The sequence below is a fragment of the Manihot esculenta genome, chromosome 7, assembly GCF_001659605.2.
Source record: "Manihot esculenta cultivar AM560-2 chromosome 7, M.esculenta_v8, whole genome shotgun sequence".
Classification (NCBI taxonomy): domain Eukaryota; kingdom Viridiplantae; phylum Streptophyta; class Magnoliopsida; order Malpighiales; family Euphorbiaceae; genus Manihot; species Manihot esculenta.
Window position 1 is genome coordinate 9,698,062 of NC_035167.2, and position 72,089 is coordinate 9,770,150.

General features: G+C 34.7%; 1 protein-coding gene across 2 annotated transcripts; it reads right to left on the reverse strand.

Moving 5' to 3' along the window:
• Positions 1-9,232: 9,232 nt before the first annotated feature.
• LOC110625426 lies at positions 9,233-22,710 on the reverse strand. Of its 2 annotated transcripts, none has more exons than XM_021771026.2 (9): positions 19,586-22,707; positions 16,437-16,943; positions 15,501-16,196; positions 13,968-14,777; positions 13,118-13,846; positions 11,433-12,272; positions 10,573-11,313; positions 9,451-10,308; positions 9,233-9,352 (listed from the first exon to the last, which is right to left on the reverse strand). In XM_021771026.2, exons 1-9 carry the CDS (start codon positions 22,367-22,369, stop codon positions 9,332-9,334), a joined length of 7,986 nt encoding a protein of 2,661 aa, XP_021626718.1. In that variant the 5' UTR covers positions 22,370-22,707; the 3' UTR covers positions 9,233-9,331. The 2 variants fall into 2 exon arrangements, with proteins under 2 accessions (XP_021626718.1, XP_021626726.1); XM_021771034.2 differs by lacking the exon at positions 9,233-9,352 and having other exon boundaries at positions 9,643-9,802; positions 10,291-10,308; positions 19,586-22,710.
• Between the last annotated feature and the right edge of the window lie 49,379 nt (positions 22,711-72,089).

The following is a 72,089-nucleotide window of genomic DNA, read 5'->3' on the forward strand; positions in this document are numbered from 1 at the left end:
GTAGTCAAAAACCTTGAACATAAGGCAACTAAGGATCACACCGAATGTGAGCAGAGGAATCATTCCCAATATTGATGCAAACATTCTCACGCAGTACATCTCATCCAACTAGAAGGCTTTCCCAAACCCATTAGCTATTATACTTATAGCCAACCTCCCAGAAAGATACATGGGAGAAATATAATGCCTTTAGCATCTTCGACCATAAATTGGTAGGATTGTGAAGAAGCCGCCAACATTGTTTTGCTAGACAAGCAAGATTAAACTTCTCAAAGTCCCGAAAGCTCTAACTATCCTGAAACTTTGAGACACATGAATGTTGTCAACTAATTTAGTGAATTTTCAAAGAATCCATAGGTCCACCCAAAAGAACTTGGATGAAAAGCTAGAAAGCTTAGCACATAACTGATTAGGATAGGAAAAAGTATGCATAGAGTATGTAGGAATAGTTGCCATGACGGACTGAATTAGGGTAGTCAATCAGCACATAATAATAATTTTTGTTTTCATGACTGAATTAGGTTCAAACTATGTAGTTAAAGCGGCTCATCCCTATGCATTGCACAATCAGAGTAGGAAACATCATCGACGATTAAGCTAAACCTACGATGAGATAAACAAACTAAGGCGATAAAAATCATACATAGTCAAAGCAACTAACATAGTCAAAGCAACTAAGGCTATAAAAACTGCACATAGCCAAAAGAAAGTAATCCAAAAGCCAAGAATATGAGATGTATGCTATTTTTGTCCCCTAATGAAAATTTTGAAAACATAGTCTTCCATTACTAATAACAAGTTATGAGGAGAGCAGTTTTCAGTTTAACTTAAAAAATCAAACCAAATTGAATTGTTCAATTCAATTATTTAGCTTATTTGATTTGGTTATTAATTTTAAAATTTTTTAATTTTCGGTTCGATTCAGTTAAATAACCAAAATCAAAGAGAGCAACTAAATCGACTGAATATACATACATATATATTTATATATATACCCCTCTCCCTTTTTTTTTTATTTTAGTCATCACCCTTCCCCACTCCTCTCTCACTCTCATGCTGCGACCAAGTCCCAAAATGCTGTGATTTCTTTTTTTTTTTTTTTTAGTTTCAGTCAATCAACCTCACCTCAACTCCTCTCTCTTAGGTGTTACAATTTCCCACGAATCCCCTCTTTTTTCTTTATCGGATGACCCAAGAAAATAAGAGCAACATGCAAATTGGCATCCTCCTCGACTCTTCCTTTTTGAGACGCTTCGGCCTCTTCTTTTCTTCTTCTTCTTCAGATCTTGTTGATTCCTCTTTTTAATTGGACTTATATACAGATCTTATTGCTATAAATTAAGTTCTTATTATTTTGGTTTATTGATTAATTTGAGTATAGATGTTGATTATTTTAGTTAATTTTGAGTATAGTTCTTGATTATTTTGTTTGATTTGGAGTATAGATCTTGATTATTTTGATTGATTGGTCATCTTCTTATTTCTCCTTCTTCATTGATGATGGTTTTTTTTTTGAAACTCTTTTAGATGGAATTTGTTATAAATTTCTTGTAAAGTTTGATACTGGTTATCTAGGATCATAGATTGATTATATTTGTTTATATCATATTGATTTAATTTGGGATTGTTGTTAATTAAATTTGAATTGTTGAATTTTTTTTTAGTTTAGAATTCTTAAAGAATTAGGATTCTTATGTGATTTGGATTATTAGAATTTCATTTTTTTTTTGTCAAAGAACACAATTGGACTTTCATATTGCAATGCAAAGGGAATGGGGTTTTCTTAGATTGGCGGTTCGATTCCGAACTGAAATCGAATCAATTCAGTTTAATTCGATTATTCTTAATTTCAGTTCGATTTTGATTTAAATTTTTATTTAATCAATTTTTTGAATTTTTCATTTCAATTTGATTCGAAATCGAACCGAATACTCTCCCTAAGCAAGATAAAACAAAACTAATAAAACCATAACTAATTTTTGTGTACTAAAACTCAGTTTGTTTCAAAAAAAATAATATGTATTTAGAAAAATTCTAAAAAATATTTTCTAATGAAATAAATTATGTTTCTATTTTTAATTTTAAAAACTAAAATACATTAATAGATTTATATATAGAAATTTTAATAAAATTCTCAAAATATAAAAAATTATTTTTTTTAAAAAGAAAATCTTTTATTTAAAAATAACTTAACTTTTTCTTTTACATGAAAATATTATCAATCGACTAATTCTCCATACGCCAGAAAATATAGAAATAAATGGAGGTTTAGACCACAACTAATTTAATTAATAAAACTTTAATGAACTAATTGATCATTTTCATAATTATTAATTTTGTTTACATCATATTTCTTCGAGTATAGACCTACAAGATAGAAGAAAATACCGAGTAGGTTGCTTTGCCAACCTCTCCGATACTTAAGAGGATACCAAGTTAATGATATAATAGACTGGAAAGAAATTAGCATGCCTGATTTTAGAGGTTATGAGCTTCCTATATAGTATAATGGATAGAGTTTAAATATTGTTAGAAGAGTATGAGATAATAGAATCATATCTAGAATAAAATATAGAATTCTACATGAAATATGATATGAAAACTTATACATATAAGGATAATATCCTAATTACGATTAGGATTCTACCACTTTATTAGGAGTTACAGTATTTGTGAATAATTGACGTGATTTGAATTATTCAAGTTAGATTTAATATAATTTATTATCGATCTATACCAGTAGTCCCTTCTTTAGAGATTGAATCTTTAGATTCAATACTGGATAGTTTCTTACGTTGCTGAGATTAGATTGATGATGGGGCTGAAATGAGACTATGTTGTGATTGGCCAGAACCTACAAGGGAGAAAATGTGAGGTGGTGGTGGGTGCTTACGACAGTCACTCTGACGCTCAAGTCAGTATCGTGACAAGCAGAGAGAAGGTAACAAATGGTTTAGAGCCTTTAGTGTTAAAGCCGTATCATTGTCTCTATGATCATTCTCCTTTTATACTGTAAAAAGATGGAGATAAACCGTGTCATTGTCTCTATGATCATTCTTTTATACTGTAAAAAGATGGAGATAAAGGTGGCGGAAATTTTGGTCTTGATTCGTGGGACCAACACCCGAGTGATCTGGCGAAAACCGCCTCGTGACCTGACCTAGCGAAGAGTTCCTTATGGCCTTGATTTGTAGGACTAACGCTTGAGTAGTCTGGCAGGAATCGTCTTGTGACCTAGTTTGGCGAAGATTGTCATGTGGTCTTAATTTGTGGGACCAACACCCGAGTATTAGAGTATAGCGTATTTTTGTGTCTCTGTAATCGTTCCCCTTTTAGATTGTAAAAAGATGAAAATAAATATAATATTTTCTGAAAATATGGCGATGATATGGCCGGGTGCTCGATGATAGATATTACCGACTAATGGATTGATGATCCCGTGATTTAAATTAAAAAAATTAATTGAATTAAATTAATTTAAAATTTTAATTTAATTTTTTATTTGATTTATTAAATTTATTTTTATTTTAAAATTTTTTATTATTTTAATTTAATTCAATTTTTAATGAGAAAATTAATAAAATTAAATAATATATTATTATAATATACAGAAATTAGACTATAATCAAACCAATTAGTGATTATGAAAATAAAATATATTTCTTCATAGCTGTTGAATTTTTTTTTTAAAAAAAGAGTAATTGTTATTTAAAAAATTTATATGTTTTAGCTATCCTAATTTAGTTCAATAACTGCACATTCGTCGCATGGCAGAGTCTAGTTTTGAGTTTTCATACCCTCAATTATTTTTTTTTTAAAAAATAAATTGCAGTTTAAGAAAATTAAAAAAAATTAAGGAGACATTTAATTACCCATAATAAAGTTTGTGCAATATCAAATACTAGAAATTCTATGATTAGTGAATGTTAAATAATCTCAATCTACGAAGTTGCCAAAATTAGCTAATATACAATTGTCATATTTTCTATTTCAAATTGTATTTTTCTCCATTTATATTTATATCGTTACAAAAGAATCTAAATATGGTAACTTTCATAATTTTCACCGATTAATTTTTTTTTTTTTATCAAGAGGTAAGGACTAGGGGATGGAGGAATTGAGAGTAGAACCTATGATTTGATTGTACCTTGCTATATGCCTTGGCACCTAATTAACCTGGGTTGACTTTACCGATTAACGATTAAAATGATGAAATTAAAATGATTTACATGAAGTCCATATCACTGCAAGAACCCCTTGTTTTGTGCAGATTAATTATTATATTCTATTTTCCATTAACTCATTAAAATGTTTCTGTATGTATTCACGTTTTTATCTTTTTATAAAAAAAATATTAGTTAACTTATTTTAAATTTAATATTTATATTTAATAATTATGTAAAAATTTAAATAATTTTTATATATTTTTTTTATTAAAATAATTAATTTAAATTATTTAATAATTTTCATTTAGACATATAAATCTCTAATATTCAAATTTTTCATTTAAATATGAAAATGTTATATTATTACTATAAAATTTGTGATGTTATTATCGTAATTTAGTTATATTATATCAAGAAAAAATATATTTATGATGTAAATTATTTAATAAATGTATCTATAAATTATTTAATAATTATGAGGTAGATTATATATACAATTCGCAATTTCATATTCCATTAATGTGGGAATCTAGTAGGTATTATATTTTTTTCTTATTAAATTTTATAAATTCGATTCAAATTGAAATAATCGATTGTACCGATTAATTTTAAAATTTTAATTCAATTTTATTTTTTTAATTTAGTTTGATTTTAATTTTTTTAAAAATAAATTATTATAATTCAGCTAAATCTTAATTAGAAAAACAATACAATATTATGTCCTTTTCTATAAGAGTTCTAATTTAAATTTTATTTTCCCACTCCTTAACACCCCATGAGTCACCATTCACCATACTTCACCTTTTTAATTTCCCTTGCCCCAATCTCATCTCCTCTCTCCTTCTCCTCTCCTCCTTTCTCACTTGAAAATCAAATCTGCTAATATTGTCATTGAGGATTTTGCTAGTTCACCACCACCATCGACCAATAGAGGATCTTGCTGGTTCGATGTTGTCGTTGTTGTCGCTCCCTCTATATTGATTCAACTCATATCGTTGTCGCCCGTTATTATTCTACTCATTTCTATTATGAACCAGTCGTCGTTTCATCCGTCTCATCTTTACCGGCCTGAATCCATAGATTTGCCATCGATATTATGATCATCGACATTGAACTATCTTTTTATTTCTATTTAAATCAATTGTGAATAAATAATAGACCGCAGTTGAGTTTTGCATATGATTTTTATAATTTTACTATAATTTTAAATTTTAAAAATTTTACTCTTTAATTGATGTTGGTTTTTTCTTTTCTTTTATCTCTATTCAGGATTTGAGAATTTATTGTATGTTTGTTTGGTTTTTATAAAAAAATCTTTATGCTAATTTGTTAGTAAAATAGATTTGAGCATTTTCTTAGTTCTTACTCCATCATTCTAAACATCTAATAAACATCTAATGTTTATATACTTTGAGGGATTAATGCAATTAAAAATAATATAATAAAATAGAGTAAGCTAAAAATCTTTCTTCGATCGATTGCTTGCTAATGCTATAAATTTATTAATATATAATGAAAAAATAAATTTTTCAAAAATTTCATATTATTTACATAAACATTAAGATATAATTTATTTTTAAAAGGTAAAATAAATATTTTTAAAAAATAAGAATATATAATTAAATGATGATAAAATTATAATTGAATTCATGTGATTTAAGGCATACTCAATAGGTCAATTAGTTTAAAAGCAACATATCCACTAAGTATTTTTTTTTTCTTAAATTACTTCTAATTTTGCTCACTTTGAAAGTGATTGTATAATAAGGTGGGTGGTGAACAAATGGAATCGAATTTATATAAAACTTATTTTTTATATAATTTTATATAAAAATATAATAAAATTAGAATTTAAATATATGAATAATAGTTTAAAATTTTTTTAATCCTAAACAGTAAATTTATATTAATTTTTAACTAAAATTAATTTTATTGTAATAATTTTAAATTATTGTGAATAATTTTAATAATTTAATTATTTCATCTTTTTTAACTTATATATATATAATTTTATTAATTTTATTCTAATAGATAAAATAATTTAAGTTAATTAGTATTACTTATTAGATTTAGATGGTAAAATTATTTAAATTTTAAATTATAAATTATAATAGAGTTTTTGGTATAAATAGAATTATTATTAAAATAATTTTAACTTTTATTTAATATTAATTGTAATAATATTAACGATACAAATGTAAATTTTTGCATAATTTTTTATTATTTAGTGTATTATTTAACAGAATGATTGTCATTAAATTTTATTAATATAATTTAATATGCTATATATATAATTTTGTTAATTTTATTCTACTAAATAAAATAATTTAAATTAATTAATGTTATTTATTAGAATTATTTAAATTATAAACTATACATTATAATAGAGTTTTTAGTATAATTAAAATGATTATTAAAATAATTTTAACTTTTATTTAATATTAATTGTAATAATATTAACCATATAAATATAAGTTTGGGCATAAATTTTCATTATTTAACATTATTGTGGACAGAATAATTCTCATTAAATTTTATTAATTTAAATAAAAATTATAACTTTTAAAATAATAAAATTTTTTATTATTTCTTAATCAATAAAAATAAAGGACAATGAGTAATTATTAAATTTAAATAAAGATTGTTTAGAAATTCTCCTTATTTACCTCATTCTCGATTATATATATATTATAGATTATTAATTAAAATAATAATATTATTAAAAAAATAATTTAAAAAAAATTAATTTATAAAATAAATAAAATAAAATAAAATATATAATGCATATTATATATAAAAACACAGGCTATCCAAAAAAAAAATTCTATATTAACTTTATTCAACAACTAATTTATAGTTAAAATTTTTTTATAAATTAATAATTTTCATTTATAAATTCTGAAAAAATTAAGAAAAAAATACATATAAAACTATAACGAGTTATTTAATTATAGTTTTGATAGATGTCGAATTCACCAATTTAATTTTACTTCCCTTTTCTTTCCCTTTTCTTTGTTAATAAGAATTTGTATATGAAATAAGTGAGTATCTTAATTTTGTTTAATTTATATGACCAATTAGAATAGAAATGTAGTTTAATATAACAAGTGAGAAAGAAAGGTTTAATATAACAAGTGAGAAAGAAAGAGTTTTTGATAAAAATTAATTTTGTTTTGGGCAAACTAAGAAAAAAATAAATTTAAAAAAATATATAATATAATTAAAAATTAGAAACAAATAATTAATTGAAAATTTCAGTAATAAATTAAGGTGTTTTCCAGTTGATCAAGAAAAAAAATTCATATTATTATTTATTATTTGGTTATAGTGGTCAAATACGTAAATTTCATCAATTTTTTCTTATGAATAAATTAATTTATTTCGCACTTAAATTAATTCCTAATTAACTAATAACTCCAACACGCATATAAATTTAATTAATTAACTGCATCAAGAGAAAAGAACCCAAACTTGATTAATAAAAACACGTCAATTTCTTAACATATGTTAATTGTTACTTATTATTAATCTAATTAAATAATTATGGATTTAATTAGATTAATTAGTAACATGTTATTTCAATGAGCCCCTTGTATTCTCAAGAAAACAAGTGGTGTTTCTCAAATTTAAAGTTTAACAGAAAATAGAAATAAAATAAAAAGAATTGAAGCACATAACCTCACAACTTAAATAAAACCTCAATTAAAATTAACTTTCAACTGAAAATAATTGTTTAAAAGTCTTTATACATGTACAAAAAGATAAAATTTAATAATTTAAAATAAATTCTACTACTTCTATTTTGTTCTTATTTGTGTTTGATCCAACTTGAAACTTATTATATTCTTGTGGCAAAATCTACTGAGATGGCGCTTTCTGAAACTTTCCATCGCTTTGAGCTACATGTTTGACAAAGATTGTAACCTTTCAGTTCAAGAATTCTTTAATTCAGCCTTTTTTCGTTTATTTTTTCAATTTTCGCTCAAAAAATCTGTTCAAAATTAAATTTCAAATAAAAATAAATATTTATATCAAAATTATAGCAAAATTATGAAATGAAATAAGAAAAAAGTTGTGAGTTTTGCAACTCATCAAACTCCCTCATATTTGCACCTTTACTTGTCCTGAAAGCATAAAAATTCAAAATAAGAAAAATAATAAAACACATTCCTATCCTCAATCAATCTAAAATTTAATTATTCAAAATAAAAAAAAATTAAATTGTTATACAATAGAATGATAGCTGAAATAGCTTATATATTATTAATTTTTTTATAATATAATAGATTTTAAATTAAAATGAAGAATAATCTATTTAATTTAAAATTTTAAATATTAATAAATTTATATATCTTATTATTTTCCTAACTAATTCTTAAAACTAATTTAATAAATAAAAAAATTTCATCTTATAAAAATAAAAAAAGTAGAGATATTTAAGTAAAATATTTTTATTTCATTAATATTTTTAATATTCATTATCAAATTTAACTTCTTACTTTAATTTATACTTTAAAAATATGAATTTATTATTTTAATAATCTTCTTAATATTTATCTAATATTTAAACATGTTATTTTAATAACTTTTATTTTAAAATTAATTTAATAGTATTTAAATTAATTTAGATCTTTACTTTAAATTTTCTTAATAAACTCTAAAATAAATTTAAAATAATAAAATTATAATCTAATATATATTTTTATTTAAAAAATTTAATCTTATTATATATGTTTTAAGATTTTCTTAATTAACCTAAATTAATTTTAAAATATAATTATAATCTATTTTAAAAATTAAATTTTAAATAATAAAATTATTAACTGCTTAAATAATTAAATTAATTAATTTATAAATAATTTAAAGTCTTAAGGTATTATAGAAAATTGTATTATTCCCCTCTTTTCACTTTTATATATAGTATAAATATAAATAAAGAAAAAAAATAAGTAATTGGAAAAATGAAGCATTGATGAGAATTTGAGATGCACACTTCATTGATAGGGATAATGGATTGGTGATTGAAAAGGGAAAATGAGAAAGCATCACAAAAATACTACCTTGAATGAGCAGAAATATAGCAGTCAAGCAAGTTGGTGAAATAGAATATGAACAATAGAATATGAACATTGGCCTTATTCAAGCTCACCCATATGAACACTGGCCTATCCCGTCTCTTCAGCTTTCTAGGAAAGTAAATTGACAGTGAAAGAATGAGAAACCTTATGATTATTACGTACTAAAAAAATATATATTACTTTTTTTTTTTTCAATAAATGTTTACCTTTTCCTTAAATAGTGCTTCAATGGTGTTGTTAAGGCTGCCTTCCCACTCCCAATCACATATAATGTCTTGCCATCCCCATTTATATATATGTGGTCCTGTTTGAACTCTCCACAGCTGCGGCGTGCTTACTTCTTGAGCAAAAATCTTCATATTGGGGCATTCTACAATGATCACTTCTTCCATAGATGGGAAACTAAAGGTCAAATTCCCAGAGCAGAAGCTAGAGAGGCTTGGTAGACGTTGAAGTTCCAAACATTTTAGTTGGCTGAAGCAAATCTCATTCTCTTCTTCTTCTTTATCTACTTCAGCCACTATGACTTCTTGTATCAGTTCACATTCCTCTATCTTCATTTTTTCAAGTCGTTCAAGACTTCTTGCTATTGGAGAAGACAACAAATTTACTAGACCTTGGCAATTTGATACCTGCAGCGCTGTTAAATTTTGAAAAGAAACAGAGGATGCCACTAACACTTGCAATCTACCACATTCCATTACATTTAAAGTCTCCAGAGATTGGAAAACTGAGAGTAGTTTGGCGTCCCTGAGATGCTTGAGCCTTGGCAGTTTAGACAAACTTAGTTCTTTCAATTTCACAAGTGATTGAGGATGTATTTCCTCGCCAATAATCTCTTCACAGAAAATGATATCTTCGAAAGAAGCATGACTCAGAACAAGCTTTTTCAGAATGGGTAAACTTTCAAAGAACTGAGATGGCAAAAGTGTAGAGTCACTAGAAATACATGTCAACTCAATGCCTTTCAGTTTACAAAAGAAATCAGCTTGAGATGTTTGAGAACACAGATTCTTTATGGTGTTACATTCCACTCTTAATTCTTCTAAACTTGGGATGACAACCTAATAAACCAAATAAACAGTAATTATAAATAAGGATATATGAGATCAAAACATTAAGAACATATGGTTCATCTTAGAAATGGAATGTAAATGAAAACAAACATCTTAAACATCCCAGTAATTGAGCTTTTTAAATTTTTTGAATTGAGCTTAAGTTCAAACTTCTGAATTAATTTGGATAAACCAACTAAATTGAAAATCTCCATTAAGTACAGTGATGAAATTGAACAAGAAATCATTCTTCTTTTTATACAGAAAACTGACCTTCCTGCCAGACGAGGATGCAATTCTTTCTCCATTTCCCTCAGCAATCATGCTTAGATCATGTTCTTTGCAAAATTTAGAAGCTAATAGCTCCATGTTCGGACAGCCAACCATCTCAATTCTTTTCAAGGATGGGCATTTCAGAACATCGCTTGCAGAATAAAAACTTGACAAGTTAGGCAAACACTCTAGACTCATGGACTCCATTGATGGAAATATGGTATTATCCTTTGCTATTTCCTCTTCTGCTTCTTTTGTGATGATATGTTGCACCAAATTACATCTTTTCAATTCCAAATGTTTGAGCTTTACAAGACCCGAAGCCATGGACAGAGTAAATATATTAGTCAAGCTGCTACAATTCTCAACTTTCAACAATGCTAGGTTTCTAAAGCTCAAGATTCCTTGAGGATCCTTGTTCCACACATGCACCAATCTAGGCAAATCAATTAACCTCAATTCTACTAGAGACTTTAATAACCCAACATCACCTTCATCAGCATTTAGCCCTTCTAATTCAAACAGCTCTTCTACTGAATCACATCTTTCTACGGCCAGCTTTTTTAACAAGTGCAAGTGCTTTAGTAGATTTGATGATATGGCATTTGAGAAAAATGCACACTCGTCCACCAACAATCTTTCCAAGTACTCCAAGTTCTCGAATGGAAATTGGCCATGCCATTTTTCTTTCAGCATGGGAAAGTTGGAGAGTTGAATATCATATATCTCTTTAAATCCAATCTACAAATCCAAAATATTGCATTATTGGGGAACAATAAACAAGCATCCATACATTTAACCAAACACATTAGCATGACTGAGTTTAATAAAGGGAGAAGCAAGAGTTGGTAAATACGTACATATTTCATGTAAATCTGTTCAATGGTCGCATTGAGATCGCCTTCCCAATGAAATGTTCGATTGAATCTGTCGCCTGTGAATACACCATGTATCCTTGGTGCGCTCAGCTCGCGGACAGTGAAAATCCTCAACTTGGGGCATCCAAAAACATCCATTTGTTCTAAAGATGGGAAATTGAAAGTGTAACTGCCCAAGCAGAAGCATGTGAGGTTCTGTAAATCTTCAAGTTCTAATGTTTTCATTTTACTGAAAACAATCTCATCGGTTGATCCATCCTCTTGAACACCTCCTATTATTTCGGTCAACATATTGCAAAATCTTACTATCAATGTCTCAAGTTGTACCATACTTTTGGCTGTGGCTGATGTAAAAATATTTGCCAATGTGTTGCATCCATATACTTTGAGAGTTTTCAGATTTCCCAAAGACACAGAGGATGGTGCTAAAACAATCAAATTTCCACAAAACTCTATCTCAAAAGTCTCAAGTGACTGAAATAATGGGTCATGCAGTTGGCCATCTGGATTCCATATATGCTTCAAATCAGGAAGATTTTTAAGCTTTAAATCTCTTATCTGTGGAATTGTAGTGATATCTTCTTGGTCACTAACCAGTCCTTCAAATGGAAGTAGCTCGTTGAGAGAAGAATCAAGAACTTCAAATCTTTCGAGATTGGGGAATATTGGAAGTAAACTAAACAGAGGAACATGATATTTGTTTGGAAAGAAACTCAATTCAAGAACTTTTACTTTGGAAAAGAAGCCTGTTGGAAATTGAAATCCAAGTATGGTTATGGTAGACTTCTTGTCTAACGAAAACTTTTCCAAATTTGGAAACATCTGCACATCAGCAAATAAAAAAATTTCTAATTAGTAAAAGATTGTTAATGATAAATCCCCCATATGCTTATTAATTAATATATTAATAAGAAAACAATTTCTATGTTATAATAAACATGTATTATTAAAGTTTAGTGTGGAGCAAAATTAGATATAAAAACTATAAATATATTTATTAAAGTAAAAATACAGTAAATATATTTATTAAACTATAAATATATTGTTTATCTCATTTTAGATTTTATAAGTTATAGATAATCAATTATAAATAATTGTTTATACATTTTAATAGTAAAATAGAAAATTGATTTTTTTTTCTTTTATTTTAACAACCTAATTAATTAAGAATTTTTAAAGAAAATGGAAAAATACATCAAGTTTTTAAAATTCTCTAACATAAAGTTAGTTTTGAGTAAATTAGAAAAATTAAAAAAATTTCTCTAATAGAAAAATTATAAATTTGAATTAAAATATTTAATGTTCGGACAATTTTAGTTTAAGTTAATAAAATTCAATTTGAATTCAGGTGTGTATAATGAATTAGAATAATTAAAATAAAATTAATGTATTTTTTATTTAAATTTTTATTAACGAAACTAAAATTAAATATGACAAATAAATTAAATTCTTAACATATTATTTTTGTTTTATATCTTTTAATGAAGAGTTCTGTATGATTTTTTTATTTAAAAAAAATATTTATTTTTTTAAATTGGAAAGAAAAATTAACATTATAAATATTTTTAAATGTAAAAATTATTTAAATAACATAAACTTACGTATAAATTAGTGTTTTTATACTTCTCAAATGCAATGTTTGAGAAAAGGATAAATACAAAACTAACCTTATGAAGAACAGGTGCATGAAGCTCTTCACTGTGTAGCCTTTGCTGGCTCCCTTCATCAATAGTGTTGGGTTTATCTTGTAATCTCACAGGTGTCTGTGTGGCAAAGATATTCTTTAAGCTTGGGCATTCATGTATGCTCATCTCCTCCAACAGTGGACATTCCACGTTACTCCATCCTGAACAGAATCTGGAGAATCTAGGCAAACATTTAAGGACTACAGATTTCAATGAAGCCAATAATATCATCTTATCAGCTGCTTCCTCATTTTCTATGATTCCTTCAATCATCTTACAATTGTTCAGCTCTATCTTTTCCAGTTGCAAGAGGCACAATGCCATCGACCAGGTAAAAATGTACTTCAAGCTGCTACAGTTTACAACATGAAGCCACTTTAGATTCTTGAACTCCAAAATTCCTATGGGATCCTTGTTCCATAAATGTCTCAACATTGGCAGACTTGTTAATTGCAATTCCTTTAGTCGTGGAAGTAGCCCATCATCAGCAGATACCCCTTCCAAATCAAATACTACATCTGCTGAATCACAGTCTTTCACCTCAAGCTCTTTCAACTTGTTTAAAAACACCAGTACATTGGATGGTATAGCTTTGTTATACATTGCACATTTATCCACCTCAAGCCTTTCTACATTGCGTAAGAGTCTCCCTTGCATCCCATCATGCCAGAGCTCAGGAAATTCAGATGCTTTAAAATATCGGTCAACTCTCTGATCCCACAAGACAAAGGGAAAAACAAATGAACTGACTTATCATAAACATATAACATATATGCATGCAACAGATATCATGAAAATTAAGAAGAAAGCATAAGAATAAATACGCAAATACCATTTCTGCTAGTGTTGCATTAAGGTTTCCCTCCCAATGCTGTTGATCTCTCAGGAGTATTCCTCGTAGCTTTGGTGTATTTAGATCTCCGAAAGCGAAAATCTTCATCCGGGAGCATCCCTTGACGGTAACATTTTCTAAAGCTGGAAAATTGAAGGCATTATTGCCGGAGCAAAAGCTGATGAGACCAGGCAGACCATCAAGTTCCAAACATTTCAGTTTGTCGAAATTAATAATCTCATCCTCTGTATGATCATCTCCATAGCTGGTCACTATTTCTGTCATCATATGGCAATATTGTACTGTCATTTTGCTGAGTTGCACCATGGACTTGGCTGTGGACGCTGTTATCAAGTTTGCCAATCCTGCACAGGAACTCACTTGAAGAGTTGCTAGATTTTGGAAAGATGATGAGGATGGTGCTATGTTGATCAAACTATAACACCGAGATACAGTCAAAGTCTCGAGATACTGAAGAAGTGGTTTCAGTCCGGAGTCTGGGTCCCATATATGCTTTAAATTATAAACGCTCTGTAGCTTCAAATTTTTCACTCGTGCAAGTGTCCTGGCATGTTCTTCTTCTTCTCCGGCAAGTCCTTCATATGAGAACAACTCTTCTGAAGTATTATGACCTTGTACCAAAATTGTTTCCACAGAATATAATCTTTGAAGGAAACCAATTATGAAAGGGCGTGATTTGTTCTGTAAGTTGGTCAGAGTAAGCATTTTGAGTTTAGAAAAGAATTGTCCTTGCTGTATCGCAATCAAGTCCTTGTGCTCTAAAGTCAATTCCTCCAAGTTGGGACTCATCTATGCACAACAAATAAGTATAATATTAAACATGTGAAACATTATATTTTTCTAGAAAATAAACTTTACTGTTAACATAATTAGTTATCAAGAAATATCATATTCAAAGTTTTCTTTATTTAAATCCAAAATTTTCACTTTTAAAATCTAACTAGTTTAAATTTAAAATCTAACTAGTTTGAAATTAAAGAATTTAAAATTTAAATTAAAGAGTTTAAGATTTAAATTAGAGAATAGGATGATTTTTGAATAGGACAATAAAAATCAAGTGTTTGTAAGGTAATGGTTAATTAGTTATTAAATAGTTGTTCATGTAGATTTAATTAATATTTTAAAAAGTAAATAAATAATATATATATATATATATATATATATATATATATATATATTGCATTATACGTACAATAATCTAAAATTGATCAAAAAGTTTGGTATAATTGTATAAAAAAATTTAAAAAATTTAAATATAATATTAAAAGTTTGAGGTATAATAAATTAAATCTTTTTAGGCTTTATTATCTAAAATAAAAAATTTTATTATAATTATCATTAAATATAAAGTTTAGCTTTTTATATACAATTGGCATTTTGAATATATTATCTTGTTCATCAATTTTTTTTTATTTTTTTTTAAAGAAAATTTAATTTGAAATATTGAAGGAAATTTGAGAAAAAAAAATTTCAACTAATATATTATGAAGTAAAAAAAGAAAAGGATCTTACCTTTTCCAAAAAAAGTAGGAGTTGTCTACTCTTTTCGTCTATTTCTTGGAAACTGAATTTTATTAGCTTGTGACAACTACAAACATTCAAACATGTCAATTTCTGCAACTCAGAAATGTGTATCCCTGGATACCAACTCCTTAATTTTGATAGATCTGTAAGTTCAAGAGATGTTAGTTGAGGAAATTTAAAACAATAATAAGGAGTTTGTTCCACATCTTCAACCTTTGCAATAATCTCCTCAACCCCACACTTGATTATTGTAAGGTGTTCAAGCTGCAAAAGACTCTCAGCTATGGAGGCTGGAAACAGATAGTTTAGAACATCGCAACCTAAAACTCTAACTGATTTCAAATTTTGAAAACTGAAAACTCCTTGTGGATCCTTCCTCCATACATGCTTTAACGATCTCAGTCTATGTATATTTAATTTTCTCAACTCAAATGCTTCATCAACATTGAATTCTTCAAGTTGATATATCTCTTGCAATGAAGCACAATCGCTCACATCCAACTCCTGCATTCTTCGGAATCTTTCTAAGACATTTGACGGAAAAACAACCATCAATTTCTGGCAATTAGAAACATTCAATAATTTCAGTTTAAAGAAGGAATTTGCCGCAAGTGGGCTGTGCCATATCCTTTTCAATTCATTTATGTCGAAGAGAATCAATCTCTCCAAGTTAGGGAAATCAACCTGCAATGCCAAACACACTGATTTAGTAAATGCAGGAACTTCAACATAAGCATAAGTTAAATAAATATAAGACAAAAATGTAATCGTTCGAGGTGATGTGAAGTGGAGGCCTATCGAATTAAGGTCTTTTACTTAATAGAGGGATTAGGCCTGCCTATTAATGAATGCCATTTGACTATAGGATGTCCAAATATGTATGCATTTATGCATGCATAAAGAGAGAAGGGTAAAATTAATCACCATTCCATTGAAGAGAGATTGAATTTCAGCATTCTGATTTTGATTCTGATTCTGATTCATCTCTGTGTCATCTTGTTTTTCCATCATGCCTGTATGAGGTACACTGGGGACCAAGCACATCAATGCATTGCAATTGCTTATGTTCAAGTATCTAAGAGATTGAAATTCAATTTGATATCCAATGCAGAATCTAATCAATTTTGGAAGATTCCAAAGCTGCAGCTCATCCAATTTAGGGAAGAGTATCTGATTCATCCTCTCATCTTCCTCTTCTATAAATTCCTCTGTTAGTATTATCTCTTCCATGGAACTACAATAGGAAATATTAAGTGTGTTGAGCTGCAAGAGTCTTTTAACAATTGAAGCTGTAAATAAATGCTTCAACTCGTTGCAATCTTTGACAAACAGTCTCTCTAATTTTGAAGAAGTTGCAGAAAGTTGGTCGTGCCATATCTTTTCACAACTAACTGAATGCAATCGAAGATCCTTTAAGTTGGGGAAAGAAACCTGCAGTAGATAACACATTTGTTTGAAGCACTACTTTTCTATCAAAATAAATAGAAATGCTTTACGGACCAACAATGAATTCCCCAAAAAATGTGGAAAGTCTTTAATATCATTTCTTAGTTTTGGAAGCAATTAGTCAATTTTTAATCATTTAAAATTAAAATAGTCCTATGTGAGATTTAATCAGACCTACTATTTATTAATTTTGATTATTTAAAATTAAAATTGTAAAATTAACTTAAAAATTATTAAAAATTTAAAATAAAGTGTTAATCAAATAAAAATTAAAAATTATCGATAGTCGATAATTACGGACAAAATTAGCAATCCTTCACATTGATATTTAATTATATCTCACCTCGAGAATTACAGAAAATTTTCTCTCTATTTCATATGATCTTGATCGTGCTCAAAATTTAGCAATTTAGCATGTTAACTATCATTAATCAGATTAAAATATTTTTATATATACGGCTCATTTAAATATTTATATTATATTATTATAATCATTTTATAATTATTTTTTTAAAAAGTGGTAAATCAAAAAATATAAGGATCCCTCATATTTCCGTCAGCTTTTTTTTTATTATTATTTTTGGAAAATCTGTCCAATCACGTAGAGTTGGTGAGAATTTCTTTTTTAAAAAAAAAAAAAATAGAATCTACATTAAAAACATAGCTACGCAAGCATTTATGTTAAATTTTATTTTAGTAAAATTAAAAAGGTAAAAAATAATATGAATTTTAATGACGAGAAAATAAAAATTAGGTAATTTGTGTTAGAAAATTGAAATTTTATTTTGAAACTTCTATCCCTTGCTTAGAATGTAAAATTTTGAAAAAAATCAAAAAAAAATTATTTTTCTTAAATTTTTATATTTAGTAAAATTAATAATGTATGAATTCTTATGAGAATTGATTTTGAATTAAAAATAAATCTTACTAAAATTATTAAAATTTTATAAAAAATAATTTCACTTAAGGTTGTTTACATCAAAATTATTTAAGGGAGATTTGCAATTTAGTCTTTGAATATTGCCATTATTAACAAGTCAGTCCCTATATTTTCAGAAACCTATTAAAATGTCCTTATCTTTTTTTTCCATCAACAAAATAATCCTTTCATCTATTTCTGCCGTTAAAAATATAGTAAAAGACCAAATTACCTCCTCCTCCTCCTCCTCCAACTATTTCATTAACGGAAAGAAACGATAAGGACGTTTTAATAGATATGAGAAAAGATAATGACGTTTTAATAGATTTCTGAAAATGTAGGAAGAGACTATTTCGTTGATGGAAAGAAACGATAAGGAGGGACTATTTCGTTGACGGAAAGAAACGATAAAAACGTTTTAATATATATAAGAAAAGATATGGACTATTTCATTAACGGAAAGAAACGATAAGAACGTTTTAATAGATATGAGAAAATATAAGAATGTTTTAATAAATTTTTGAAAATATAGGGACTGACTTGTTAATAATAGCAATATCAAAAAACTAAATAAGAGATTTTATTTGAGGGCAAAATTGAATTTTAAAAATTTTCTCTCTCATCCTTTATCTATTTTTAACGGAAAAGAGGACGGAAGGACTATTTTGTTGATGGAGAGAAAAGATAAGAACGTTTTAATAGGTTTCTAAAAATATAGGGATTGACTTGTTAATAATGGCAATACTCAGAGACTAAATTGTAAATCTCCCATTATTTAATTAGCCATTTAATTTTTTTTATTTTAAATTTATTTCATATGGTTAATTAATAATTAATCTTTATAAAAATTATTTTAATTTAATAGTAACTAATAATATTTATACATTTATAATTAATATTAAAATTTTATTATATTATTTTATTAATTTAAAAAAATTATATTTTTAATGATAAAAAATTATATAAAATTCAAAATATTACAAACATATTAATAATATTTTTTTAATGAATGTAATAAAAATAATTATTATTTATAAGAATAAATATTTATGTTTTGTTTAAAAATAAATGAATTTATTTATGAATTGATTTCAAATAATTTTATTATATTTAAATTGATTTCAAATAAATGAATTTATTTATGAATAAAAATAAACTGAATTCCATTAAAAAAATTTAATTTTATTATGATAAGAATTGCATATCAAACAAAGATCTAGTGTTTTTAATGAAAGAGAATGTGTGATTCAAATTTTAAAAAGGTCAAATTATTTTAAAAAAAAATGTTAAAAGGAGTAATAATGCAAAGATATAATTTTTAAATATGAAATATGAAATTATCACAATTAATTCATATTTATTGTTTGATCAGCTTATTCATATAATATACTCATAAAATAAACTAAATATGAATACTTAAAAATTATAAAAATTGTATTCTGTTCAATTATGTTCTAAATTTTCATAAACAATAAAATTGTATTTAATAATAAAAATCAGAATATCTTTTTTATTTTAAAAAAATTAAAGAGAGTAATCCATAGGAATGAAATATAATCATTTATATAATATTTTTTGATAAATTATTAATGATAATGACTAATAATGGTTATTTAAAAATTTGAGCATTCAACAATTAATCTCAAATATTCAATATACATAGATTTATTTCAAAAGGCTAATGAAATAAAGGTTAATGCATGCGTACCGTTCTGCTGAAAAGTGATAAGTGAGTATCACTCTGCTGTTGTGACAGAAATTCCTCAATTTTCAGTGGCGCCTTCATTTTGCTGTGAAAGGTTCTAAGATTCGGAAGATTTTGCAAATTCAAGGAGCTCAAGCGATTGAATTCAAGCACTTCGTTACTGTTTTCACTTTCATCGATAACAATAGCTTCCATCTTAGGACAATCTACCACTTCCATTTCCTGTAGTTGCAAAAGACATTTGGCAGTAGATAATGAGAAGAGATGCGTTAATCTTCCACAATTTCTCACTTGTAAAATTTCTAATTTATTAAAAGATCCTGATGCGAGTCGACCATGACAGATTTTCTCCAACTTCATTAAATTTTCCAAAATCAAAGAGACTAGAATTGGAAAGACATCACATGCTGCCCACTTGGTCGAATTGATAATGTGTTGAATGACATGATTATTTTGGACTCGGAGATACTTCAATTTTGGAAAGCCGTCCCCCTCAATATCATACAACAAGTTCTCAGCCCCCCTCACTTCATCTAAGCGTAAATCTTCAGTCTCCCTCAATAGCACTTCAATCCCGTATCCTGAATGAATGCTTGCCTTGAGCTTAAGTTTCAGCGTTCTGGAGGTTTTATAGTTGCCATCCCAGTCCCAGTTATCCCCTATCAGTATTCTAAACCTCTGCAAGCGGCCATTGGAGAACAAGTGTTTTGGTAATATATTGTCATCCAGTATTTGCATTTCCAAGGTAGTCAACTGAGACAACTTTTCCAACTCAGCAAGGCTTGCATTGTTCCCATCGGCCTCCCACTCAACAAAGCTGTTACTCATGTACAGTTCTTCAAGCTCCGACAGCTTTGATAAGGCATTTGCTGGAATCATTTTGAGTTTGGAACAATTGCTCACATCTAAGACTTTTAGTCGAGTCAGTTGCTCTATTTGTTTGGGCAACTCAACAACGTAGGAGTTTGCAAAACTTAGAACTCGTAGTTGCTTCAAGTCTCCAATGATAGCTAAGTCGTCCAGTTGGCATCGATGCAAGCAAAGGGTTTGAAGGTTGGATAGGAAAGCAAGCGATGAAGGGAGGGACACAAAATGGATCCCAGTAAAATCCACTACTTCCAGGTTTCTAATGCCCTTGAAAAACTGATGTGGAATTCCCAAACAAAAAACTTCTGTGAAAAGGAATAGTGCCTCTGCTTTTGGGCACTCCCATCCTTCGGGGAGATTTTCAATATCACAATACGGCAGAGAAATTCTGGTGCAATCCTTATTTGGGAATTTCATCAATTCCATGCCACTTGTAACTATAAACGCATGTTGCTCTCTAGATGCAATATTGAGAGCAGTATCTCGAACAACATCATGAATTTTAACGAATCCATACATGTCGCCATCTAGCAATAAGCTCTGCGCTTTAAGGGTATCAATCAAACCATATACTTTGTTTTTTGCTCCCTGGACAGTGGAAATGTTCTTGAATAAACTAAGACCCATAACATATTTCAGCAAGGACTGGATTTCAATATTAGATTGTCCTATCAGACCACAGAGCAAGAAAAACGACTTGACTTCATTGCTACACAAATTATTGTAGCTTGACTCCAGACTCGCGTGCACTTTCAAATAGATTTCTTCGTTGTCAAACTGGGATAGCTGATTGAGCTTATCATCCCACGCGTATGACTCTCTATTTCTCAAGTCCGTTGCCACTGTGAGCAGTAGAAGAGGCAATCCTGCACATTTTTTAGCAATTTCTGCGGCGATAGGGGGCAATTCTGAATCTTTAGCACCTGCTACAGTTATTTCAAACAAAGTCCGGGCCTCTTCGTCCTGTAGAACGTCGAGCTTGAATTCTTGCTGTGTGCCCATCTCGCGAGATAACACATCTTGTCTCCTTGAGGTGAGAAGTATTTTGCATCCTTTGAAATCATCTCCAAAGGGAATTCCTACTGCATTTAAATCAAGTTTTTTCCAAACATCATCAAGAATTATAAGTACCTTCTTCTCTTTCTCCAACTCTTTCTTCAATCTCTCATATAGCCGATTAGCTCTTCCAGGTATTTCCTCCCCATCAAATTTCAAGCCCAGGACATCAGCGACCTCCGATTGAATTCTTCGGACTTCTGGTGTTTGACCTACAGCAACCATAGCGACGACGTCGAATAGCTTCTCTTCCAGAGCTTTTCTGTGGACCTGTTTTGCTAGGGTGGTCTTACCCACACCTCCAAGTCCATACACCCCGATCATATTAAGATCTGGATCTAATAGTGCATCCATAACTTTCTCCAAGAACAACTCTCTTGAATTCAAGCCCTCAGGAGCATATACTAACGGGGCAACTATCTGCTGTGGATGGGGACGGAAGGAAATTGGATTATGGTCGTCTTCACTCGCAAGCTGATGAATTGCCAGAGCTTTCTTCTCTGCTTTCTTGCTAAGCTGGTAGCCTGTCTTCAAATCAGGACATAATCCAACGAAACACCTCTTTTTCGCTTGTTCTTCGCCTTTGATACATTCCTCAGCTTCTTCAATAGCTTTGGCTGCATCGATCAGCCACTTGTTGACACTTTCATAGATCTCTTCCCCTTTCCTTGTAGCCTCCTCAACAGCTTGCTGCAACTTGACTGTTGTGTTCTTCAATTTCCCAGAATCATGATGGAGTTTCTTAACGTTGCTCTTGTAGGTGAAAGGGTAGCTGATATGTCGTTTGATTGGGACGACAACAAATTCCATGATGGGTTCTTTAATGACCTCAGTGAAGATGGAGATAAAGATATCGAGAACCATTTTGAATTTTTTTTTTTTTTTTTTTTTTTGAAATCTCAGAGCAAAAACAAAATAAACCAAGAAATCAGAGTCGAACAAAATAAAAGAAAATAAAGACAAGAAAGGACTGCTGAAATCAACAGAAAAGCAAAACAGTCGCTAAAGAATTAGAGAGCCAAATGAAGAGAGGAAGCAGAGAACTAACAGAAAGATGGAGGAGTGCTGGTTATGGATGAGTAAAGGTTAGTGAATACTGAATGCAAGGGAATGTAGGAGTTGACGAGCGATGACTTAATTATTGCTTGAATTTTAAACTAAATAAATTTATTATTTTTTCAAAGATTATTATTTTCACATCCTTGAGTTTTTTCCTTTTTATTTTCGTTTCTCGTTCCTCTCTTTTATATGATATTGAAAATTTATTATATAGTTTTTATAATATATAAAAATTTATTAATTAATTTTTATAATTTTAAAAAATATATTAAAATATTTTTAATATTTTAAGAAATTTACTAATTAATTATTATATTAATTTAGTTATTAAATATTACAAAAAAAATAAATACTTCTAATAAAAATATATTAGTTAGTAGATTTTTAAAAAATTTAAGTAATTAATTAATTAATTTTTTAAATTATAAAAGCTGATTATTAAAATAATTATGTCTAAAATTAATAAAGTAACTAATTAATAATTTTTTTTAAGAGATCTTACATTTTTAATATATTTTTTAAAATTAATAAATTTTTTATATAAAAAACCTAAATAATATACTAGATTCAAATCCCAACGACTCAACTCAAGATACAACTAACAAGAGATGGGGGCCCGCTGGCTATGGATGAGTAAAGGCTGGTGAATTCTGAATACAAGGGTATGTAAGAGTTGACCAGCGATGACTCAATTATTGCTTATAGTTTTATAATTAAATTAAGCTTGGGTATTAAAATTTTTTATATTATTATTATATAATATTATTTTATAAAATAATATTTCTTTTAGTATAAATTTACTTTACATGTTAAGAGAAATAAAATATTTTTTTAAAATTTTAAATTTAAAATAATAATTAAATACAAATCTATGCACCATAAAATTTAATCGCAATAAATAAAATTAAAAATCTTAATATTTATTATTATATATTATTAATATATAATAATAAATTTTATTTAATAAATTATATTTTTAAAAAATAAAATTTATTAAATTCTAATGATAATAGATAGCAGTAATGGCATGGTGATGGCGTAAAAGAGGAGAATTATCTGTTTTATGATAATATTTTTAAATATTAATTTTTTAAATAATAAAATTTAGTATATCACTTATGTTAAATAATAGTATAGATGATTTTATAATAATGATAGTATAAATATATTTTATTATTAAGAAATAATAAAATAATTTTTTTAAAATATTTAAATAATGTATCATTTAATTTTAATTTAATCAAGATAGTTGAGTTAGATATCGAAAATAGTATAACTATTTATTATGTTAAATATGATTGTAACTATTTATCTCATGTTTAAGAAAAAAGTTTTAAAATATGAGTAATTTAAAAATGGATGAGAAAAATATATAAAAAATATATATTTATATAAAATATATAATAAAAATTACATATTTATAAAAAGTGAAAAGAGTAAAATTATTATATTTATTAATATAATAAATTGTAATAATTTAAGTTTAACATATTAATTGTTTATTATTTATAATAAATAATTTAGAGTATTAGAATTATAATATTATTTTTTATTATATTTAATTATTTATATTTATTAATTTTTATAGTTATTTGAATTAATAAAATTTTAATTTGATAATATTATACAATTAATTTTGTTTGTGTCTGTCTGTGTACGCATGGTCTGTTCTCCATACAATCTCCCTAAATACTCTGTCTGTTGTGCCTGGACAGTCCTTAAAATTTTATAATAAATGTCGTACTAAATTAAATTAATTTTAATTTTACTTTACTTTTTTTTCTTTCTTTTACTAAAAATCTAATTAAAATCGTTTTGATTTAGACCGGTATCATATCATATCCAATTTTATTATAGAGATATTTAAATATCTCTATAATCAAATTTTTTATACTTTAAATTTTTCATATTTTTATTTTTATTAAAAATCTAAAAATATTTTTATTATTTTTTAAATTAAAAATATTAATGTGTGAAACTTCATCTATTTTTCTTATTTATTAAAATTTAAATAGTTAAATTTACTTTTTTATTTTTTATTTAAAAAACACTTAAATTCTCATTAAATTTTATCTAAATTATCACATTCAACTAATTTTTGATATTTTTACTCTTAAATTTCTATTCATTAAAATATTTTAGTATTAAATGATTTCAAAATTTTTAAAAAAATTTATAAATTTAATAATTTTCAAATGGTATTATATATTTATAAATAATAGATTTTACACGGTATTCTTAGAAAAAAAATTATATTTTTAAAAATTTGATAATAAATAACTTTTAACTAATATCTATAATATTTAAAAAAATTAAATATAAAAAGATTTAAAATTTTAATTTTAAAAATATAAGAATTAATTTATTAATTATATTTAAATTTTAGATATGAAATTGTAATTTATGCCATATAAAAATTTTTATCCACATTATTATATTTATTAGATTATTTTAAGTATTTAAAATATTTATTTTTAATTTATTAATTAATATAATTATGAAATAAAAAAATTATAAAGGACCTCTGATTTGAGAGCAGAATAAAGATAGGAAGACTTGATTGCAATTTGCAGCCAAAGAATTAAATTGCTTTGTCCTTTGCTTTTATAAAGGTCTACTGCACTACTAAACGGCTATTTTTTTATTTAAAAAAATACCTAAATTTTTATTAAATTTTATTTAAATTATCACATTTAGAACATAATTAAAATATTTTTAAATTTAGAACATAATTAAAATAAAAATATTTACAATTTAAAATATTTTTAAATTTAGAACATAATTAAAATAAAATTCAATTTAAAATTAACATTTACAATTTTTAAATTATTTAGAACATAATTAAAATAAAAATATATATTTTAAAAGAATTATTTTATTAATTAAATGAAAATTAAAAAACTATATTATAATTTGTTGTTAACTTTTAAATTTAACTTAATTTAGTAGTAAAAATCGTCACTAATCTTAAAATTATATTTTTATTATTTAATTTTTATTTATTTTATAAAAAATATATGTTTTATATTTTTTTCACGTTCGGCGTATTTAAAAATTTTAATTAATAAAAAATATTTTTTAATAAAAAATATAAATTATTTTAAGATCCATTCATTCAAATTTTTATTAAATTTTTATTTATAAGTTTATTAACAAAATTTATTTTTTAACCTAAAATTAAATAATAAAAAATAAATTATCTCTTTAAAAAATATTTTTATAAAAAAAAATTTTTATATAATTTTTCCTTTTAAAAAGAAAAAATTATTTTCATATCCGTTCAAATTTTTATTAAAACTTTTATTTATAAATTTATTAATAAAATCTATTTTTTATATTAAAATTAAATAATAGAAAATAAATTATCTCCTTAAAAAATATTTTTATAATTTTTTATATGATTTTTCCTTTTATAAAGAAGAAAGTCATTTTTCACCTTTTAAATTTTTTTTAAAATTTTTATTTATAAATTTATTAACAAAATTTATTTTTTAAAATTAAAATTAAATAATAAAAATTAAATTATCTCATTAAAAATATTTTTATAAAAAATCTTTTAAATATAAATTATTTTTTATAGACATACAGAATATTAATAAATAAAATTTAAGATATAAATATTTTTTAAGTTTTGAGTATTTTTTAATAAATTATAAAATAATTAACTTCTGATAAATTAATAAAAATTAAAAAAAAAACCTATTGTCGAAAAATAACGAACATTTTGTCATCATTATATAAATAAACAAGAAATGTATATATTTTTTACCAGTGCAAAGATAATATTGCATTTATAAAGCCATAAAAGATAAAAATATAGAAAAAAAAAAAATCAGCCAACAATAAAAACAAAAATAATAAAATGCAACCCAAACTAAAATAAATAAATTAAGTCAATCATAGATTAGCTGAAGATTTATAACCTAATTCAACTCAAACTATTTAAATTAACTCAACCCATTCACGAAATATGATAAACCGAATATGATCACGGTCTAATTCAAATCATGAATTTAATCAAAATTAAATTAATTAAATATGAATTAAATCAGCTAATCAGTTCTAATTTTTAAATTAAATTAAAATTTTCACGGTCTAATTCGAATCATGAATTTAATTAAAATTAAATTGATCAAATATGAATTAAATCAGTTAATCAGTTCTAATTTTTAAATTGAATTAAATATTAAATTGATTAAATATGAATTAAATTAGCTAATCAGTTCTAATTTTTAAATTGAATTAAAATTTTAAATTAAGAAGACCAATTACGATTTTATTTTTTTATAAATCAGTATTGAAATTGACCAGTTCAATTCAGTTTTAATTTAATTTTTTTATAATTTATTTTTTATTTTTTAAATAACTTATTTTTAAAAAATTATATTATTTATAATTAATGCATAACCAAAGTAAATTATTAAATAATTAAATTTATTTTTAATTTATAAAAAATATTATTTATATTTAAATATAATATTATTTATTTTTATAATATATATTATTTTATTTTTATATCACATAAATAGATATATTTTACCATTTACTTATTTAATAAAATATATCTTCAATAATATTTAGGCTCATATTTATTTATATTTTATTTAAACTTTTACTTTTAATTTTTTTTTCGAATCAAAATCGAATTAACGATTTATAATTTAAATTTTAATTGAAACCAAAATTATAATAGTAAAAAATTAAAATTATAATCATTTTAAAATCGGACCGGGATTAATAGTTAAACAATAAAATCATTTTAAATTATTTTAAACCGTTTTACATGGGATTGAATTTAGTTCAATTCGAAAATTGATCGAAATGTTGATTCTGATTTAAAATTGAAACTGACCCATAGCCATGTTTATGATACGTCGGTTGGAACCATCACGAGAAATGAAGCACCACGAAGAGCCAACATTACTATCATTGATCACACACAACCTTCACCAGATCATCACTGCTCAATATCCAACAATAACAGTCTAAAAGCAAGTAAAAAATCAACAATTTTAACAATAATAACATAGCACAAAAGAACTATGCATGTAATATTTGGACTATCAAGAAGAAAAATAGACCAAAAACAAGACAGACCAAAAACAATCCATAGCAAAATTGTTATGCATGAGAATGAGACACCATAGAGTTTAGGACCAACAATAATAAATGAGAACGTGATTCTGAAATAAATCAAACCGTCAATTTTGATTTATGGCTATGTCTATGATGCACCGATTGGAAATGTAAATGTTTTAAAACTAAATTAAAATTGTTAAAAAACTTAAACCATCTTGAACTGTTTTAAATTGGATCTATTTGATTCGAGCAATAAATCAAACCGCCGATTCTAATTTGTGGCTTTGTCTACGATGCACCGATTGGAACTATCACAAAAAATAAATACTTTGAGAAACCAATGTTACTATCACCAATCAAACACAATTCTCACTAAATTATTGTCGATCAATACCGAACAACAATAGTATGAAAAAGTGAGAAAAAACTAGCAACATTGACAATAAGGACAAAGTATCAAATAGTCATCATGCAACATCTAGACTCTTAGGAAAGAAGACACACAAAAAACAACCTATAATAAAATTATTATGTACAAGAATGAGACACCACAAAACCTACTGCCAACGGCAGCGAATGAAAGCGTGCTATCCAAACGTAGTGGATCGATTTCAAAATACTAGCGTGATAGCAATTAGAAATTTCCTCAACAGCCAATTAAAATATAAAATAAGCCTATAAGTATTCATCATTCAATATTAATTTTTTTAAAATAAATTGAATTTTTGAAAGAATTTAAATTATGTTAGCAAATGACACTTAACATATAATTGAATGAATCAAATTTAAAATTTAGATATAAAATTGTAATTTATGTCATATAAAAAATTTTATCTACATTATTATATTTATTAAATTATTTTAAATATTTTAAATATTTATTTTTTAATTTATTAATTGATATATTTTTTAAAATTAATAATTTTTTTATATAAAAACCTAAAAATATATTAGATTCAAATCTCAACAACTCATATTATATACACGTTTTTTTATAATTTTTTATATTATATAGAATAATTTATATTTTAATTTTAAATTTTAATATAATTATTATATCAATTTTTATATTTTTAACATTAAAAATTTAAATTTCTTTATAATTAATTCATTCAAATTAAATGTTTTTCAATTTATTTTTTATTATTAAAAATATTAAAATATTTTATTATTTTTTTTATTACATAAATTAAACTTTAATTTTTAGATTTGTGTATAATTATTTAATTTATCTCAATATTTTTAAAATTAAATATTTAAATATTTTTATAATCAAACTTTTTAAATTTTAAGTCTTTCATCCATTTGTTTTTATTAAAAATATAAAAATATTTTTATTATCTCTATTTAAATTAAAAATATTAATGAATTAAATTTCATTTAAACACTTAAATTCATTTTTCATTTAAAAAAATATCCAAATTCTCATTAAACTTTATCAATCACATTCAATTAATTAGTATTTAATTTTTATTTATTAAAATATTTTAATATCACATAACTTCAAAATTTTCAAAAAAACCTTATAAATTTAATATTTTTAAATGGTATCAAATATTTATAGATTATAGACTTTACACAATATTTTAAAAATATATATTTTTTAAAAATTTGAGTTATTTTTAATTAATATTTATAATAAATAAAAAATTATAATTTTAGATGAATTAAATATAAAAAATTTAAGAGTTTAATTTTAAAAAATATAAAAATTAATTTATTAATTATTAAAACCCAAATATAAAATTATAATTTATATAATATAAAAAATTTTACTCATGTTACTATATTTATTAAGTATTTTAAATATTTATTTTTTTAACTTGTTAACTAATATAATTATGGATTGAAACAATCTCTACTATGGACAGAGAAATTATAGAACCACCTCTGATTTGAGAGCAGAGAATTAATGGAGAAATGAACAACACAGAGTGAGAGTTGACGAGCGATGACTTGATTGCAATTTACAGCGAAATTGCTTTGTCCTTTGCTTTTATTTATTTATTATGATATAAATAATATTATTAAATATAAAAATATAACTTAAAATAAAATAAAATAACTTTTACATAAATACACATGTGTATGAATTTAAATATATCATATATCAATTTTTATATAATTTATTTTAAATTTTAATTTTATGTATATATAAATTAATTATATTAACTAGTTATCTATCCGTACACTGTAAAGATATTAAAACTTTTTATATTATTATTATATGTTATTATTTTATAAAATAATATTTTTTGTCAATTAAGAGAAACAAAATAATTCTTTTAAAATTTTAAATTCAAAATAGTAATGATTTCAATTGATTTTAACAATATAAAGATATTTAATTGTAATTTATCTCTTTAATAATGATTTCACATCTGAAATTATTTTTCATAAAAGAAAAAAATACCAACTCAAATAACATTTTCTTGTTCGGGCATAAATTTAAAAAAAACGCTAATAATATTAGTGTTTTCTATTCTTTCAAAAAGCTGTCATTTAACAGAATATTTACCATTTTATTTTGATAAATAGTTTAAATTTTACATTAATTTAAAAAAGTATTCTTTTAATGATAAACTCGATAAAACAGCATTCATAAAGTTTAGTCTGGTGGAAAGTGCATCTTTGTAGCCTTGTGAGGTCAAAGGTTCAACTCCTCCACCTCTATTTTAAAAAAAAAAAAAAAAAGTGACAATAAATATGTCTCAATAAATCTAAAAAATATTAGTTTTACTCTTTTAATAACTAATTTTCAATTTAAAAAAAAAAAATTGGAAGTAGCAGCACCTGTTATGAATGAGTACAGGCTGGTGAATACTGAATAGAAGGGTGGGTAGGAGTGGACGAGCTTTGACTTAATTATTGCTTTAGTTTTATAATTAAATTAATCATATTAATATGTCAAAAATAAATCAAATCAATTATTAGATTTTTAAGTATGAAATAAATAAAAAAAGTTATATTTAACTTTCAATTAACTTTTAACTAATATTTATAATGAATAAAAAAATTAAATATAAAAAAATTTAAAAATTTAATTTTAAAAATATAAAAATTAATCTATTAATTATACTTAAAATTTAAATATAAAATTATAATTTATACAATATAAAAAATTTTACTCACATTATTACATTTATTAAATTATTTTAAATATTTATTTTTTAATTTATTAATTAATATAATTATGGATGTAAAAAATCTCTAAAATTATAGAGGATCTCTGATTTGAGAGCAGAATAAAGATAGGAAGCAGAGAAATGACGGAGAAATGAAGAACACAAGAGTGCGAGGGTGAATAGAAGGGTAGGTAGGAGTTGACGAAATTCCTTTGCTTTTATAAAGGTCTACTGCGCTATTATATTATAAATTCATTTTTTAGATAAATAAAATAAAAAATTTTAAGATCAATAATAAATTTTAAGATGGATTAAATTAAATTTAAATGTTAACCATAAAATACTTAATTTATAAAATAGTTTTTTAAAATTATTTTTTTTATTTTAATAATATTTTAAATTTAATATATCATATTTTTTTTAATTATTTTAGTTTCTCTCATCAATAATTAAATAATTATAGAAATTAAATCTAACATATTTTAATTTTTTTATTAGTATATATTAGATTATCGCTAATTGAAATGGTTAAAAAATTAAAATGGTCAAAAAAATTTAAACCATCTTGAACTGTTTTTAATCGGATCTATTTGATTCAAGCAATAAATCAAACTGCCAATTAAAACTATCACAAAAAATAAGCATCATGAAAAGTCAATGTTACTATGTTACTATTACCAATCAAATACAACTCTTATTAGATTATAGCCTATCAATATTAAATAATAATAATCCGAAAGGTAAGAAAAAATTAGCAATATTGACAATAACGACAAAGTATAAAATAGCCAGTAGCCACATCCAGATTCTCAAGGAAGAAAATAGACCAAAAATAATTTATAGCAAAATCATTATGTATGAGAAAAAGACACCACAAAATTTACGGCCAACAGCAGCGAATGAGAGCATAATCCTCAAATATAGTGGATCGGTTTCAAAATACTAGCATTATAGCATTTAAAAACCTCCTCGACAGCCAAATAAAATATAAAATAAACATACAAGTATTCGTCATTTAATATTAATTTAAAAAAAATTAAATTTTTGAAAGAATTTAAATTATATTCACAAATGACACTTAACATATAATTGAATGAATATTTTCACTCATTATCTTTTCATGTTAATAATTATTTTAATTTTAGAATATTAAAATAAATTTATTAAATTTTAATTGACGTTATTTGTTTTTAATTTTTAAAGATTAAAAAATAAATTTTAGTTTATTAGCACATGTATCGTTATCTTGTTTTTAAAATAATTATTTTTATTTTATTGAGATTTATTATTCAATTTAAAAAGAGCATTAATGAATTTAACAATATTTAAATTGCATTGTTAATTTTATTTGTGCAAAGAAAAATTTTACTTTAATATATATATATATATATATTATTAAATGAATTATTAAATTACTTTAAATATGAAATATACATAATAAATTAACAACTTAAAATAACCAATTTATTAAATTTTTAAAAAATATTATTTTCACCTTGATGTGATCAATGAAATCATTAATGTATTATTTTCTTCATACTTAATGCATGTGATTCATTTCGTATCAAAAAGTCTCGTATAAAATAATTCATATTTTCTTTTTTTAAAAGAGTAAAAAAATTAAAAAAATGGAATATAAACTTTATTTTATTTTTTTTTAATTTAAAGAGAAAATTAATTTGATTGGGGAAAAATTTACTTTGTATAAGGAAATTAGAAATTAATTTTAATGTTCTTTATATTTTAAGAAAAATAAAAAGAATAAAATAATTTATTTAACTTAAATAAAGATATATTAAATTCAGATATGAATGGTTAGAAATACAACCATACTTTAAATATCCTAAAACTATCTTAATAAAGTGATAAATTTGCTATCCAAATAAATAGGAGTGCTAACCAATTTAATAATATTCAAAATTATATTATTACCACAAGTAAATATATTTATTTTTGAATTTTAAATTAATATAATGAAAATATGATGATGTAAATATTTAAAATTATAAGGATTAAAATAATCATTAAATATAAATTAAATAATATAAATATTTAAGATAACTAATAAATTTTTTAACATAAAAACTAAAGAAATATATTTTATAAAATATACAAATATTTTAATAGTACATTTTTAAAATAGAAACAAATTAGTAAATATAATAAAAACTCAATAACTTAATAATAATTCCATCATGCACATGAAATTCTCAAAAGTGATCTATTGAACAGCTTTATGTTATTATCTCTATACTTTGTTTAATTTTCTTGAATTATTATCAACAAAATTTTGCTTACTAAAAAAAAAAGGCAAGAAACAAAATGAATTCAAAAGCTTTTGAAAGGTAGAAAAAAATTGGATTATTATTTAAATAATGTGAATTAAAACATTAGTATTAACTTAAGTATATCACTAAAAAAAATATTTTTTAAAAAATATTTTTTAAATTATATAAGTGCCCTTAAAGACGTTATTGAGATTAGCATTTTTAAATTTGGTTTGATTGATATGACCTGCTACTTCTAAAAATATCATTAGAAGTAATCAAATGCTTTTGAAAATGTTACTTTGTCAGTATTTTTAAAAATAAATTACTATTTAAAAAATTATTATTTAATTTATATAATTTAATAAAATTAATTAATTAATTCTTCTATTAAAAATATATTGAATACCTTGTTTCATATTATTAATTATTTAATCACTCTCATTGTATAAACTAAACGGTTGTTATTTTTAAATTGTATGAGTCAAATAATTATTATTGTGTAATTATAGAGATTATATAATTATTTTTTTGAAATTATACGAATTAAACAATTATATTTTAAAATTATAAATATTAATTAAAAAAACATTTTAAAAGCACTCATATAAAACAAAATACTTTTCAAGTGAATTTTTCTTAAAAACATAATGTAGTCCCTATATAATTTTAAAATATAATATTTTAGTCTTTATAATTTTAAAAAATTAATTATATAATCCTATAAATTTAAAATAATATTTTTTTTTTTTTTGAATTGGGGTTAAGGGATTCGAACCTGAAACCTCTCAGGTTTACTCGAATGCATTTACCACCAGGATAAGTCTGTGAGTGCAAAATAATATTTATTTTATCTCTATAAATTAATAATAAGAGTCATTTAGTCCATATAATTAATAAATAGACCCAATAATTAATAATCTGAAATAATATACAGTATTCAATATTTTTTTAATTATAAAAAAATTAATTAATTAATTTTATTAAACTATATAAATTAAATAATAATTCTCTCTAAATAGTATTTACTTTTGAAAATTCCAATTAAAGCCGCATTTTTAAAACCAGCTTATGAAAATGCCACTCCTATTGATATTTTTGGGAGCAATATTTCACATTGAATTAAATACAATTTGAAAATACAAATTTAAGTGGCATTTTAAAGACCACTTACACAATAAGAAAAATATTTTTTCGAATGCTATTTTCTTAAATCAATATTAATTTTATAAATTATTTTAAAATCACATTAAATTTGTAAAAAAAATTTTAATTTATGTTATTTTAATAATAAATCCAAAAAAAATTTGGATACTTTTGAGTAGAAAATGATCCAATTTATTAATATAACATGTCAGTATTTTATTGTATACATATTCATACGTACTTTTTTTGTTATCATCATTATAATAAGAATATTTGGACGAGTGATATTTTTACATTAATTTCTTTCATCTGCAAAATTTTATAAGAAAATTATATTGATTTGAGTTTTCTTTCATCTGCAAAATTTTATAAGAAAATTATATTGATTTGAGTTTATCACAATTAAAACATAATTCTTATTTTTATAAAAAATTCCATAAAAAATTAACTTGAAATAACTCGGTTTGACAATATAATAAATTATTTAGGGTTTAATATTCGTTCAATGTGAAATTCATTTAAAATTATAGTAAATTTTATTCAAAATAAAATAAAATGAATTTTAATTTTTAATTACTTAAGTATATTAATTAACTTGTACATCTAAATCCAAATGCATATAAGAATTTTACATGAAAAAGTGGCAAAAGTTCTTTCATTCCCTTTATTCTGTCTGTGTTGTTCCGCTACAGATGGACATTTGGCATCCCAAGTTTCTACTTTATGCCTGCCAGGCTGCTAGTTTCTATTTTATGCCAGCAATCTTTCTCATCATCTGTTCTGGATCCTCTGCTTCACCAACTACAATTGCTCTTGGGAAACTGGCCAACCAGAACAATCAATGAGGTGATTTGCTCATTTGCAACTTAAGCATGTGCAAAAAGCGTACCTGCAAAAAATAAAGATTCAAAGGAAAAAGAAGCATACTACACTCTTCAATCACCTCCTTAATTTTAATTAAAGTATACAAATTTAAATTTAATATTTTGAGTGCAAAATTTACAATATTTATTCATTTCAAGAGTTTAATACTGCCCTGTTCTCTTTTATGTCACTCTATAAATTATTTTGTCAAATTATTTATGATTAAAAAAATATTAGTTAATTTTTTCAATTTTACCCTTTTATCTACCGCATATTATAATTTTTTAAAATTTATTTCATTAATTTTTTTAAAAAATTATTACTTAATTCTTGTAATATAGAGAAATTTACTATTTAATTTATAAATTTTTAAAAATATATTAAAAATAAAAGTAAAGATGAAAATACTTACACTAATAACTTAAATATCCTAAAGAATAAAAAAAAATCTTAAATTTCTAAATTTTCTCTTTTTTCCTCTCCTTTGACACGACAAACTCCACTCCACCCTATCTCACCGAATTTCACTTTTTTCCCTTCTTCTCTTCTCTTTTCTATCAGGTATTTTTTCAGCTCACTATCGTCCTTCTCCCTTTTCCTTCTCTACCAACATGCCTCGCTCCACCCATCTGATTGAGTCCCTCTTTTTCCTTTTTCTCTACTCTTCTCTCTCTTTCCTTTTTCCTTTCTCTTTTCTCTCATTTTTAGATATTATCTAGTGCACCGTACTGTCTTAATTTTGAATGGTCGTCATCGCCTCATAATAATAGATAATTTTTCAATTTTAATTTATACATACTTGTTAGTTTGAAATGCACATATTTTAATTTATGTATACTTGAGATTTGATGATTTAAAATGATTTTATGATGGTTGAATAATTTTATCATGAAATTAATAATAGAAATAGTGAATTGAATATTATAAAAATATTAATTGAATTGAAAATAAAGATTTGAACTATAAGTGTTTAATAAATTAATTAAGATATTATTAAATTATTGAAAGATAAATAATTATTTTTAATTAATTAATTTGATTTTGTTTGAAAGAGAAAATTAATTTATTTTAGAATTATTGTTGTGCTAATTAAAATTAAATCTTTAATCAAATGAATTAGGATAAAAAAAGTAGTTTAGTTAAGCAAAATAGTATTTTAATTGCTTTCTTAATTATTATGAAAAATCTTACATAACAAAAGAAAAAGAAAAAGAAAAAGAAATGTATGTGAATTATTGTTGTGGAGCTGAATTGAAAAAGAAAAAGCAAAAAGAAATATATGATTTTACTCAAATATGAAAAGTAATTGAAGAGAACAATATTTTTACAGATATCCATTGATTGATATGATGTTTCAATGAATTATGAGTTTTATTATAAATTAAAAATAATTAAATTAATATTGATCAACCTAAAATAGTCAATAGGATTTTTGTTGAAAATAAATAAATATTAAAGATGTGTTTGTTTTAGTTTCAACTTGGGAATTTATTGAGAATGAAGTAATTTATTCAGATTAAATATTATTTTACTTTAATTTTTTTAATTATTATAAAATATTAAATAACAAATAAAAGTGAATGGGAGAATATAGATGTGAATTATTATTGTGGAGCTTCTATCTGACACTTCGAATTGAAAAAGGAAAAGTAAAGTAAAAAAGTGATGTCTGAGAAGCTAATTGATGGAATGATTCTATTGAAGAAAGCAACAAATCGTGATGGTGGAATTGCTTTTCTAAAAGTGATGGAATTCCTTTGTCATTATACAATTTTTTACTATAAGCTGATATATAATAAATGATTAAATATATTATAAATATAATATATTTATACTAATTTATTTATAATTAAAAATGATAAAATGATTTCCTTTAAAGCTAAAATTAGTTAAAAAAAGTATAGATTAAAAAATAATAATCGATGTTGTTATACATGCCTAGGCTCTATAACAAAAGGCCCAAAGCATTACTATATTCAACCGTATTGAATGTACAAGTCAAACCACTTAATATATTTTTTAAAATCATACGACTTAATATATTTTTCTAAATCAAATGGTTGATAAATAAATTTTTTTATATAATAAAAATTAAATAATAATTTTTCTTTGTTTTAATAAATTGATTTCTGTTAGACCACTGACATTCATACTGTAATCGAGTTCTCGTAGAAAATTCAGGCTCAAAACCTATCAGAATTCACTACGCAAATCTGTCCACTAGCACACAACCCAAACCATATTTGAGCAGGCTGGGCAGACTGGGGCTCGAGCTCAACAAAGAGAGATCCAACTCACCTGACTTGATGGGTCAGTTTGGGAACGGACCCATCTACACCCATGACTCTATCAGCACAAGCGTCGAAGGAAATTAAATAGCTGCCTAACGATGGAGAGAGGAGGGAGTATGTCCGTACGTACGACCTTGTATGATAGTGACAAGTGGCTTGTAGTAGGGTGGCGGTTATACGTCACTAGAGGACAAATAGAAAAGAGAATAAAGGAAGAAGGCGTGAACCATTCAAGCTAAACTCACTCACACATACCAAAAGCCTACCTTCTTTTGGATCTCATATCATCAATTGGCGCCGTTTGTGGAAACAAAGGAGATCTTTTCATTACCGGATTTCTCGTTCTCATTCTCATTACATCCACTGAGATCCACATGGCAAACCACAGGGAAAACCACAGTTGAAACACCCTAAACGACCTAAGTTCCACCCATGAAGGTCATCAGTTTTCATTCTCCAGTCCTACAGCCCCATCTAACCAATCCCCTACATTGTTTAACCCCTCGCCAAGTTCAGTAGGGAACGTGCCTAGAACCACCCTTTCTGATCAAGAACTACAAAATGTGGCTATCCAACTACAAAACACTGCCCATTGGCTAGGACAAATATTACAGCAAAGGGGACTCAGCACCCCGTTGAGCATACCACCTGTGGCCGAGGGCTTCAACGTTAATGAGCTCCAGCTTACCTTGAACGACCAAGTCCCTTAGCAAAGCAGCAGGAGGACAAGCGAAGGAGGTGAAGAGCACTGCAAGAGAAATGAGCCAGCAGCCAGAGTAAGGGGCAGAATGGTTAGGGATCTCATTGAAAATGATGAAGTCGAGAGCTATTCCTTTGAGCCGATACAAGGATCAGGAGGGGAGGAGCTGGAAAGAGGATACCGCCTGAAAAAGAGGCCGAGATAGGAAGAGACAAATGTAAACCAAAAGCTGGAAAGGTTGAAGGAATAGCTCCTAGCAGAACTGGGGGCACGAGATAATAGCAACCCCTTGCTGCCTACGTCCTCCCCATTCATGAGATGGGTGCAGTAGGAGACCATTCCCAAGACGTTTATGATGCCGCCGATGGCAGCTTACGACAGCACGGGAAACCCTCGAGAGGACGTCCTGAATTACAAGATGTTTATGGAGTTTCAGACTCATTCGGATGTCCTGATGTGCAAAGTCTTCTCCATTACCCTCACAGGGCTAGCTCGGGCATGGTTTAACAACATGATAGTAGGAAGCATTAAAGGCTTCATGGACCTGGCCAACGTCTTGTGGGAGTCCTGGCAGAGAGGAAAACAAGCTACCTGAAGACAGTTCGACAAAGAAGGAATGAGTCTCTACCAGAATATGCAGCCAAATTCAACTCTTAGGCCCTGCAAATCCATGAGCTTGATGAGGTAAGGGCAGTGGAAGCCATGCAGAAAGGGACCACATTCCCTGAGTTTTTTTGGCTCATTATACAAAAAGCCGCCCATTACCCTAGTTGAATTGATGAAACGGGCTGAGAAGTATATCAGGCAGGATGATGCCTTGACCACAAGTAGATTCGTAAGGGAAGGGGGAGATAGGGGAAAGGCAGTGGAGAACAGATGTAATACCCGGCTAGAGTCTGGCATCGGAATTCCTGTAGTTCGGTGGAATCCCGGGTGTCGGAAGTCTTTAGAAGGGTAATACATGTGTTTTATAAGATGTTTTATAATGTTTTAAAATGGTTTAAGGACTAAGGTTTTGAAAGAAAAGCAATAAGGGAAAACTGGCAAGTTCGGCCTCCGAAGGTGACTTTCGGCCGCCGAACCTTGCATGGTTTAGGCTTCATGTTTGGCCGCCGAAGGTGGTCTGGCCAGCCACCTTTAAAATGGTCAAAGGTCGGTGATTTGGATAAATGTTTTTATTTCTCCATTTCCGCCACTAGAGGTGAGGCTCTGAATCTCCTTGAGAGATTTTCATGTTTTTCCCTCAAGTGTTTCAAGTTGTGATGAGTTTATATGTGTTTTGAAGGTTTTAAGCAAAAAGAGCAAAGTTTGAAGTTTTGGAGCTTTGAGAGAGGATTTCTCCATAACTCCACGTTAGGATCCTTCATCTTCAAGTTTTTAAGGAGGTAAGTGAAGATCCAGAACCTCTTTTCATGTTTTTGAAGGTTTTATGAAGTTTGTATGGGTAGTATGCATGTTTAAGTTTAGAGGAGGTTTTGGTGATTTTGATGTTCAAGCATGTTATGTGTTATTTGAGGATGTTTGTTTGGGGTTTTAGGTTAGTTTTAGACCCCTTTGTGCATATATATGTGTATATGCTAGTTGGGAGTAGTTGATATGCATGTTGTAGGAGTTTTGGGCAAGGGTTTGCATGAAGCAGAGCAGGTTCTGCCCTTCGGGTAAAACCAGGTTCGGCCGCCGAACCCCTTATGGAGGCAGTTTCGGCTGCCAAAGCTTGCCCCCGAAAGCTAGGCTTTCGATGTAGAAAAGGACTTTCGGCCGCCGAAAGAAGAAGTTCGGCCGCCGAAAGTGTGTGAGTTTCATCTCTGGACGAGACTTTCGGCCGCCGAAGGTGCAGCCGAATATGCATGAGTTTCGTCTCTGGAGGGGGGGTTTCGGCCGCCGAACCAGCCGCCGAAAGTACCCTGTCCAGCCTTCTTTTGCATGTTTTTTGTGAGTGGTTTAGGATCTTTTAGAGGGGTTTTGGGGAGTTTCTTAGAGTTGTTCTTATGATAGTTCGATCCCTCAGATAAGTCCACCTGTGTAGGAACGGACCAGAGGAATCAGAGTGGTCAGCAGTGAGTCCAGTTTCAGAACTTACAGAGTCAGTTCAGAGTCAGCCAGAGGTGAGTGGAACTAACTTTAATGTTTTAATCTGAGAACTGGATATTTTTCTCATGTTTCATGCATCATGACTATGCTATAGGCTGAGTGCATTAGTGAACACGAATATGACGCATTGCATCTGTAATGACCCGGAAATCCGACCCGTTACCGGCGCTAGGATCCAGATCGGCTTAAGGCCGCCGGGACCCGTAGCAAGCCAACATACATCCTGAGTACCTGTGGAATCCCAAACATGAACGATAAACATAAACAAATCCTGTAAAAATTTTCTTTCTTTTATCCAAGCAAAACCTGTGCATGCACATTACTATACATAAACCACACACTGGAGCCCTCATCAAATGCTCCAATGGGGTATCATCATCATCATCATACAAGATTGGATAAACATAAACATTTTTATCACTATTCATTTGAAAATCATACATTAAAGGGATTCTCACAATACTAGGTCAAGCACTACTATGAACCTCAATACATCATCAAATCATTCTATACATTACATTATCCATAAACCATACTTTTACATTGTTCTCATGTCCACTTCTATCTATTACAACATACATGACTTCTCGCTAGCCGACTTCCTGATCTATCCTGTACCTGCAACCCTGGGGGATAAAGGGAGTGGGGTGAGCTACTAGAGCCCAGTGAGCAGAATAATAAAACATCAATTTAAATCATATGCTTTCATGTATGCGCCATAACACAGACAATCCACATCAAGGATGAACTTGTCACCATTTAGCCCCTATCTTTCTTACTTATACTTGCCGGGGGCGTAGAGCTGTAGCAGGCACACCCGGACTACCATAGTCTGTCATAGTGCCAGGGGCGTAGAGCCGTAGCAGGCACACCTGGACTCACATAGGCTATCATGACATACAAGGGCTAATGGATCATTCAACATTCATCCACATCAACAACAAAGTGTGCAATGCAACATATTCGTGAATTCTAATGCAAACAACCTAATATATCTCATGGCATTCATGATGCGTGAATCATGCTAAAACATTTCATTAATTTACTTTAAAACTTAAAGAGTTATTCCACTCACCTCTGGCTAGCTCTGAAGAGACTCTGAAGCAGCTGACTCACTGCTGGGGGTCTCGGTTCCTCGGGTCCGAACCTACACAGGTGGACTCAAATGAGGGACCAAACATACTGAAACATAACTCTAAACTACTCCCCAAAAACCCCCTAAAACATCATGAAACATCCATGCAAAAACATGCAAGAAATGGCTGAACAGGGCACTTTCGGCGGCACCTTCGGCGGCCGAAAGTCCCTCCAGAGCCGAAAGTCAGGCAGGTTCGGCGGCACCTTCGGCGGCCGAAACTCCCAGACAGAGACGAAACTCATGCATGTTCGGCGGCACTTTCGGCGGCCGAAACTGCCAGACAGAGACGAAAGTCTCCTTTCGGGGGCAGGCTTCGGCAGCCGAAAGGCTTGCCTTCCCAGCCATGTTCGGCGGCCGAAAGTCCTTCGGCTGCCGAACCTGGTTCCTGCCAAAAGGCAGAAACTTGGCTCCTCTATGCACATTTCGCCTCCCAACATACTAAACATGCATATAACTCATCCAAAACATGCATACTAGTTCCTAGGGGCCTCAAAACATCAAATACCCCAACTACAACACTTCAAACGCATACAATCATCATACATTGTCCATAAACATACATGAAGCTCATAAACCTAAACATAAACTAAACATGTATTCTACCCCATGGATCTTGCATAAAACTTGTTTAAAACTTAGTATAAGCTGGAGATCGACCCTTACCTCTTGAAGATCGAGAGTAGAGGCGATCAAACTTGAAGTTGAGTGAGATTTGAGTTCTTGAACCTCAAAGCTCCAAAACTTGCTTAAAAACTTGTAAATCTTCAAAACAAGATGAAAACAACTTAAAATCGTGAAAGATTTGAAGGAAAAGATTCAAGATTGGTGAGGGGTGGCGGAGAACTCACCTTGGCCGGCAACGGGGAGAAAAACTCGCCCGTTTTCGGCTAAGGGACCCTTTTATAGTGGCTGGCCAGGCCACGTTCGGGGGCCGAAAGAGCTTCCGCAACACATGCAAGTTCGGCGGCCGAAAGTGAACTTCGGCGGCCGAACCTGGACTTCCCTCGCTTATGCTTTTGGGGGCCTAACGTGCCTCCCAAAACGCATGCATGTTCGACGGCCGAACTTGACTTTCGGCGGCCGAACCTGGGTTTTCCTCCAAGGACTTTTCATGTAAAAACTCAATTAAAATCATACTTAACACCATTAAAAACATGAAAACATTTCATAAAAACATGCTTTTACCCTTCTAGAGATTTCCGACATCCGAGATCTCACCGGACGGTAGGGATTCCGATACCGGAGTCTAGCCGGGTATTACATTCTCCCCCCCTTAAGAACATTCGTCCCCGAATGTTTCTCAACTAACATACATAGCATGGCATCATACATAACATATACATAACATACATACAATCACATGAACAACTAACACTCACCTCAGAACAGATGGGGATATTGCTGGAGCACAGACTCCCGTGTCTCCCAGGTGCATTCTTCGATATTGTGGTGGTTCCAAAGGACTTTCACCATCGGGATTTCCTTGTTTCTCAGCTTTCTGATCTGAGTGTCCAGGATCCGTACTGGCTGCTCTACATAGGTGAGATCCTCATGGATCTCTACATCAGGCTCACTAAGAACCTTTCTCGGATTCGACACGAATTTCCGTAACAGAGAAACATGGAAAACTGGATGGATTCTCTCCATTGAAGCAAGCAAGTCTAGCTTGTACGACACATTCCCGACCTTCTGAAGCACCTCAAAAGGACCGATGTAACGTGGAGCTAGCTTACCCTTCTTCCCGAACCTAACCACTCCTTTTATAGGAGACACCTTGAGCAAAACCAAATCCCCCTCCTGAAACTCAAGCTGTCTTCTGCGGACATCTGCATAACTCTTCTGCCGGCTAGCAGCAGTCTTGATTCTCTCTCTGATTATGGGCACTACTCTGCTGGTAAGCTCTACTATCTCTGGACCTGCAAGGGTCCTCTCTCCTACTTCTTCCCAGCAGATAGGTGATCTGCACTTCCTCCCATACAACGCCTCATATGGAGCCATCCCTATGCTAGCATGATAGCTGTTGTTGTAGGCAAACTCCACCAAAGGTAGATGTTGCCTCCAAGAACCGCCAAAATCTAGCACACACATTCTGAGCATATCCTCTATTGTCTGGATGGTCCTCTCTGACTGTCCATCTGTCTGTGGGTGGAAGGCAGTACTGAAATCTAATCTGGTACCCATAGCGTTCTGCAGACTCCGCCAAAACCTGGAGGTGAACTGGGGCCCTCTATCCGACACTATAGAAACAGGAACCCCATGCAGTCTGACAATCTCATCCACATACACCTGTGCCAACTTATCCATAGAATAGCCACTCCTGACAGGGATGAAGTGAGCAGATTTGGTGAGTCTGTCCACAATCACCCATATGGAGTCCAATCTGTTGGATGTCGCCGGTAGTCCCACTACAAAGTCCATAGCGATGTTCTCCCATTTCCACTCTGGAATCGGTAGTGGATTCAACATCCCAGCCGGCTTCTGATGCTCTAGTTTCACCTTCTGACACACATCGCAGGCTGACACGAACAGTGCCACATCCTTCTTCATAGCTGGCCACCAATACACTTTCTTCAGATCCTGATACATCTTGGTGGCTCCAGGGTGAACACTATACCTGGTATTATGGGCTTCTCCCATAATATCTCCCTTCAGACCGATATCATCGGGCACACACAATCTATTCCCGTAGCAGAGGATCCCCTTATCATCAAACCTGAACTCATCACTCTGGCCTGACTGAACAGTTTTGGCAATCTTGACCAACTCTGGGTCCTCATGCTGTTTCTGAGCCACCTGCTCCAGAAACACGGGTGTCACTCTCATCTGGGCCACTAAGGCACCTGTGCCAGACAACTCCAACTGCAATCCCTCACTCATAAGTCTGTGGAACTCCTTCACCACCGGCCTCCTCTCTGCTGAAATATGGGATAGACTGCCAAGTGATTTCCGGCTTAAGGCGTCCGCCACAACATTCGCCTTACCCGGATGGTACTGAATCTTGCAATCATAGTCACTCAACAGTTCTACCCATCTCCTCTGCCTCAAGTTCAGTTCCCTCTGACTCAGGATGTACTGCAGGCTCTTATGATCTGTGAAGATCTCACACTTTACCCCATAAAGGTAATGCCTCCACATCTTGAGTGCAAAGATAACTGCTGCCATCTCTAGGTCGTGTGTGGGGTAATTTAACTCATGCTTCTTCAGCTGCCTAGAAGCATAAGCGATCACCTTCTCATTCTGCATCAGCACACAACCCAGTCCCACACGGGACGCATCACAAAACACTGAGAAGTCACTATCACTGTTTGGCAGAGCTAACACCGGTGCTGAAGTCAACCTCCTCTTAAGCTCCTCAAAACTTTCCTCACACTGGTCAGTCCATACGAACTTCTGATTCTTCTTGGTCAGTTTGGTCATAGGAGCAGCAATCTTTGAGAAGTCCTGAACAAACCTCCTGTAGTAACCTGCCAAACCCAGAAAGCTCTTGATTTCTGTCACAGTGGTGGGTCTAGGCCAGTTAGCTACAGCCTCAACCTTCTTGGGGTCTACCTCAATACCTTGTTCTGACACCACGTGCCCCAAGAATGAAATGCTCCTAAGCCAAAACTCACACTTGGAGAACTTGGCATACAAGCCATGCTCCCTCAAGGTCTGCAAAACTGTCCTCAGGTGATGGGCATGCTCCTCTGCATTTCTGGAATACACTAAGATATCATCTATGAAGACAATAACGAAGTGATCCAGATACTGGCTGAAAACTCTGTTCATGAGATCCATGAATGCTGCAGGGGCGTTGGTCAACCCGAACGGCATCACAAGGAACTCATAGTGCCCATACCTGGTCCTGAAAGCTGTCTTCGGTACATCTTCATTCCTTATTCTCAACTAATGGTACCCTGATCTCAGATCTATTTTGGAGAAACAACCTGCTCCTGCTAGCTGGTCAAATAGATCATCGATCCTAGGCAATGGGTACTTGTTCTTGGTAGTGACCTTGTTCAACTGTCTGTAGTCGATACAAAGTCTGAGGGATCCATCCTTCTTCCTCACAAACAAAACTGGAGCACCCCAAGGTGAAGTACTCGGTCGGATGAAACCCTTATCTACCAGCTCTTGCAACTGTTCCTTCAATTCTTTCAATTCCGCTGGTGCCATCCTGTAGGGAGGGATAGAGATCGGTCTGGTACCGGGCATTAACTCAATCTCGAACTCTATCTCCCTAGTAGGTGGTAAACCTGGCAGCTCGTCTGGGAAAACATCTAAGAACTCACTCACCACAGGCACTGAGGCGGGCTCTCTGACATGACTATCTAGCTCCCTCACATGAGCTAGAAACCCCTGACATCCCCTCCTAAGCAACCTACAAGCCTGAAGAGCTGATATCATACCTCCAGGTGTGCCCCTCTTGTCTCCTCTGAAGACGACCTCTGACCCGTCCTGACATCTGAACCTGACTACCTTGTCTCTGCAATCCAAGGTAGCATCATGGGTAGATAGCCAATCCATCCCTAGAATGACGTCAAAGTCTGTCAAATCTAGAACCACAAGGTCGGCGGAAAAGCATCTTCCCTCTACAAAAACTGGACTGTACTGGCAGACTGACTCTGCCACTGTCGGGTCACACTTGGGTCCACTGACCCATAGGGGACACTCTAACCCAGAGACCATCAACCCTAACCTCTCAACGGCTCTCGGTGCAATAAAAGAGTGAGATGCACCTGGGTCCATCAATGCATACACATCAGAACATCCAATGATGAGATTACCTGCCACCACGGTGTTGGATGTGTTGGCCTCCTGCTGAGTCATAGTGAAGATCCTTGCCGGGGCTGATGGACCTTCACCTCTGTATCCTGCTGATGAAGAGGCTGACCCTCTCCCTCTGCCTCTGCCACTGGCCTGTGTTGCGGCTGGAGCTACTGGCTGCGCCACACTACCAGAAGCTGTCTGCTGGGACGGTGCTGCAAAGGCTGATCTAGGACAATCTCGAGCCAAATGACCCGCCTGTCCGCATCTGAAACATGTGTTTGTCCCTGCCAGACATACTCCCTTATGTGGCCTTCCACATCTCATGCATGCTGTAACCTCTGCACCAGAGCTTGAGCCACTACCTAAACCCAGACCTGACTTGATCTTGTTCCAGAACTTATTCTTCTTAGACTTTCTGTGGCCTCTGTCCCACTTCTTACTGCCTGCAACTGCTGCACTCAAAGAAGAAGAGTCTAACCTTTCCCCACCTGGGGCCTTGGAACCAGAAGACTGTGCCACTGACTGCTTTATCTTCCCCTCAACGATAGCACTAGCCTCCATTCTCCTAGCCATATCCACTATGGCATGGAAACTCTCCCTCTCTGCTGACTGTATTAAAGAGGAATACCTGGAGTGAAGCCTCATGATGTATCTTCTTGATTTCTTCTGTTCAGTGTCTAAGTTCTACCCAGAATATGGCAACAACTCCAGGAACCTGTCTGTGTATTCCTCTACACTCATCTGATCAGTCTGCCTCAACTGTTCGAATTCTATCATCTTTTGTTCCCTAGAGCTTTCAGGGAAAGCCCATCCTGCAAACTCATTTGCAAACTCCTCCCAGGACATACTGTCCGCCCTCGGGTTCACATAATTCTTAAACCATTCACGTGCCTTTTTGCACTCCAGTGTGAACCCAGCCATCTGTATGGCTCTACTGTCATCAGCTCCTATCTCTTCCGTAATCATCTTGACCCTACTCAGATACTCAAAGGGGTCATCACCTGCCTTGTACTGAGGAGCACCCAACTTCATGTAGTCAGTCATCTTGGCCTTACTCCTTCCAGATGAGGTAGGTTTGGGTACTTGGGTTTCTGGGACAGTAGGTTCTGGTGGTGGTGGTGCAACATCCCCTGGGGTAGGGTTTGCTGTACCTGGATAGGGAGGTGGAGGTGGGTACATGGGGTACTGAGAGTATGGTGGGTAGTATGGTGGGTATGGCATATGTGGGGGATAAGGGCTAAAACTGGGGTAATCCGATGTACCTCCCATCGAATACCCTGGCTGGTGTGTATAAGGTGGATAGTGGGGCGGCTGAACAAACCCCGAGGCCTGAGTGCCTCCTTCAGACTCTCCCATGCCCTCTTCTGGCATGCTCACACCAAGACTGCCATCCCTCCTCTGATCTACTTCCATATCCTCAGACATTCCTCCCTGCGCTGTTCCCCTTACTGATCTGCTTCTACCCAGATCCAAAGACCTTCTAGGGTCTCTAGCTGCTCTGTCTCTGTTGGACCTACTGGACATTGCCCTAGGCAATGCTGGAGGACGGGCATCAGTGCCCTCGTCCTGAGGTGGCACTCCAGTCAATCGTGCAGATCGACGAGTTCCTCTCATTCTATCTTCTGAAAACAGCACATAGTACAAGCAATCATTAGCATCATATGGTTCATGTGGAAACACATGAACCCTCATCACATACATAGCATCACATCATAGCGTTTATGCACATGCATATCATCATGGCATATCATATCATCATATAGACAGGACTCTACATCCTATCCTAGTGGACATGATTTTCCTAGTGTGCTTGACCTTCTAGAACATCTATGAGCCCGATACTCTAGGTCCGACCATGTGAACCTAGGGCTCTGATACCACTCTGTAATGACCCGGAAATCCGACCCGTTACCGGCGCTAGGATCCAGATCGGCTTAAGGCCGCCGGGACCCGTAGCAAGCCAACATACATCCTGAGTACCTGTGGAATCCCAAACATGAACGATAAACATAAACAAATCCTGTAAAAATTTTCTTTCTTTTATCCAAGCAAAACCTGTGCATGCACATTACTATACATAAACCACACACTGGAGCCCTCATCAAATGCTCCAATGGGGTATCATCATCATCATCATACAAGCTTGGATAAACATAAACATTTTTATCACTATTCATTTGAAAATCATACATTAAAGGGATTCTCACAATACTAGGTCAAGCACTACTATGAACCTCAATACATCATCAAATCATTCTATACATTACATTATCCATAAACCATACTTTTACATTGTTCTCATGTCCACTTCTATCTATTACAACATACATGACTTCTCGCTAGCCGACTTCCTGATCTATCCTGTACCTGCAACCCTGGGGGATAAAGGGAGTGGGGTGAGCTACTAGAGCCCAGTGAGCAGAATAATAAAACATCAATTTAAATCATATGCTTTCATGTATGCGCCATAACACAGACAATCCACATCAAGGATGAACTTGTCACCATTTAGCCCCTATCTTTCTTACTTATACTTGCCGGGGGCGTAGAGCCGTAGCAGGCACACCCGGACTACCATAGTCTGTCATAGTGCCAGGGGCGTAGAGCCGTAGCAGGCACACCTGGACTCACATAGGCTATCATGACATACAAGGGCTAATGGATCATTCAACATTCATCCACATCAACAACAAAGTGTGCAATGCAACATATTCGTGAATTCTAATGCAAACAACCTAATATATCTCATGGCATTCATGATGCGTGAATCATGCTAAAACATTTCATTAATTTACTTTAAAACTTAAAGAGTTATTCCACTCACCTCTGGCTAGCTCTGAAGAGACTCTGAAGCAGCTGACTCACTGCTGGGGGTCTCGGTTCCTCGGGTCCGAACCTACACAGGTGGACTCAAATGAGGGACCAAACATACTGAAACATAACTCTAAACTACTCCCCAAAAACCCCCTAAAACATCATGAAACATCCATGCAAAAACATGCAAGAAATGGCTAAACAGGGCACTTTCGGCGGCACCTTCGGCGGCCGAAAGTCCCTCCAGAGCCGAAAGTCAGGCAGGTTCGGCGGCACCTTCGGCGGCCGAAACTCCCAGACAGAGACGAAACTCATGCATGTTCGGCGGCACTTTCGGCGGCCGAAACTGCCAGACAGAGACGAAAGTCTCCTTTCGGGGGCAGGCTTCGGCAGCCGAAAGTCCTTCGGCTGCCGAACCTGGTTCCTGCCAAAAGGCAGAAACTTGGCTCCTCTATGCACATTTCGCCTCCCAACATACTAAACATGCATATAACTCATCCAAAACATGCATACTAGTTCCTAGGGGCCTCAAAACATCAAATACCCCAACTACAACACTTCAAATGCATACAATCATCATACATTGTCCATAAACATACATGAAGCTCATAAACCTAAACATAAACTAAACATGTATTCTACCCCATGGATCTTGCATAAAACTTGTTTAAAACTTAGTATAAGCTGGAGATCGACCCTTACCTCTTGAAGATCGAGAGTAGAGGCGATCAAACTTGAAGTTGAGTGAGATTTGAGTTCTTGAACCTCAAAGCTCCAAAACTTGCTTAAAAACTTGTAAATCTTCAAAACAAGATGAAAACAACTTAAAATCGTGAAAGATTTGAAGGAAAAGATTCAAGATTGGTGAGGGGTGGCGGAGAACTCACCTTGGCCGGCAACGGGGAGAAAAACTCGCCCGTTTTCGGCTAAGGGACCCTTTTATAGTGGCTGGCCAGGCCACGTTCGGGGGCCGAAAGAGCTTCCGCAACACATGCAAGTTCGGCGGCCGAAAGTGAACTTCGGCGGCCAAACCTGGACTTCCCTCGCTTATGCTTTCGGGGGCCTAACGTGCCTCCCAAAACGCATGCATGTTCGGCAGCCGAACTTGACTTTCGGCGGCCGAACCTGGGTTTTCCTCCAAGGACTTTTCATGTAAAAACTCAATTAAAATCATACTTAACACCATTAAAAACATGAAAACATTTCATAAAAACATGCTTTTACCCTTCTAGAGATTTCCGACATCCGAGATCTCACCGGACGGTAGGGATTCCGATACCGGAGTCTAGCCGGGTATTACAGCATCTATCCTTGTACTTGGCACTGCTCCTTGTACATTGCTTCTATGATACGGTACGGACATAGTGTTGGATTCATTAGCCCTCCAGGAAAGACCTGGAACAGCCCTACGGGGACCAGGCACATGGTACCAAGGTACCCCAGATGATGTGGAGTTCTGAAACAGCCCTGTGAGGCCCAGACTCAATTAGAGGGAGTTTTGATCCATCCGACTGAGATGATGTGATTTACTTGTGATGTGATGCATTTCATGAGAGCATGTTTTATCACCTGTTTTATTTACTGTTCTACTCATTGGGCTCTTGTAGCTCACCCCTCTCCCCTAACCCCAGGTTTGCAGGTTCAGAGTTCAGAGGGAAGTCAGCAGGGTACAGGAAGAGTACATAGTGTGTAATAGCTAGTGTGGACATGACTTGTAAAGAGATAGAATGTAATGTACAGTGTATAGATTGTGCTTGACTAATTTGATGTTACCCTTGTGTATACATAATCTTTTTATGCAAATGTTTTATGAGATGTATGTAATGAAAAATCCAGGCTTAACAGTTTATGACCTGCTTAGAGCAGAGATGGGAACCCTAGCAGGGGTTATTTTATTCACAGGTTAAGCCCTGGAAAGGAAAGAAAAGAAAAGTTTTAAATTTTTACAGAAAATGTATGATCATGTATGAGTTTTCACAGGTACACAGAGTTCACAGTAGGCTTACTACGGGTCCCAGCGGCCTTAAGCTGATCTGGATCCTAGTGCCGGTAATGGTTCGGTTTCCGGGCTGTTACAGAGTGGTATCAGAGCACAAGGTTCGTATGATCGGACCTATAGAGAAAAGATGGGCTCATAGAGGTTCTAGTTGGTTTGGTCAAGCACAATAGGAAAACATGTCCACTAGGATAGGATGTTCGTCCTGTCTATATGATGAATATATGCATGTGCATTATGATCTATGATGAGTATGTGCTTCTATGTGATGCTATATGTTGTTTTTCAGAGAGTTAAGATGCGAGGAACTCGTCGATCAGCGAGATTGACTAGAGTCCCACCTGTCAGTGAGGAACCAGCTGCTCATCCTCCTGCTTTGCCAAGGGCAAGGACGCACAGGTCAAGCGGAGAGGGAACATCACGAGACCCTAGAAGGTCTTCTGATGAGAGCAGAAGAGGAGTAAACAGAGGAGGAAGGTCAGAAGAAGAAAGAGAGGCTATGGATGTTGACCAGAGCAGAGATGAAAGTATGGGCGTAGGAAGGTCGGAAGAAGGTATGGGGGAGTCACAGGGAGGCGCACAGGCCTCGGGATATGGCTATCCACCCTTTCCACAGAGCCCAGGGTATCCGATGGGAGGTACGTCGGAGTACTCCAGTTTTGCCCCATATCCACCCTATATGCCTTATATGCTCTATCCTTCCTTTTATCCACCATATCAGATGTACCCACCTTTTTATCCAAGTCCAGCACACCCTGAACCCAGAGAAACAGTACCTCCACCACCACCACCTGAACCAGTAGCCCCTGTTGTTGAAGTACAGCAACCCAGTTCTTCAGGGGGAAGTAAGGTGAAGATGACAGAGTACTTGAAGTTGGATGCTCCTAAGTTCAACACAGGAGACGATCCCTTCGAGTATCTCAGTGCAGTCAGAATGATAGCTAGTGAGTTGGGAGCTGATGATCATAGGGCCATTGAGATGGCAGGGTTCACATTAAAGTGCAAGAAAGCTAGAGAATGGTTCAAAAACTATGTGGACCCTAAGATCGACAGTATGACATGGGAAGAGTTCGCCAATGAATTTGCAGGGTGGGCTTTTCCTGATAGTTCTAGAGAAATGAAGATGGTGGAATTTGAACAGTTGAGACAGACGGAGGGAATGAGTGTAGATGAGTATACTGATAAGTTTTTGGATTTGTTCCGGTATGTGGGACAAGTATACGACACTGAGAAGAAGAAAGCGAGGAGATATGCCATGAGGTTACACCCTCGGTATTTCTCTTTGATCCAGGCAGCTGATAAAGAGAGTTTTCACTCTATTGTTAATGCGGCAAGAATGATGGAGGCAAGTGTCAGTTATCAAGAGACAGCTCAGCGGCAGATGGCATAGTCCTCAGGTTCTAAAGCTACTGGAGTAGCTGCATCAGGAGATAGGAGAGGAGAGAAGGGAAGGGAAAAGGGAAGAAGAGTAAATTCTGGGGCAGAATGAAATCCAGTTTAGGAATGGGTAGAAGCTCAGGTTCTGGCACGAACAGTCAAGTATGCAAGAAATGTGGAAGACTACACCGAGGAGTTTGTCTGTTGGGAACTACAGCCTGCTTCAGATGTGGGCAGGAAGGACATATGGCACGGGAATGTCCTCAGGCGACTTTGGTTGCACCGTCTCAGCAGATGACTTCTGGTAGTGTAGCACAGCCAGCAGCTTCAGCCGTACCACAGAGAAGTGGCAGAGGCAGAGGAAGAGGGGCAGCCTCTTCATCAGGGATGGGTTCCCGAGGTGCAGGTCCGTCAGCCCCAGCACGGATTTTCACCATGACTCAGCAGGAGGCAGACACTTCGAACACTGTAGTATCAGGTAATCTCATCATTGGGTGTTCAGAGGTGTATGCTTTGATGGACCCCGGTGCTTCTCACTCTTTCATTTCTTCTAGAGCTGCAGAGAGGTTGGGTCTGATGGTGTCCGAGTTAGAGTGTCCTCTTTGGGTTAGTGGACCCAAATGTGATCCATCTTTGGCAGAGTCAGTCTGTCGGTTCAGTCCAGTATGTATAGAGAGTAGATACCTTCCAGCTGACCTGGTGGTTCTAGAGTTGACAGATTTTGATGTCATTCTAGGGATGGACTGGTTATCTACGTATGATGCTACCTTGAATTGTAGAGACAAGGTAGTGAGTTTCAGAGACCAAGATGGGTCAGAGTATGTCTTCAGAGGAGATAGGAGGGGGACACCTAAGGGTTTGATATCAGCCCTTCAGGCTCGCAGACTGTTGAGGAGGGGTTGTCAGGAGTTCCTAGCTCATGTGAGGGAGCTAGATAGACAGGTTAGGGAACCGTCCTCAGTACCAGTTGTTAGAGAATTCCTTGATGTGTTTCCTGAGGAGCTGCCAGGATTACCACCTGATAGGAAATAGAGTTCGAGATAGAGTTGATGCCTGGTACCAGACCGATCTCTATACCTCCCTTCAGGATGGCACCAGCAGAACTGAAAGAGCTAAAAGAGCAGTTACAGGACTTGGTAGATAAGGGTTTCATCCGCCCGAGTACCTCACCCTGGGGTGCTCCAGTACTGTTTGTCAGGAAGAAGGATGGATCCCTGAGACTTTGTATTGATTACAGGCAGTTGAACAAAGTCACTATCAAGAACAAGTATCCTTTACCCAGGATCGATGATCTATTCGACCAGCTGGCAGGAGCAGGTTGTTTTTCGAAAATAGATCTGAGATCCGGATACCACCAGTTGAGAATCAGGGAAGGGGATGTACCCAAGACCGCTTTCAGGACCAGGTATGGGCATTATGAGTTCCTAGTAATGCCGTTCGGGTTGACTAACGCCCCTGCAGCATTCATGGATCTCATAAACAGGGTTTTCAGGGAGTACCTGGATCGCTTTGTGATCGTCTTTATTGATGACATCTTAGTGTACTCCAGGGATGCAGAGGAGCATGCCCAGCACCTGCGGATAGTTCTGCAGACCTTGAGAGAGCATGGCTTGTATGCCAAGTTCTCCAAGTGCGAGTTCTGGCTGAGGATCATTTCCTTTTTGGGTCATGTAGTATCAGAAGAAGGAATAGCAGTAGACCCCAAAAAGGTCGAGGCAGTAGCCAATTGGCCTACACCCACTACAGTGACAGAGATCAAGAGTTTTCTGGGTTTGGCAGGCTACTATAGGAGGTTCGTACAGGATTTCTCAAAGATAGCTGTTCCTATAACCAGACTGACCAGAAAGAATCAGAAGTTTGTATGGTCAGAGGAATGTGATGAGAGTTTTGAAGAGTTGAAGCGACGGTTAACTTCAGCACCGGTGTTAGCTCTGCCGATCAGTGATGAAGATTTCACAGTGTTCTGTGATGCATCCCGAGTGGGATTAGGTTGTGTGTTGATGCAGAATGACAGAGTGATAGCTTATGCTTCTAGACAGCTGAAGAAGCACGAGCTGAACTATCCGACACACGATCTGGAGATGGCAGCTGTTATCTTTGCACTTAAGATGTGGAGGCATTACCTCTATGGGGTAAAGTGTGAGATCTATACAGATCATAAGAGCCTGCAGCACATTTTGAGTTAGAGAGAGCTAAACTTGAGGCAGAGACGGTGGGTAGAACTGCTCAGTGATTATGATTGTAAAATCCAGTATCATCCGGGTAAGGCTAATGTTGTAGCTAATGCCTTAAGCCGGAAGTCACTTGGCAGTTTATCTCACACTGTAGAGAGAAGGCCGGTGGTGAAGGATTTCTACAAGCTCATGGAAGAAGGGTTACAGTTGCAGTTATCTGGTACAGGTGCTTTGATTGCACAGATGAGAATGACACCAGTGTTTCTGGAGCAAGTGGCTCTGAAACAGCACGAGGACCCCGAGTTAGTGAAAATTGCTAGGACTGTTCAGTCTGGCAATCATATAGAGTTTAGATTTGACAGTGAGGGGATTCTTCGTCATGGTAAGAGGTTATGTGTACCAGATGACCCTAGTTTGAAGGAAGACATTATGAGAGAAGCTCATAATGCGCGGTATAGCATTCACCCTGGAGCCACCAAGATGTATCAAGATCTGAAGAGAGTGTATTGGTGGCCAGCAATGAAGAGGGAAGTGGCACAGTTTGTGTCAGCCTGCGACACATGTCAAAGGGTGAAGCTAGAGCACCAGAAGCCGGCTAGAATGCTTAACCCACTGCCGATTCCAGAATGGAAATGGGAGAATATAGCTATGGATTTTGTCGTGGGGTTACCGGCGACGTCCAACAGGCTAGACTCCATCTGGGTGATAGTGGATAGACTGACAAAATCCGCTCACTTCATTCCAGTCAGGAGTAACTATTCTGTGGACAAACTTGCGCAGGTATATGTCGAAGAGATAGTGAGGTTGCATGGAGTTCCAGTGTCAATAGTATCAGATAGAGGACCTCAGTTCACCTCCAGGTTTTGGCGAAGTCTGCAGAATGAAATGGGCACAAGATTGGACTTCAGCACTGCTTTCCATCCACAGATAGACGGTCAGTCAGAGAGGACCATCCAGACTATAGAAGATATGTTAAGAATTTGTGTGTTAGACTTTGGCGGTTCTTGGAGGCAGCATCTACCTCTGGTGGAGTTTGCCTACAACAACAGCCATCATGCTAGCATAGGGAGGGCTCCGTATGAAGCTCTATATGGAAGGAAGTGCAGAACACCTGTTTGCTGGGAAGAGGTAGGAGAGAAGGCTCTTGCAGGGCCAGAGATTGTCGAAATTACCAGCAAGTTGGTGCCTATCATCAGAGAACGGATCAGAACAGCGGTTAGCAGACAGAAAAGTTATGCAGACGTCCGTAGGAAGCAGATAGAGTTCCAGGAGGGGGATATGGTATTGCTAAAGGTGTCTCCGATGAAGGGAGTGGTTCGGTTTGGAAAGAAGGGTAAACTAGCTCCACGGTACATTGGTCCCTTTGAAGTCCTGCAGAAAGTCGGGAATGTATCATATAGACTGGATTTACCTGCATCTATGGAGAGGATTCACCCGGTGTTCCATGTTTCTATGTTGAGGAAATTTGTGTCAGATCCGAGTAAGGTTCTCAGTGAACCTGATGTAGAGATCCTAGGAGATCTCACCTATGTAGAACAGCCAGTGCGGATCTTAGACACCCAGATCAGAAAGCTGAGAAACAAGGAAATACCAATGGTGAAAGTCCTGTGGAACCACCACAATCTAGAAGAGTGCACCTGGGAGACACGGGAGTCTATGCTCCAGCAATATCCATATCTGTTTTAAGGTTAGTTTTTCCCCTTTTCTATGTGTTTATGTGTTTATATGTTTGAGGAACATTCGGGGACGAATGTTCTTAAGGGGGGGAGAATGTAATACCCGGCTAGAGTCCGGCATCGGAATTCCTGTAGTCCGGTGGAATCCCGGGTGTCGGAAGTCTTTAGAAGGGTAATACATGTGTTTTATAAGATGTTTTATAATGTTTTAAAATGGTTTAAGGACTAAGGTTTTAAAAGAAAAGCAATAAGGGAAAATTGGCAAGTTCGGCCGCCGAAGGTGACTTTCGGCCGCCGAACCTTGCATGGTTTAGGCTTCATGTTTGGCCGCCGAAGGTGGTCTGGCCAGCCACCTTTAAAATGGTCAAAGGTCGGTGATTTGGATAAATGTTTTTATTTCTCCATTTCCGCCACCAGAGGTGAGGCTCTGAATCTCCTTGAGAGATTTTCATGTTTTTCCCTCAAGTGTTTCAAGTTGTGATGAGTTTATATGTGTTTTGAAGGTTTTAAGCAAAAAGAGCAAAGTTTGAAGTTTTGGAGCTTTGAGAGAGGATTTCTCCATAACTCCATGTTAGGATCCTTCATCTTCAAGTTTTTAAGGAGGTAAGTGAAGATCCAGAACCTCTTTTCATGTTTTTGAAGGTTTTATGAAGTTTGTATGGGTAGTATGCATGTTTAGGTTTAGAGGAGGTTTTGGTGATTTTGATGTTCAAGCATGTTATGTGTTATTTGAGGATGTTTGTTTGGGGTTTTAGGTTAGTTTTAGACCACTTTGTGCATATATATGTGTATATGCTAGTTGGGAGTAGTTGATATGCATGTTGTAGGAGTTTTGGGCAAGGGTTTGCATGAAGCAGAGCAGGTTCTGCCCTTCGGGCAAAACCAGGTTCGACCGCCAAAGGAAGGTTCGGCCGCCGAAGGAAGGTTCGGCCGCCGAACCCCTTATAGAGGCAGTTTCGGCTGCCAAAGCTTGCCCCCGAAAGCTAGGCTTTCAGTGTAGAAAAGGACTTTCGGTCGCCGAAAGAAGAAGTTCGGCCGCCGAAAGTGTGTGAGTTTCGTCTCTGGACGAGACTTTCGGCCGCCGAAGGTGCCGCCGAACATGCATGAGTTTCGTCTCTGGAGGGGGGGTTTCGGCCGCCGAACCAGCCGCCGAAAGTACCCTGTCCAGCCTTCTTTTGCATGTTTTCTGTGAGTGGTTTAGGATCTTTTAGAGGGGTTTTGGGGAGTTTCTTAGAGTTGTTCTTATGATAGTTCGATCCCTCAGATAAGTCCACCTGTGTAGGAACGGACCAGAGGAATCAGAGTGGTCAGCAGTGAGTCCAGTTTCAGAACCTATAGAGTCAGTTCAGAGTCAGCCAGAGGTGAGTGGAACTAACTTTAATGTTTTAATCTGAGAACTGGATATTTTTCTCATGTTTCATGCATCATGACTATGCTATAGGCTGAGTGCATTAGTGAACACGAATATGACGCATTGCATCTATCCTTGTACTTGGCACTGCTCCTTGTACATTGCTTCTATGATACGGTACGGACATAGTGTTGGATTCATTAGCCCTCCAGGAAAGACCTGGAACAGCCCTACGGAGACCAGGCACATGGTACCAAGGTACCCCAGATGATGTGGAGTTCTGAAACAGCCCTGTGGGGCCCAGACTCAATTAGAGGGAGTTTTGATCCGTCCGGCTGAGATGATGTGATTTACTTGTGATGTGATGCATTTCATGAGAGCATGTTTTATCACCTGTTTTATTTACTGTTCTACTCATTGGGCTCTTGTAGCTCACCCCTCTCCCCTAATCCCAGGTTTGCAGGTTCAGAGTTCAGAGGGAAGTCAGCAGGGTATAGGAAGAGTACATAGTGTGTAATAGCTAGTGTGGACATGACTTGTAAAGAGATAGAATGTAATGTACAGTGTATAGATTGTGCTTGACTAATTTGATGTTACCCTTGTGTATACATGATCTTTTTATGCAAATGTTTTATGAGATGTATGTAATGAAAAAACCAGGCTTAACAGTTTATGACCTGCTTAGAGCAGAGATGGGAACCCTAGCAGGGGTTATTTTATTCACAGGTTAAGCCCTGGAAAGGAAAGAAAAGAAAAGTTTTAAATTTTTACAGAAAATGTATGATCATGTATGAGTTTTCACAGGTACACAGAGTTCACAGTAGGCTTACTACGGGTCTCGGCGGCCTTAAGCCGATCTGGATCCTAGTGCCGGTAATGGTTCGGTTTCTGGGCTGTTACAACAGACGGCTAGAAAGGCAAGAGAAAAGACAGAATTGTAACGATCCAAAAATCGGACCGCTACCGGCGCTAGGATCCAGGTCGGCTTAAGGCCGCCGGGACCCGTAGCAAGCCTAACATACATCCTGTGAACTTGTTTAATCCCATACATGATCAACAACATACATAAAAATTTAAAACTTTTCCTTTCATTCATTCACCAAACTCAACCTGTGCATGCACTATACATAACATAATCATAAACATTGACCCCTCTGTGGGATCTCATCAGTGCCCCAATGGGTGACATAACATGCATTGAGTTGGTTTACATAAATATCATAAAACCTCTAAGATCATGTATTAAAAAGGATAACAACATTCTATGGTCAAGCATACCTCTAACATCCATAAACATTATTACATTACATGTCTATACTGTACTTTTACATTACATCATATTCATTTATCATGTCCACACTAGCTATTACATAACCAAGACTTCATTACTCTTGCTGACCTCCTGGTCTACCCTGTACCTGCGAACCTGGGGGTTAAGGGAGAGGGGTGAGCTACAAGAGCCCAGTGAGCAAAATAATAAAACATTTAAAACATATGATAACATGGAATGCATCACGTCCAAGCTAATCATATCAAGGATGAATTTGTCGCCAATAGTCCTCTACATAGTCCAACTGTGCCAGGGGCATAGAATGGGCCTCACTGGTCTTTCTCTTACATAACATAACATAGCATAACATTCCGACTGTGCCATGGGCGTAGAATAGGCCTCACTGGCCTTCCGTACCGTATCATCATCATATCGTAACATACGAGGACTAAAGGATCATTCAGCATTCATCCGCATCATCAACATATTATGCAATGCAACATATTCGTGAGTTCTAATGCAAACATCCTACAATATCTCATGGCATTCATGATGCGTGAATCATGCTAAAACTGATTTATTTACTTTAAAACATAGAGAGTTATTCCACTCACCTTTAGCTAGCTCTGGCAGATACAGAAGCAGCTGAATTCACTGCTGGGGTCCTCGGTTCCTCGGGTCCGAACCTACACAGGTGGACTCAAATGAGGGACCAAACATACATGAACATAACTCTAAACTACTCCCCAAAAACCCCCTAGAACATCATGAAACAATCACATGAATCATGCCAAGGAAGGCTGAATAGGGCACTTTCGGCGGCCGAAAGTCCCTCCAGAGCCGAAAGTCAGGCAGGTTCGGCGGCACCTTCGGCGGCCGAAACTCCCAGACAGAGATGAAACTCATGCATGTTCGGCGGCACTTTCGGTGGCCGAAACTGCCCTCAAGAGACGAAAGTCCTCTTTCGGGGGTAGGCTTCGGCAGCCGAAGGCTGCCTCCACAAGCGGGTTCGGCGGCCGAAAGTTCCTTCGGCGGCCGAACCTGAGTTTCTCCAAAGTGGCAGAAACTCAGCTCCAACATGCACAAACGCCTCCCAAATCTTTCAACATGCATAAACCTATTCTACAACACTCCTAATCATACAAAAATAAGCATACAAGCTCCTAGGTAGGGGAGAGCATTTTTCGGTTTAAACCGAAAAACCGAACCGAACCGGTTAATTTCGGTTTTTCGGTTCGGTTAATCGGATTGATCGGTTTGGTTCGGTTAATACATTTAAAATTATTCGGTTTTCGGTTCGGTTCGGTTTAAACGTGTTAAATAACCGATCAAACCGAAAAACCGAACCCAGCGCCCCAACCCAACCCAGCACCCCAACCCAGAATGTAATAAAGTCCATCCCTTTCGCGTAAACCCTCATTCTCCTCCAAGAAACCCTCCATCCCGTTCTGGCGTTCTCCAACATTCTCCTCCAAGAAACCCTCCATCCCGTTCTGGCGTTCTCCAACATTCTCCTCCAAGAAACCCTCCATCCCGTTCTCCTCCAAGAAACCCAATCTCCCGATTCCCCCTCCGAACCTCTATTCTCCCAAATCCCGATTCCTCCCCCTGGCCTCTCCACACTCTCATAGTCGAATCCGAATCCCTAACAAATCAATCATCAAATCCCATTAATCTCTCTCTCTTTCACGTCGATCGTCAATCTTTTTCTCGTCGACCGCAGACCGTCGACCATCAACCTCTTTCCCGTCGATTTGCTGAGTTTCGCCGCCGAACGTGGACTGATCTCTTGAGAGCAGAGGTACTACCGCTTTTGGCAATTTGTGTTACTTTTAATATTTGTTTGTCTTGGGTTGGGTATGGGTTTCTGGTATGGGTTCATGTATATTTGGGAAGGAAATTAATTCCAGGCATTTGTCTCAACCAATTATGCAGCATGTTTATGTTTACTGTTGATATTCGTCCAGAGGTGAATAGTTGATTTTTTGAAATTATAGTTTTTTGCTTCTTGAATTATGTTTAATTTACATCATCAGTTAAGCCATAAGATTATGAGGAACGAAGGTGTTTGGGAAGCTAGAAATAGAGGGAAAGTGAGGAACGAAAGAGGGAAAAAAAAAAAAAAAAGCAAATAGAAAAAAATAATAGAAAAAAAGCAAAGTGAGGAACGAAAGGGGCAGCTGCAACTCCACTATTTCGACAGATTTCGGTTTATTAAATTATTTTGTTGAAATTAGAAATAAAAAATTTAAAAAAAAATACAGATTTCGGTTTGAACCGAACCGAACCGAACCGAACCGATTTTTATCGGTTCGATTCGGTTCGGTTATACCTTCATAATCGGTTTATTCGGTTTTATAAATTTTAACAAATCGGTTTTCGGTTTTATCGGTTCGGTTCGGTTCGGAACCGAACCGACCGATTGCACAGCCCTACTCCTAGGGGCTTCAAACCATCAAAAACCCCAACTACAACACATCAAACAACTCACATTGTTCATAAACATATATAAACCCATAAACTTAAATAACCTAAACATGCATTTCTACCCCATAGATCTACTTAAAACTTACTTAAAACATGCAATGAGCTCAAGATCGGCTCTTACCTCTTGAAGATCGAGAGAAAGGCGACCTAAACTTGGAAACCAAAGGAAAGGAGCTCCTGTGCCTTCCAAGCTTCAAAACTTGCTCAAATGCTCAAAATCTTCAAAACAAAGTGAAAACTCATGAAAATCTTGAAAGATCTGAAGGAAGAAACTCAAAATCGGTGAGGGACGGCGGAGAGCTCACCTTGGCCAAAAATGGGGAGAAAACTCACCCATTTCGGCTAAGGAACCCATTTATAGATGGCTGGCCAGGCCACATTCGGGAGCCGAACGTGACTCCGCATGCATGCCATGTTCGGCGGCTGAACTTGAGGTTCGGCGGCCGAACCTGGACTTTCCTCACTTATGCTTTCGGGGGCCTAAAGCACTCCCGAAGTGCATGCATGTTCGGCGGCCGAACCTGGGTCTTCCTCCAAGGCTATTTTCAAGCAAAAACTCATTTTCTTTCTTGATTAAAAACATAAAACACATTAAAACATTTTATGAAAACATGGTTTTACCCTTCTAGAGGCCTCCGACACCCGAGATTCCACCGGACGGTAGGAATTTCGATACCGGAGTCTAGCCGGGTATTAAATTCTCCCCCCCTTAAGAACATTCATCCCCGAATGTTCACCAAACAACACATAGCATGGCATACACATAATCATACATACAAAACACATAAAACTTACCTTAGAAAAGGTGGGGATATTGCTGGAGCATGGACTCCCGTGTCTCCCAGGTACACTCCTCAATATTGTGGTGATTCCAAAGGACTTTCACAATCGGGATTTCCTTGTTCCTTAGCTTTCTGATCTGGGTGTCTAGGATCTGTACTGGCTGCTCGACATATGTGAGATCTTCTTGGATCTCCACATCAGGCTCACTAAGAACCTTGCCCGGATCTGACACGAATTTCCTCAACATAGAAACATGGAAAACCGGATGGATTCTCTCCATTGAAGCAGGCAAGTCCAGCTTGTACGATACATTCCCAATCTTTTGCAAGACTTCAAAGGGTCCAATGTACCGTGGAGCCAGCTTACCTTTCTTCCCGAACCGAATCACCCCTTTCATTGGAGACACTCTAAGCAAAACCAAATCCCCCTCCTGAAACTCTACCTGCCTTCTGCGGACATCTGCATAACTCTTCTATCTGCTTGTAGCAGTCTTGATCCTTTCTCTGATTATGGGTACTACCCTGTTGGTGATCTCTACTAGCTCAGGCCCTGCCAAGGCCTTTTCTCCAACTTCTTCCCAGCAAACAGGTGATCTGCACTTCCTTCCATACAAAGCTTCATATGGAGCCATCCCGATGCTAGCATGATGGCTGTTATTATAGGCAAACTCCACCAAAGGTAGATGCAACCTCCAAGAACCGCCAAAGTCCAGCACACACATTCTGAGCATATCCTCTATTGTCTGGATGGTCCTCTCTGACTGTCCGTCCGTCTGTGGATGGAAAGCAGTGCTAAAATCCAACCTGGTACCTATGGCATTCTGCAGACTCCGCCAAAACCTGGCAGTGAACTGGGGTCCTCTATCAGACACTATTGAAACAGAAACCCTATGCAGCCTGACGATCTCATCAACATACACCTGCGCCAACTTGTCCACAGAATAGCCACTCCTGACAGGGATAAAGTGAGCAGATTTGGTGAGTCTGTCCACAATCACCCATATGGAGTCCAATCTGTTGGACGTCGCCGGTAACCCCACCACGAAGTCCATAGCTATATTCTCCCATTTCCACTCTGGAATAGGTAGTGGGTTAAGCATTCCAGCTGGCTTCTAATGTTCCAGCTTCACCCTCTGACACACTTCGCAGGCTGAGACGAACTGTGCCACTTCTCTTTTCATAGCTGGCCACCAATACACCTTCTTAAGATCTTGATACATCTTGGTGGCTCCCGGGTGAACACTGTATCTGGCATTATGAGCCTCCCTCATAATGTCTCCTTTTAGCCCTATGTCATCTGGTACACAAAGTCTGCTCCCATAGCGGAGGATCCATTTGCTGTCGAATCTGAACTCACTACCCTTGCCTGACTGAACAGTCCTGGCAATCTTTACTAATTCTGGGTTCTCATGCTGTTTCTGAGCCACCTGCTCCAGAAACACAGGTGTCACTCTCATCTGGGCCACTAAAGCACCTGTACCAGACAACTCCAACTGTAGACCTTCATTCATGAGCTCGAACAGCTCCCTCATTATTGGCCTCCTCTGTAACGACCCAGAAATCCGGACCGCTACCGGCGCTAGGATCCAGGTCGGCTTAAGGCCGCCGGGACCCGTAGCAAGCCTGACATAGAACCTGAAAACCTGTTCAATCCCATACATGATCAACAATCATACATAAAAATTAAAACTTTTCCTTCATTCAATCCTCATACACCAAACTCAACCTGTGCATGCACTAACATAATCATAAACTTGACCCCTCAGTGGGATCTCATCAATGCCCCAATGGGCAATACATCATAAGTTGAGTTGGTTAAACATAAACATCAGTAGACATTAAGATCATGTGTCAACATGGGATTACAATACTCGTAGGGTCAAGCACATCTATAACCTCAATATTCCTCATTACATAACATACTGTAATCTCTTACATTACATCATAGTACAATTGTCATGTCCACAGTCTAACTATTACAAAAACATACTTCAAAACTCTGGCTAACCTCCTGGTCTACCCTGTACCTGCACATCTGGGGTTAGGGGAGAGGGGTGAGCTACAAAGCCCAGTGAGTAGAACTGTAAAACATATTTAAAACTATGCTCTAATGAAATGCAACATAACACAGACAATTCACATAAGGGTTGGGTGAACTTGTCTCCAATTAGTCCCAGTGAACTCTGTGCCAGGGTCGTAGAATGGGACCCTGGTCTTCCTGTCATAGCATACATTACTTACCATTAACCCAGGGCCTCCTCTGGGCTCCTGGTCTTCAAGTCCATATCCGTTCCTTACTATGTGCCAGAGTCGTAGAATGAGACCCTGGACTTTCCTTACTCTGTGCCAGAGTCGTAGCATGGGACCCTGGTCTTCCTGTCTGAGACTAATTGGGTCATCCAATATTCACCCACATCAACAACAAATGATGCAATGCAGCATATTCGTGAAACTAATGCAATCATCCTATAGCATAATCATGATGCATGAAACATGATAAAAGCAGTTAATTTCTTAATTTAAAAGGTTAAGTTTAGTTCCACTCACCTCTGGCTGACTCTGACAACACCGAAGCAGCTGAACTCACTGCTGGGGTCCTCGGTTCCTCGGGTCCGAACCTACACAGGTGGACTCACATGAGGGACCAAACATACCTGAACATAACTCTAATATATCCCCCAAATACCCCCTAAAACATCATGAAAACATCACATAAAGATATGCATGAAATGGCTGAACAGGGCACTTTCGGCGGCACCTTCGGCGGCCGAAAGTCCCAGACAGAGACGAAAGTCTCTTTTCGGGGGCATCTTCGGCAGCAGAATGCTGCCTCCACAAAGGGGGTTCGGCGGCCGAAACTCCCTTCGGCTGCCGAACCTGGTTTCTACAAAAGGGCAGAAACTTGGTTCAAACGAACCTCTTGCCTCCCAAAACCTCTAATCATGCATAATCTTGCTCTACAACATGCATACTTCACATACATTACACCTAGGGGTCTCAAACTATCATATACCCCATCTACAACACTTCAATCACACACAAACAAGCCACATTGTTCATCCAAGCATCAAAACCCATAAACTCATCAATAAGCCTAAACATGCATCTCTACCCATAAATCAACTTAAAGCTTGTTTAAAACACATAACAAGGGTGGATCCGAGCTTACCTCTTGAAGAAACGAGAGGAAAGGCGATCCTAGCTTGGAGATGGAGAGATTGAGCTCTTTGAACCTCCAAGTACCCAAAACTTGCTCTTTACTCACAAATCTTCAAAACCGAAGTTAAAACCCGTGAAAACCATGAAAGATCTAAAGAAAACACTCAAGATCGAGGGAGGAGCGGCGGAGACTCACCTTGGCCGACAACGGGGGAGAAAAAGCTCGCCCGTGCGGACCTAAGGGACCCTTTTATAGGTGGCTGGCCAGGCCACGTTCGGGGGCCAAAAGTGCTTCCGCATGCATGCCATGTTCGGCGGCCGAACTTGAGTTTCGGCGGCCGAACCTGGACTTCCCTCACTCATGCTTTCGGGGGCCTAACGTGCCTCCAAAACGCATGCATGTTCGGCGGCCGAACCTGACTTTCGGCGGCCGAACCTGACTTTCGGCGGCCGAACCTGACTTTCGGCGGCCGAACCTGGGTTTTCCTCCAAGGACTTTTCATGCAAAAACTCATTAAATTTCATACTTAAAACATTAAAATACATTAAAACATTTTATAAAAACATGGTTTTACCCTTCTAGAGGTCTCCGACACCCGAAATTCCACCGGACGGTAGGAATTCCGATACCGGAGTCTAGCCGGGTATTACATTCTCCCCCCCTTAAGAACATTCGTCCCCGAATGTTCCTCAACTAGTACATAGCATGGCATACACATAACATACATACATAAACACATAAAGATCTAACCTTAAAAGAGATGGGGTTATTGCTGGAGCATGGACTCCCGTGTCTCCCAAGTACATTCTTCCAAGTTGTGGTGGTTCCAAAGGACTTTCACCATCGGGATTTCCTTGTTCCTTAGCTTTCTGATCTGGGTGTCTAGGATCCGTACTGGCTGCTCAACATAAGTGAGATCCTCTTGGATCTCCACATCAGGTTCACTAAGAACTTTGCCCGGATCTGACACGAACTTCCTCAACATGGAAACATGGAAAACCGGATGGATTCTCCCCATTGAAGCAGGTAAATCCAGCTTGTACGATACATTCCCAACCTTTTGCAAGACCTCGAAGGGTCCGATGTACCGTGGAGCCAGCTTACCTTTCTTCCCGAACCGAACCACTCCTTTCATTGGAGACACCTTGAGCAATACCAGATCTCCCTCCTGAAACTCTACTTGTCTCCTGCGGATGTCTGCATAACTCTTCTGTCTGCTTGCAGCAGTCTTAATTCTTTCTCTGATCATGGGCACCACCCTGCTGGTGATCTCTACTAGCTCGAGTCCTGCTAAGGACCTCTCTCCTACCTCTTCCCAGCAAACCGGTGATCTGCATTTCCTTCCATATAAAGCTTCATATGGGGCCATCCCGATGCTAGCATGATGGCTGTTATTGTAGGCAAACTCCACCAAAGGTAGATGCTGCCTCCAAGAACCGCCAAAGTCCAGCACACACATTCTTAGCATATCCTCGATAGTCTGGATGGTCCTCTCTGACTGTCCGTCCGTCTGTGGATGGAAAGCAGTGCTAAAATCTAATCTGGTACCCATGGCGTTCTGCAGACTCCGCCAAAACCTGGAGGTGAACTGGGGCCCTCTATCTGACACTATTGAAACAGGAACCCCATGCAGCCTGACGATCTCCTCTACATACACTTGCGCCAACTTGTCCACAGAATAGCCACTCCTGACAGGGATGAAGTGAGCAGATTTGGTGAGTCTGTCCACAATCACCCATATGGAGTCCAATCTGTTGGACGTCGCCGGTAACCCCACTACGAAGTCCATAGCTATATTCTCCCATTTCCATTCTGGAATAGGTAGCGGGTTAAGCATTCCAGCCGGCTTGTGATGTTCTAGCTTCACCCTCTGACACACTTCGCAGGCTGACACGAACTGTGCCACTTCCTTCTTCATCGCTGGCCACCAATACACTTTCTTCATATCTTGGTGCATCTTGGTGGCTCCGGGGTGAACGCTGTATCTTGCATTATGAGCCTCCCTCATAATGTCTCCCTTTAGCCCTATGTCATCTGGTACACACAGTCCCCTTACTGTCAAATCTGAACTCACTGTCTTTGCCCGACTGAACAGTCCTGGCAATCTTCACTAACTCTGGATCCTCATGCTGTTTCTGTGCTACTTGCTCCAGAAACACAGGTGTCACTTTCATTTGAGCAACTAAGGCGCTTGTACCAGACAACTCCAACTGTAGACCTTCCTCAATGAGCTTGTAAAACTCCTTCACCACTGGTCTCCTCTCTGCCATGATGTGGGATAGACTGCCTAGTGACTTCCGGCTTAGGGCGTCTGCCACGACATTCGCCTTACCCGGATGATACTGAATCTTGCAATCGTAATCACTCAGCAGTTCTACCCATCTCCTCTGTCTCAAGTTCAAATCTCTTTGACTCAGGATGTACTGCAGGCTTTTATGATCTGTGAAGATCTCACATTTTACCCCATAGAGGTAGTGCCTCCACATCTTGAGTGCAAAGATTACGGCTGCCATCTCAAGGTCATGTGTGGGGTAATTCAACTCATGCTTCTTTAGCTGCCTAGAAGCATAAGCAATCACCCTCTCATTCTGCATCAGTACACAACCCAGTCCCACACGGGACGCATCACAAAAGACTGTAAAGTCCTCATCACTAGATGGCAGAGCTAAAACTGGTGCTGAAGTCAACCTCTTCTTAAGCTCTTCGAAACTCTCTTCGCACTGGTCGGTCCACAGAAACTTCTGATTCTTCCTGGTTAGTCTTGTAACGACCCGGAAACCGGTACCTCTCTGTAACGGCCCGAACCGCCCGGCACTAGGATCCAGATCGGCTTAAGGCCGCCTAGACCCGTAGTAAGCCTGCTATGAACTCTGTGTACCTGTTAAAATCCCATACATGATCCAACAACTGTAAAACTTTTCTTTAAAAACCTACCAGACTTAACATTTAAAACACTCTGTAGGTCCAATCATATGAACCAATGCTCAGATATACTAGTCTGAACTACCCCTCAGGGGCTAACCAGTGATGCTCTACCAAGTAACCTCCATGCACTGTGCGCACAGCAGCACAGAACCCACTCTATAAGGGTCAGCATATCATAAGTTAACTTGGCTACCATAGGGTCACAGGAATCAAACCTGGTCTTCCCTAATGGCCTCTCTATGGATCACAGGAATCAAACCTGGTCTTTCCTCTGTATCTGATATATGTCACTGGGTTTTCGAAACACAACATCTATTAAGTCTGGTCTGACTCATTTCTCATCAAGAAACTATAAAACAGGATACATGTATATACTCAAGGATTAACATACTCAGACTATAGGCAAAAGCACATTCTATCTCATATACACATTGACTTACTATTTATTACAAGCTTTTACACTATCTCTTTAATTATTACATCATGTCCACACTATACTATTACACATGCAGTACCATAGCTGATACTCTCTGTTGCTCCTCACTTCCCAGCTACTCTGAACCTGCAAAACTGGGATTAAGGGAAAAGGATGAGCTATAAAGCCCAGTGAGTAGAAACACTGAAAACAGTTCATTCATACACACTTTCAATGAAATGTGTCACAACTCAAATATTCCACATCTTGGATTAGACATGACCTCAAAACTCCCTCGACGGGCTATTGATGTCGCCTTGGTCCAATCCTCACTATCAATGAATAATGCAATGCAACATCTTCGTGATTCTAATGCAATCACCCTGATGTATATCATAGCATCCATGATGCATGAACTATGCTAACAAGCATTCTGTTACTTTATAAAAAGTATAAGTTTAGTTCTACTCACCTCTGCTCCTCTGGCAGAAACTGTACTGACTCTGAAACCTCTAACTCTGATGACCTCCTCGATCTCTCGGGTCCAATCCTGAATCAAATGGACTCGAATGAGGTGTCAAATATACTCTATCATAACTCTTAAACAATCCCCAAAACCCCTCTCAAACACCTCAAAACATGCATGCAAAACAAGCAAAGGAAGGCTGGACAGGGCACCTTCGGCAGCACCTTCGGCGGCCGAATGTCTCCTCCAGAGACGAAAGTCAGGCATGTTCGGCGGCCTAACTTGGACTTTCGGGGGCCGAACCTGAGTTCATCCAGAACTCAGTTTCGTGCACAAGGACGCCTGCCAATCCCTCCATCACCTGCTCAGACCTCAACACATGCATCCAACCTCTCCAAACACACTCTAAACACTTAATCATGCATATAGGAGTCTTAAATACATTAAAACTCCAACAAACAACACACCACAACCTCACACAAAGCATAAGATCCATACACCCTAATATGTACAACTCATGCAAACTCATGCCTAGCTCCCTTTTCCCTTTACAAAACTCATAAAAACATCATAAAAACCATGGATCAACACTCACCTCTTGAAGAACAAAGGCTGGTACGATCCAAACTCAAAGATATGGAGAAACCAAGCTTCAAAAGCTTCAAACTCCAAAACTTCTCAAAACTCACTTTAACTCATTTAAAACTTGGTTTTCTTTAAAAGATTTGATTGGAAACTAAGGAAAATCATTAAGGAGAAGCATGAGCATGTTCCTGCCATCAAAGGAGAGCTTAAGCACCTCCTTATTCGGCCAAAACACTTTTAAAAAGTGCACCACCGTTTCAAGTTTGGTGGCTTAAGCTACATGCAACACCTCACCACTTTAGGGGGCCGAACCTTGAATTTAGGGGGCCGAACGTGGGGTACTTTCGGCAGCCGAACTTCAACTTTAGGGGGCCGAAAGTGGCAAAACCTTCCCTAGCCTTTTCTCTTAAAAACTCATTTCTTTCCAAATCAAAAACTTAAAACATATAAAAACATTTTAGAAAACCTTCACTCTACCCTTCAAGGAAGCTCTGACATTCAAGATTCCACCGGACGGTAGGAATCCCGATGTCTGAACTAGCCGGGTATTACAATCTTCCCCCCTTACAAAACATTCGTCCTCGAATGTTAAAAACAAACAGATAAGCAAGTAAAGCCTATCACTTCTCTCTAAAGAGAGAATTCCTGAATCTCTATTCTCCTGATCTGAGTTCATACTCATAACCTTTTTCTGAACTCCACAGCTTTCGCTGCGCTACTCTGATTTTTATTCTTCTCTTTCTCTTAACTAAACTAATCTCTTTGTGAAAACTCTCATTTTTTAATTCTTAACAGATACCAATCTGTAGTGATACTACTCTGTAATCACACTGGAATCACAACCAGTTTCCACTAATAGTTCCAATAGATCACCAATCTTTTCTACCAATCTATAGGTTCGATACCAATCTGATATCAACCTGTACTTCTAATCCTTGCCTGCCTTTCTTCTTCTTTATCAAGCTGACTTAATCTCTAACTCTCAACAGGTATTACTCCAATCTGTACTCTGATCATACCAATCTGTAATCCCATCTTCTTTGATTAGAACAGAATTGGCTCTACTAACTGTTCTACTAGATCAACAATTCTAACTAGGTATACCAACCTGTAATACTACTTAGTAGTGATCTTGTTAACTGTAAACAGTTATAACAAAATCTCAAGAGTCTATCCTTCGTTTTCCACAACAACACTGGAGCATTCCAGGGTGAGGTACTAAGTCGGATAAAATCTTTATCTACTAAGCTTCTACTCTACTCTTTCAACTCTCTTTCTTTCTCTATCTCTTTCTCTCTGCAGATGCCATCCTGTAGGGTAGAAGGAAAGAAATGGTTCTGCGTCCAGATACCACTCCTATTCTCAACTCTAACTCCCTAACAGATGGAAAAACTGACAGCTCGTCTGGAACACATCTAGTACTCACTAGAAACGGGCACTGAGGCTGATTCCCTGTCCTGACTACTCACTCACAAGAGCTAGAACCCTTCTGATAACCTTTCCCGAGCAACTATGAGCCTGATGGGCTGATATCAAACCTCTGAGCATCTATACTCTGTACTTTGTCCTCTAAAGGACTACCTCTGATCCATCCTGTACTCTAAACTCTCCTACCTTGCCTCTGTGGACACAGGTAGTACTATGAGTAGCTAGCCAATCCGCCCTAGAATGACATCTCTGTAGTCAAATCTAGAACCATAAGGTCAGCTGGATTGCATCTACTCACCTCTTTCTCTGTACTGGACTGACTGACAGACTGACTCTGCCATAGATGGATCACACTCAGGTCCACTGACCTAAGAAAACACTCTAAGCTCAGAAATCATCAAACCCCCTCTATCAATGGCTCACTAAGCAATAAGGAAAGTGAAACGCTGAGGTCCAAACACACTATATACACACCTGAGCACTTCTAAGTGAACGTATCTGACATCACCGTGCTTAATGTGTTAGCTTCTTACTATGTCAGGATAAAGATCCAAGCTAATGCAATTGGAACTTTCCTCGGGAATCTTCTGAAGAAAAGGCTCACCCTTTTTCCTCTGTCTCAACCAACACTAATCCCAGACTAACTCTAATCTCTTTCTGATCTTACTTTCCTTTTCTTTTCCTTTACTCTTTCTTTATACTCTGCTCTGTTCTTAATCTCTTTATCTCTTACTCTGATTTCTATCCATCTACCTTTTACCTTGTCATAAAAATGACATCCTACTAGGGTCCACAAATATACACCTCAAATCATTCAAAGCAATATGAATGAACATACCTGGCAGCTCTGTGTCAGATGTGTCAACTTCTCCTCCTTGCCTACTATCCTGAGCTACTCTGCCTGTGGGACACTCACGCATCATATGCCCCTCCTGTCCACACCTATAGCAAGTTGTGGTCCCTGCAAGACAAACTCCTAGGTGTCGTCTTCCACACCTCTCACAATTTGTTCTGCCTATACCAGAACTCGTACTAACTTTTAAATTCTTCCAGAACCTGCTCTTTTTCTTACTTAAAGTTCTTCCCCATTTCACTCCTTTCCAAGTGGCTGTACTCCAAGTGGAAGGTTCACTCTCTCCTACACCTGACATTCTGGAATCTTGAATCTG

Bases quoted from the DNA above. Each gene is read 5' to 3' on its own strand.
- LOC110625426 (XM_021771026.2), bottom strand. From the start codon at position 22,369: ATGGTTCTCGATATCTTTATCTCCATCTTCACTGAGGTCATTAAAGAA. The intron at 16,944-19,585 runs GTACGCATGCAT...TATCTACTGCAG, and splicing joins TATCACTTTTCAGCAGAACG to GTTTCTTTCCCCAACTTAAA. The intron at 11,314-11,432 runs GTACGTATTTAC...TTGGATTTGTAG, and splicing joins AACAGATTTACATGAAATAT to ATTGGATTTAAAGAGATATA.